Source organism: Enhydra lutris, unplaced genomic scaffold (assembly GCF_002288905.1).
Source record: "Enhydra lutris kenyoni isolate GAN:26980312 unplaced genomic scaffold, ASM228890v2 scaffoldscaffold60, whole genome shotgun sequence".
In the NCBI taxonomy this organism is placed as follows: domain Eukaryota; kingdom Metazoa; phylum Chordata; class Mammalia; order Carnivora; family Mustelidae; genus Enhydra; species Enhydra lutris.
This window is the reverse complement of record NW_019154144.1, coordinates 5,913,266-5,985,354: the sequence shown is the minus strand read 5'-3', so window position 1 is coordinate 5,985,354 and position 72,089 is coordinate 5,913,266. Positions and strand designations below refer to the sequence as shown.

Below are 72,089 nucleotides of genomic sequence, written 5' to 3'. Positions count from 1 at the left end.
ACTATCTTGAGGAATCTGGAGCCTCTGAAAGTTTGAATAAATAATATGGGGGCCTTTTAGAATGTGGCATTAAAAAGGTTATAAAAATTATTTAGGATATTAACATACAAGACATATGCTAGGAGATTAACCATCATAGTGCAGAAAGGTCTGATTTTTGTGATACTCCTCCTAAAGGCCAGATGCTAATGAAATCCTTTTCTCTCTCTCCGCTTTACTCTTAGAATCTAAAGCACTCACTTCACCTTCTCCTGCCCCTGTTCCATCCAGGAGTGGAACTAGATGAAGATGAGAAGGGCAAACAAATCACACTGTAGACACAAAAGCAGAACTTTGCAGGCACAAGGCACAAGAGAAATCCAACAATATTCTTCTTTGTAGATAAACATTTATCTCCCTGAGAAGGGTTTAATTTTCTATTAGTGGAAATTATTCCACTTTTTCTACTTTTTACTTGTTATATAAAAAAGTAGATGAGTAAAAAGGATAACAGTAATACAAAATAAAAAATCTGCAGTGTTTTTCATGTAGCCCTTGATTTTTTTGTGGCTCACTGTTCCTAGATAGAAATCAAATGTTATCCATGAATCACTCTTGAAAAGGTCATGGCTCTTGGTTGCAAGCAATGGAGACCATATATCACTAACATAATGAAGCAGTAAGGCATTTATTAAAAGAATATTGTGTTGCTGACTCAATCAACAGGAAGGCTAGAGAGCTCAGGCTGAGAAAACGGGCAGGGCCAGAGTACAGTGAACAGCAGGGAATCAGGAACATTCTGTCAGGATGCCACCACCAGTTACTACCACCACCAATAGCTCAATGTTGCCACCGCCAGATACTTCAGTCCTTTCCTCTAGAATTTTGACACTAACCACTGCCATTGCTGAGCTCCATGAAATCACCAAACTAGCACCAGGAAGTATTTTTCACTAGCTCTGTTTGTAATTTTTTTTTTTTTAAGATTTCATTTATTTATTTGACAGACAGAGATCACAAGTAGGCAGAGAGGCAGACAGAGAGAGAGGAAGCAGGCTCCCTGCTGAGCAGAGAGCCCAATGCGGGGCTCGATCCCAGGACTCTGGGATCATGACTTGAGCCGAAGGCAGAGGCTTTAACCCACTGAGCCACCCAGGTGCCCCTGTTTGTAATTTTTTATCACTATCCCAGGAATGCTGGAATGCTCCAGGCTAGGTTATGGAGTTATAACCTAGCACCAAGAGGAATGTCTGGCTCTTTTAACTTCTATAATGGGAGGTAAGACTTCCCTTCCACCAAGGTTCCCATCTGGGAGTATTTTCCATAAATACAAGCGTGTTTGGATGCTGGGTAGCCAAGCAATGGCAGATGTCCAGCATATTCCACTACTCTTCTTCCCTGATTTCTACATATAGTCCTCACTCAAAAATACTCCTGTTTCATAATGCTCCTCAAACAATCAAGACATTTTCAGCCTCTCCCAACAAAGGAAGGCACCCTTCAGCCTTGTTAGTTACTGCCTCTAGATCAAAGTCTAAGATTACTGAGAAATCTTTTTTCCTCCATTTCTGTTGAATGCCTACTTAATATTCTGCAGCATATGACCTGAAATGTAAAATTAGTCAACAAAATTTATTTAGAAATGGTATGGGAAAGAGGTAGGAAAGAAAAAGAAAATTTGTGAAAATATACATGTCTACATATGACATGGCAAGGAAGGACACCGTGGCCATGGGATGGAGTTGATAGAATTTCTCTATTGCACATTTTGTTTTCCCTTCATCTTCAGCCAGCACTGTAACTGCTATGGGGTCTTTAGCTACATGGATGACACAAACCTTTCCCAACTGGGGTATCTTAGTCCTGTGGATTAACCTAGAAGGGGCTACTTTGAGGTTTCAATAACTTATTTTGTTTGATAGAGTGATAATAGGATACTGCCCAGGGAATAAATTACCTGTACTCATCTCCATCTCTTTGGAATAAATGAAACTATATTTCTTCTCAATAGTCAGAATCCATTACCCCAGTTACTACTATGGTTCTCCTTTTCCTCTGTTTTCCCAGAAGCTTGAGTGGTCTGAAATGGTCAATATTAGCTTCCAGTTTGGTTGAAAATTACTGTGATACCCTTGGGAAGAAGTATTTCTCTTGGAGTACTAAAATCACTAAACTAACAGAACCAGAGTCACAGGACAGAAAGCAAGTTTTATAAGTGGGTCATTAGCTATGCTAGGTAGAGGATCCACCCCACTTCCAGTTCATTAATCTTGGACATGCACATTCTGGCTATGGGAGAAAGAGCACCATGTTTCAGTTGTCAGTTTAGAATACATTCTGCATTCTGTAAGACAGTATCCAACTTCACTAGGCATTGGCACTAATATGAGTATTGCATAGTTCATTGCACCATTCCATAAAGCTAACTGCTAACTGTGATAAAGATATAAATTTAGTGAATTCCATAGACATCAACCATGCCTTGTTTCCCATACTGTAGCTTAACTTCCACTTGGCCCTTCCTACCATATAGTTCTTACTTCATGAATCAGAAAACTAATGAAGAATATAGGTCAGGATACCTATTCTGACTGATGTAATATGTATACTTATCTTTACATATATTTATATACACACATATATAATCCAAACTTACAGGAACTAGGTAAATAACCCAATGAATCCACAGTGAGGCAGATCTGAGTCAAAACTCTATTATCTGGATTTTTTAAACCCCCATTTTTCCTGGTAGGCATCAGTAGAATTTGGGGTCACCAGAAATTAGCCTGAGTTAGAACCCCTGTGACATCTTTCCTGGAATGACTGGGTATTTCCCTTTCTCCAGGAGCTATTTACCATGGTAAATGGCTATAGGGCCTTTAAGGAACTACTAGTGCCTAAAGTGTATAGAGTACACATTCATGACTTTCTAGTATGTCCTTTCTGAGGGGTCCCAGACCCACCTTTGTTCAAGGGGCTCCAGGTCTGTGATGTGGCTCAGGGTTGGGTATTGGGTCAGGAGCTACTACTCTATCATAAAAGCTCATTGGGCCTCTTTCACCACACCTATGGATGTTTTTGTTTTTTATTTAAATACATCAAGAAGGACAGTAGAGAGCTGTAATTAGGTAACCCAGGATCAATTAACCACCTCCAAAATCTACGTGGGTCACACTCTTCTAGTCAGCCATTATCCCAGCTGCCTTTCAAAGTAACCTCACCAGTGTCTCTCTGTCAATAAACACCATTACTTGGCCTAGGCATCTAGGTGCTTCCCATCCCCACTGAGTTGATGAGTCCATTTTCCTGCAGCACTTTCCAGTGCTATTGAAGCCTACAGAAAAGAACCCCTGAACTACTTCTCAAAGGTGCTCACCTCATCCTTGTATTATTCAAGCCCTTGTTGAAGACAGTTTCTTCTGAGATCTCTTGGAGGGCATTGCTATGGGAGTCACCCTTGATTAATGCAATAAGGACTCCTGTCTTTGTACACACAGGCTACAATGCACTGAGTATTTCCTGACACATAAGTTTCTTTACTCCAGAGCTCTATGAAACCCAGTTTTCATTCAACTAGCCAGGTCAACATCGAAAACTACTTACAGCTGCTTAGTCCAGCACATAGGATCCAGAATCTCTGGGGTCTGTGTCTGCATTGATAAACTGAGTCTGATCTGTAATTATGTTTTTCCTTGCTTGATACAGCTTCCCCAGAAGTCATTTACCTGCAGATTTTGCTGACATGAATTAGCAAAGATATTTAATTATTTTCTTACATCACCTTGTCCTTCTACGTTGCTTTTGTAGTTTTCCAAGCACCCACTCTTCCATCACCCACATTCAAAACACACATTCTGGTTTCAAGTCTAGAGACATCACTAGGGTGAGTGTGTACAAGAGAATAAGTACTTCTTCCAGGTCAACTTCCTCAAGTGAAGATACTGTGAAATAAAGTGGCCTAACTCTCTGAAATCCAACAATGCTTCCAGAAATATTTTTGCATATTTTTACTGACTTTTCAGGTGTTCTGAATGGAGAGGACTACTCTGGACAGCAAAAGCACCATATTCTTGGAAAACTCTCCTACATTTGATGATGGTAATCATTCTCCGGTTTGGAAACCCTCCTCCTTCTCTGCTTCTATGTCATTACATTTTCCGATTTTTCTCTTTCTCCTTCAGTTTCTGACCACTCCTCACTACTGTAGGACTATCTTTTATCTTCTCTATCTCCTCTCTTCTTTTCTCACAGTTCTAACTATAATCAATTATTCATTTTTTTCATCCATAGCTGCATGCCTGGGTTTTATCTCTATTCTGAACTCCACTCCCACATTTCTAGTTGCATGACAGATACCCCAAAGTTGCCTATGCAACATAATACTCCTAGGACTGAACTCCCCTTCTTCTTGCAAAACAAGTTCACCATCATCTGAGTTAGGGTCTAGGAATCATTGAGTTGCTCTCCTTCATTCACATATCCCATCTATGCCAGTTCCTTTCAAATATTTCCACAGTCTCTAGAATCCATACCATTTCCTTGGTTATGTAATTCTCTGCTGAAAAATTTTCTAAGGGTTCCCACTGCCTTGAAGAAAAAAACTATGTATATAAAAAAGGTCAGGCTATCAGGTATCTACTCAGTCTTTTTTCAGCCCCATCACTCTCTAAGTAGATCTCCAGTTCACCCCTTGACCTCTCACCATACTTCCCAAGGTAATCTCAAGTGTCTACTAGTTCTCATACTCACCCTTGGTGAATTCACTTCATTATCTCTGGTCATGTTATCCCCTCCATCTTGCCACTTTTAACCCTCCCCTCTCAGATGGATTAGGTGAAGAACCCAAGAACTGGAAGATAGATATAAAAAAAAAAACAGAGGGAGAGGATGGGACAGTGATGTGATGTCTTTGAGAAGGTATCCTGTGCTGAGCCATCTCCTTTCCTGAAGAAGTTACAGGGATGAGGAGGGGTGAAAGTTACAAAAACCTCTGGAAACACGTTTGAGAGATAAAGAGCAAAGGGAATCTGTGCCCTATGCCCAGGAGAACCCTGAAAATTGGCAAGATCCCAGTGTTCCTAATCTCAGCATACATGCAAGAAAAAAGTAGACATAGCGGTGAGTTGGGAAATCCAGAACAAGAAACTTACATGGTCTCATAGAGGGCCTGGGTACATATTCAGTGTCAAATAAGAGTTGAATGATTTCATTACACAAAACAGCATTTCAGAGCAACAACTAACGTGGAAGAGATGACTCAGCACTGATAGCCCCTCAGTGGCTGAGAGCATTCCTAAGTTTGGAAAGGAAGACACCAGAATTACCTACATGAAATAACCCAAGGCCAACAGGAATGAGCACATCTCAGCTGATGTCAAAGGGTTCAGGGGCAAAGATCCACACCGCATATGGCCTTCTCAATGCCTGAATATCATAAAGCCACTCTGCCTGCTCTCTCTGTCCCTCTCTTTTTCCATGGACAGAGCCTTGGATTGTGGGGGGGAGGGGTGCTAAATGGATAAAGATGTAATGTCCGCTACCTAGCAGAGTGAGGACTCTGAATATAAATTAGACTCACTTACAAAATGGTAAAAATGATCATTTCTGAGCCACCTGATTTTGTCTGAGATCCATACCTGTATATGTGTATTATGTATATACGTATGTGTATATTCATTTTTTCTTTCATCCATAAATCATCAATGTGTGTCTTAGTCATTTGGGCTGCTATAGTGAAATATCATACACTAGATGGCTTATACACAATAGAAACTTATTTCCCACAGTTCTAAAGACTAGGAAGTCCAAGATCAAGGTGCCAAACAGAGGTGGTATCTGGTGAACTTACTTCCTGGTTCACAGATCACAGTTTTTTCACGGTTGTCTTCACATGCAAAAAGAGCAAGGGAACTCTCTAAGGTGTCTTCTAGGGAATAAATACATTCCTGAGGGCTCCATCCTCATGACCTAATCACCACCCCACCTCCAAAGACTATCACACTGGGACTTAGGTTTCAACATATGAATTGGGTGGGGTGGGCACAAATATTCAGTCCACAACAATGTGGTTATAAATACTATGACAAAAAACAATCTGTCAGTAAAAGGAGTTTGTGACTATAGAACATCATTCTAAATACTTCTAGATACAAAATCAAAATCAATTAACTGACAAAACAAACCAAAGTTCTCTGTGGGAAACACTATCCTGAAGGACTTCTAGGAAGTCATTTTCTAAACTTTCTTGGAAACTCAAGTAGGAGTTTATTATAAATAATAGAATCTGACAGCATTGGGAGGCAATTTATAAATTCCATTCTATGATGAAATCATGCAGCTGGAAACTCGAGGAATGGACCAAAAAAATGACCCTAGAGGTGACTTCAAAACAGCAACCCTCATTATATTTCTGGATCCATATTTTCCTACTTCCTATATCATTTCAGGACATTTAAACTGCTAGTTGCAAGAAGAGATCAGATCAAAATACTCAGAATTTAAGACACAACTATAGAAAATGCATATCAAAATACATACACTGATATATATATATATAGAGAGAGAGAGAGAGAGAGAAAGAGTAGTAAAAATACATGAATATACAATACATAAGTACTTATTTAACCTTTTATAGTTTGTCTCATTTTTTAAGTATTTTGCTATGTGTTCATGTGTATATAGATGTATGAATCAGTGGGAGATATACTGATTTATATAAAATCATTGACAAAATAGCTGAGGTAGAAAACCAGCAGAAAATACAGGAACGCATCTAACTAAAAGGTTGGAAACTATAAATGGAAAAAATTACATAAAGACATTGAAGCTGCGTCAAGAGAAGTCTTTAAGCTCTTCTTTCAAGAATAACTGTTAAATAGATTTCATTGAAATTATACTTTACAACATGTTAATTCTCTGTCCCAAAGGGATTCCATTTTGTATAGAACGTAAATAAACTGCCTGAGAAAATTTTGCTGAGACTGGATTTAACTACCAGACCTAATTCTTCAGTAATGGAAATTCAGCCAAACAACTGGGAGAAAATGCTGACTGAATAGAGACCCGAGTGACCCCGCTAACTGGAAGGGAACAACATTTCTGATTAATTGAAAGGACAAACACTTCATCTTACAATATCTAAAGGTGAGACGTGTAGAACTAAATAAATCTACAACACTGTTTGACAGCACTTTTCCAATAACCCTGTGGTTTTCATATGATAATATATGAAATAGCAAGAAGCATATTTTTGCAGGCACCTTTCTACACCCAAAGCTAAAATTTAATGTTTTTTTTAGAGTCTCCTGACTAGGCATTTCTACTACTCATAAAAACAATTTCTTGCATTTTCGGGGTTAGTTTTACAGCAAAGGTCACCAATTATAATTGGCTATAGTACTTTTGTATGGCACAATTGGAGTTGGCAGAGACTGTTAAGTGAAAAATCATTTTTGGATCTTCTAAGTCAAGTTGTGTGTGTCTTTACAAGATGAACGGCCTCTACAGTAATGAACTGCAATGATTCTACATGTTATTTCAAACATGAAAATGTCAAAATTCTTCCCCTTTCCAAACCATCCTGCAATCGGCAACAATTAGTATGCTTGTTAAAAAAGAAATGACTTTATCGGTATTAATAATTCAAACATTAGAATCAAGTTTATTATCATTATTCTAACAAATCTTGAAATCAACATGCAGCCTTTAACTGGTATGTTTTTCCTGTATGTTAATACATTTTTAACTATTATATGATCTGTTCAGATATGCTTCTTAAGTAATAAGAGAGGAAAAAAAGTTTTTTCCTTTAAGAAGTCACTGCAGGACTTGTATGAAAATGAGGTATCACTAACCAGGAGGAAGTTATTTAAAGGGACATAAAATGGTTGTTGCCAAAGTAACCTCCCCCTAATTGGAGGAAAATCATGACTACAGACAGAAGATCATGCTACAGACATAAACATAACACATCTGATTTTTCTCTTTTCTATCCTTGTTTTAGCCTAGAGGGAAAGAACACGGAGTTTATCCTCAGAGCTGCCTGGAACACATATGGAGTCTAGTGTCACTCTAAGAAGCTGACGGATAAGAAGAAACACATGCGGAGACAGCAAGATGAGGGACAAGGAGTCTGGGAGTCACAAGATGAATGTTTGTAGCAACAGGGAATGTGTAGTTTGGAGTGGGGACAATTAGGGAGAAATACAATAACTAACTCAAATATCTGGAGTTATTTTTTTAAATTCAAGTTATTTAAACTAAAAACAAAAGCAGTTCACCCATATCTTCACCCGCCCCTCCCAGCGCCACTTCTGGAAAATACCAATCTGTTCTTTGAATCTTGGTTTGGTTTAAAAAAATGGCTTTTTAGATTGCACATATAAGAGAAAACATATGGTATCTGTCTTTCTCTGTCTTATTTCACTTAGCATAATGCCCTCGAGGTCCATCCATGTTGTCACAATGGCTAGAGTTCCATTTTTTATGGCAAGATAATATTCCATTGTACCTAGATACCATAATTTCTTGCTCTACAATATAGAATGTTTTTAAATATGACTGTGCAGTGACAGAGAACAAGATCTACCCACATATGAGCAAGCATCTGAAGGCAGTAACCTGCCCCAGCAATAAGCCATGGACTTCTCTCCTCCTCCTGCATATTATTATTCCCTTGGTTTCCTTATGGGGGACTTTGCTACTTTAGGTTTCTCCCCCGGGTCTTTTCCCTTTTTAAAAAATAGATGTAACACACCCAGATAAAAGTCAGTCTTATTCATCCATCATCATATAAAGGATGCTATTTGCCTGGCCTATCTATAGGAAATTTTATTATTTATTTCAAACTGAAAAAAATATATATACACATATATATATACAAAATACATATATCATATACATAATGTATATAAACATAAATTTAATTCATGTTCCTTAGACGGAAAAATTAGAATATATAGAAAATAGAAATTACCTACAGTCCTGTTACCCTATCACTGCTAAAATTATGCTCTTTTTCCTCATGATTTTTCTGAGTACTTTTATAAAATTCTGATGTTTGTACTATTGCTATTTTTTTTAAGATTTTATTTTTATTTATTTGACAGAGATCACAAGTAGGCAGAGAGGCAAGCAGAGAGAGAGAGAGAGAGAGAGAGAGGAGGAAGCAGGCTCCCTGCTGAGCAGAGAGCCCGATGTGAGGCTCAATCCCAGGACCCTGGGATCATGACCTGAGCCGAAGGCAGAGGCTTTAACCCACTGAGCCACCCAGGTGCCCCTGTACAGTTGCTTTTATAAACAGCTCTTCACTCATTAAAACAAAAATTTTATATTATTAAAAATACTTTGAAATATTCAATTATTTTATACCTCTCCATTATAATGTTATTTAGCTATTTTATCATTTGGGGGCATTAGAGTGATTATCAACTGTTTCTACTGTAAATATGTTGGGTTAATCTGTTAATAAGCCATCTGTTTGGTTTTTTTTTTTCCCTCAAAATTATCATTTTGTTCCATGACCTCTCTTTTGGGCATTTAGGCCTTGCCTCAGGGAAAGGACAGAAGGGCAAGTGAAAAGAGTTCACACTCAGCTTCTGAGTTTGAAAGTAGATTTCTGAAACTTGCAACAAAGATGAAGCAAAAGGTTATTTTTGAGCCTCAAAAGCCTGACTTTCAAGTATCAAATAAAATCATGATGCTACTGGTGGCATTTGTACCATACACAATAAACTTGAAAGCATGTGAGATTGGCTAAAGCAGTTTAGGAGGGATAAAAATGTACAAGAGAAAAGTCCAAGATATGAGAGAAGAACCATGGAGTTAGATGGTGTGAATCTTTGAAAAGAGATCCTGCCCTCTGACCATCATCACCAGGGCCAAAACTCTTGGGAGAGGGTGAGAGGCAAAGAATGTCAGATAGGTTTGGGGCTCTGAGTGAAGAGGAGACCAGTGCCCCACTTTCTGACTGGAGACTAGGCAAGAGGCAAACCTTATATAGAGATCTATCTCAGCAAGATGACAGTGGGTAGAGATGATGCCTTGGGAATGTCTATAGGGAGGTGCTTGAGAAAGATCCTGAGTTTCCACTGGCCCCATTATGGAATAGAATAGCTTTATTTTTGCCAGTGCCCCCTTGAGAGACATGGGGTTGTTAAAGGAAAGTTCACACATTCATCATATCCCCCAGGTTGGGACATCTCAATAGCTGAAGGGTGTACCAATGGAGTATAACAACTAAAGACCAATGGGAACCCAGATGCGTCAGTAGATGCTACAGTGGAAGTCACAGAGCCCAAGGATCAGTTAGAATAGAGCATTTCACCAGCTCTCAGCTTGGGCAGAGAGCAGCCCAGGTGCACTTTCTTCCTTATGTCTTGATGTACTGTAACTTCCTCACAACGGAAATGCAGAATCAGAAGGGGAGACCCTGAATTTACTGAGAAAGCCACAATTTGACTAAGTCTATCCTGAATTGCCTAAGATTAAATATCCAAGTAGAAAAAGGGGCTCAACATTAACGTTAATTTCAGTTGAATAAAAATTATTACATTTTTGCATACCCAAATTCCCCACCTCTGTGTAATCAATGACACACTTAACCATTCATTGTTTTGCAGCAGTAAGAACTTGAATGCCTCTTCATCTGGGTTTAGTCATTCACCTTTATATTCATTTATTCCTTCAATGAACTTTTTTAGCATCCATTTTCCAGGCATTATACTAGACATTAAGGTTAGAGCAGGGCACAAAACAGATGTAGCTCCTCTCTGTTTTCCCTGAATTCCAGTTAGGAAGATTGGCAATAGAGAAGTTATTATAACAAAATAATGTGGCCATTTTGACAAGGGAGGGGTCCTAACCTAACTTTCTAGGCAAAGCATCAGCGACACAGAACCCCAAAGAATTAGTAGACAAGACAGAGAAGAGTATCTTAGTACTCTTTGGAAGAAAACAGCTTATCAAAATGTCAGGAGTCAGAGAAGAATGCTATGGCCATAAATTACCAAGCATGCACTTTGCATTTGAGGATGAATGTTGTGTGTTTTATAAATGGAGTTTCAGGGCCATGGTGCTATAGTTTAAAGAAAAAAGGTGAGACTAACAGCTAGAATTAGAAAAATAAATTATGTGAAAAATACAGAATAAATACAGAAAAATACAGAATAAATTCTGTATTTGATAGCCTACCACTTTTGTTTCCACTTAAACAATAGATACCTCATTTCTCTATGACTAGAAAAGAGACAGATAATTGTCTACCTCAATATTAATTTTCTGTCTTTTCTCTGATTTTTTTTTAAGATTTTATTTATTTGACACACAGAGAAAGAGGGATCACAAGTAGGCTGAGAGGCAGGCAGAGAGAAAGGGAGAAGCAGGCTCCAAGCTGAGCAGAGAGCCCGATGCGGGGCTCGATCCCAGGACCCTGAGACCATGACCTGAGCCAAAAGGAGAGGCTTAACCCACTGAGACACCCAGGCACCCCTTTTCTCTGATTTTAAAAAAGGATTTCGCTCAGTGCAGTCACATGCTCAGCTCTTCTCCAATTTCAGATGTGACTAAGGGAAATAAATTCTGGTCATCCAGATATAAGTAAAAGTATAGGAGGTACCTGCAGGAAATCTTCTTAAGTTTCTTTCTCTCTGCTGCCATCCTAGAATGCAAGCATGATGTCTAGATCTCCAGCTGCCATCCTGAAACATGAGGACAAAATTTGTACTCTAGGGTTTGTAGAGTGAAGAGTGAGAAGGGCCTTGGTTACCAATGGTTTTGTAAAATTACTAGACTAGCTTCCCAAATTGATTTTACATGAGAAATAAACTTCTCTCATGTTTAAGCCATGTTATTTATCAGGGATATCAAATATATAGCAAAGCCTAATCCTACTTTATGTATTGTGGTAAGGAGCTGATTTAGGATAACTGAGAAATATTCTAAATCTATGCCAAAGGCCTAAAACAATAATCAGAAAACTGTAAAGCTCAAAAGAAATGTAGAAGTCATTTGGTCTAACTGCTTCATTTTGTTAACTTGAACACATCACTCTTTGGGTTGAGCCTGTTAGTCCTCTGCATTGGTAAGATAATGTCTAAGTTTAAGTTTCCTGAATAGTATGCTCTGGTCCTTTCTACTTGCCATCCTTATCTCCTAACATAGAAATAATGCTTAGGAAAGGAAAGGAAAGGAAAGGAAAGGAAAGGAAAGGAAAGGAAAGGAAAGGAGAAAGGGGAAGAAATTGTGCTTGGGAATTATCAGCTATTTTTAGTATCCTAATAATACATGCATGTCCTAACCCCATGTTTTTATTATGTATTATTCTCTCTACCAAAAATAAGCTTCCTCTGATTTGCCATTTTGCTCAAGAATTTCCTTCTCTTGAAAGCTGCCTACCTCCAAATTACCACGTAGGCTGATCACTTCCTCCTTTGTGTTATATATTTTTGTATTTTTATATTTATATTTTGTATTATATATTTTTATATTTATGTATTTTGTATATATTTTGTGTATATATATTTGTGTATATATTTTTCTAATATTATACATAAGCATGTTAATAGTTACCATCTAATGAGATATTGTTTATTCTGTATTATTAGGGCCCAGCACAATAACATATAGTAAGTTGAATAACTTCCTAGTAAGTAAACTAAAAAACTATTTGTTGAATTGACTGGCATTTCAAATTAGAAAATTAAGAACTTTGAAAAACTAATCAAACTAGGTTGTAAGACCTCAGAGACCCAAGATTTATATCAGGGGCCAAAAGAAAAGAGAAAAGATAACCCAAAACATCGCTTTTATATCTAATAGAGGTCGAGTTGGAGGGTTTGACTTATATGTTGACACTAACATTGAACTCCAGAATCAGTCAGACTTACTGGTCTAGTAAGGTAGCACTGGAACAGGGAGGCCTCCCATGTGTCCTAACAGAGGGAAATGCATGTTTACTTCTGAAAGGAGGAAAATGGGAGTGAACTGAACATGCCCTACTAACTGAACTCAGAGGCTAAAGAATCTTGGCAGAGTCAAAGTGATTAACAGGGTAGAGGGAAGCCCAGAGTTAGAACAAAGTGAGCTCCTTTCATAAGAAAAAAGCATCAAGAGTGGGGAAGAGGTGAACCTGGCCCACATCTCCCAGTTTTTCATTCACTTAATTCACTGGACTTAAGCATGAAGGCTTTGGTCAGCAAGAGTTTTGGCTCTCTTCCTCAGGAGAACTTTGCCTCTGACCTTCATGAGACCACACTCTACACCAATCTCTGCTCTTTGGGGTTTTCTCCTGGGCCCAGTGGCAAAGCTGAAGCTCCTAAATATTTAAATATTTAAATGTTGTCCCCAGAAGAATCTGCAGTGGGTCAGAACAACACATTCAATATATCAACTTTGAAGGGCACCTGGATGGCTCAGTCGGTTAAGCATCTGCCTTCAGCTCAGATCATAATTCCAAGGTCCTAGGATATGGCCCTGGGCCAGGATCCCTGCTTAGCGGGAGTCTACTTCTCCGTTTTCCTCCGCCCTTCCCCTGCGTGTACTCTCTCTCTCTCTCAAATAAATAAAAATCTTTTAAAAAATTATATACATATATAACAACTTTCAGTCCACTCCACGCTGAAAATGTATTTCTTATTCTATTTTCTGTTCAAAATTATGTCCAGGCACGTTGTCCAATGTAGCATGCAGAGGTTCTGCAGGGACTGAATACTACCTGGAAGATACTTCAATAATAAAATGCCTTTAAAGAGATGCTTAATATTTGAACATGATTTCCCTTCTATTATTAAAGTCCCAAGATTAAATTCCTTTACAAGCTGAAGACATTAAAACCCAAAAGAACTAAAGTCTAAAATCGAATTCTCTTGTCCTATGTGTTAAAGTTCCAAGTGCAAAGTTCGGCTACAAAACAAAACTCATCCTTGAATTCCTTATTCTACACAGGCTCAGCAAGAGATTTTCTGCCTGAGGAGAGTGGGGTCCCTTCAGCAACTACAGCAGTCTCTCCCTAGAATGGGTTTGGAGCTTCAAAAGCCTAAGAAATTATAGTAATTCAAGGCCTGGTTTCTCAGAAGCCTCACTTCTAAATATCCAAAGAGTTAACAGGCCACACAGAATTATCACAGGCCTTTTCCAGATCTGCCTAGTACAGAAAGCCATTCTCCTGCCATTAAATCAGTTAGCGCAGGGAAAATTACATTCCCAGAGCCAGGGCTGCCAAGACCCCAAGAGAAATCTGATGGTATCTGAAAGGAAAGGAAAATATTCTTGGCCTCATTCTCAGCAGGAAGTCTATCATTCCAGACCAACTGTCTGGATTCCATGACCTGTTTATTTAAGCCAAACCACGAAAATTCTTCCGACAAGAAGTTATTTGAGACTACACATTTAGCATTTTCATTTACATTTCTTCACATTTACATTTTGTGAAGAAAATAGATCCATCTCTGATTCCTGCCTCCTCACACAGAGAGTCATGTGAGGCATTTCCCTCTCCTCAAAAACAACTGCGGGGGTGGGGGGGGGGGCAGCTCCTCTGCGAGGCTCACTTCAGGTGCTTTCTTCCACACCCAGCATATCCAGTACTTCTTAATCTCTTTCCCAATGAGTCTTGGGCCCCTAACAGTACCCTGAGGACAGGCTCTGTCTGGTGACACAACCATACCCATCTCCTGGGAGCAGGTATTTTGGGATTGCTCGCCTGAGAACTGCCCCCTAGCCAAGAGTTCTTCATTCCCAATTTGTTTTAGTTGAAGAATCATCCTCAACAGATTCCTGCACTAGGAGATTTTGATGCTTCTGAAGCTTATGTGCTGAGGAAAAGCAGTTTTAAATGTCCCAGGATCTGAGTAGCTTTTTTTTTTCCCCCCCCAGCTATGTCTTTTTCTGAAACACTGGGACATAGCACTGGTATTTAATTTCCTTTTGCTGGTTCTTGACAGCTTGCAGGAATCCTATTTGAGCTCCTTAACAACTTAATCTCATTCTCAGAGTGGCCCTTTCCTTCTCTAATCCACGTAAGAGCTAATGCTGCTTGCTGCTTGCCTGTCTTCTGTTTATACTTTATCTTTACCTTCTGGCCAGATGGTTATTTTTATAACTACCCTGCATTAATAATAATAATAATAATAGTAATGACAAAATCAGTAAGTTCTGGGTTTATTGTTCAAATTTTGTCTGCTTTATTCTCAACAAGATGGATAATCCCCACCTCCCTGGAACTATTCTTCCATCACACAATTAGCCAAAGCCTGGACTTGCTCTCTTATCACACCTTAGCACATCTAGATTTCTTCATGTCTTTCCTCTACTTTCGTTTAGGATCCTCACTTCATAAATTTATTGGCTAAAGTCATTAAGTTCCCTCCCAAAAGTACTTTTCAGATGAGACAGAATCATAGTATATGGAGAAATAGGCATTGCAATTGCACTGAGTAATGTATAAAATTATTGAATCGTTATATTGTACACCTGAAACTAATATAACACTGTTAATTATACTTGAATTAAAAACTAATTAAAAATTAATTTAAAAAAATTTAAAAACACTTCGTATTTCATATGGATTTCCTCTCTTAATTCTGCCCAGACTTTCTGTAACCACTTGGGGTAGCTGTCCCAATCTCTAAGAAGTGGTTCTTCAATTGCTCTGACTGAGGGCCTGTGGCTTTCAGAAATCATCTCTCAGTGACATGGCCTTTCTTGGAGGAATCACTCAAGCTTGCTTTGGATCCTAGTCACCATTTCTGATCTGGTAACAACAAAAATATCTTTCCTTCCTAAGGGCAGTTAGAATCTGGGTACCTTTTCCCCCGCTTGCATATTTGTTGTTCAGGATAACTTTTTCCCCTTTACTCTTTCTTGAATGAATAAATTAAAAAAATCTCTTCCTCCAGTTTAATCAGCCTATATTCCTTTATTTTCTTAATCTTTATGAGCTTCTAGATTTGATAGTAAAACTGAAGTACCCTTTTCAAACCATTCTGGTTTCTCCTTGTTTTCCCAAGCAAATGGGACTATTAGAGGCAAACAATTCCAAACATAGAGCATTTTTTGTTTCCTTCTAAGACTCTGCATTTATAATAATGTCATTTAGTTGATTTTCTGTCTTAAGGGGATGGCATTTTCTTTCTAATAAGGGCTTACATCTCTTACCTGTTCATTAAATCTTTTATTTTTTTAAAGATTTTATTTATTTATTTGACAGAGACAGACAGCAATAGAGGCAACACAAGCAGGAGTGGGAGAGGGAGAAGCAGGCTTCCTGCTGAGCAGGGACCCTGATACGGCTAGATCCCAGGACCGTGGGATCATGACCTGAGCCAAAGGCAGATGCTTAACAACTGAGCCACTGAGTCACCCTGTTCATTAAATCTAACATGAGTTTATGGTGAAGCCACAGTTAGAGTCTCAGATATCAAGTCAGCATTAGAACTTCTATCAACAAAGAGCCAATTTGAGATTCTATGATGGGATAGTGAGTCACAAAAATAGGCAGAAATGCCACATGAAGTCAAGGTCAATCCCTCCACAGTGACCTCCTTGATCCTGAAAGAGAAGAGAACCTGGAATCCCAGTTTGGTTACCTAACTAGGCTTGGCACTAAATGTATAAAGCTAAGGCCTCTCTAGTGTTCTATGATACATGCAGAATTCAGCTGTTCTTCAGTTTTAAAAGTAACAAATGTTCTTGTGTCAACCAATGTCCAAAATGCATGTAAAACTCTTCTCTACGAGGGAATCTTTGCCTCAGCTGAAGAAAAGCTAGCCTGAACAGTAAGCTACAGCAGTCTCTACCTGCAGCCCCCAACACAGCTAATGGGCTGTGTTTTATTTTCTCACATAAGCTGCATAAGAAGTTGCAGTCACCTGCCAAGCTCAAAATACCTCATGACAGTTAGAGCTTCTTTCCCAGGCTACAGAAGTTCAAAGCCACGTGCAAAAGTGTAAAAACATGTTTGGCCTAAAATAAGATTCTATAAGCCAGGCACAAATATCTTTTTCTGAAATTTTCTCCCTTGAGGTGTCCTCTTTTATTTCTCAAGGTCCCTGGTGAATAAACCAAATCTCTGAGAGCCACTCCCCAATAAAGAGCACCCTTATCCTATACCCAGTTTAAAACAAGCTGAGATATACAACCAAACAGAAAATAGGAGGCCAAAATACCACTTGTTACTGATAGAGAATAGCCTTCAGGCCATGGTTTGTTTGCTGGGGCAGTGCTGGACTTGGATAGGCCTCTCCATATGAAGGAAGCCTGACAAGTTAAGATTTAGAACACACAAGCTCATTCCCAACAGGGATAAAACTGGAGCTAAGTCAAGTAGGTTCATGTACTCTTCTTAGTGCTAACACTCAAAACACTTCTTCTCTCTAGGAGCTGGATAAATAAAGGATGAAGAGAAGCCTGGAGTTACATCAAGGGAGCCCACTTCCCAGGAAGGAAACATCAGGAATGGGGAAGAATTATTCCCAGCTAACAACTTACAAACACAGTTAAAATCCTTGTTTATTTGTTTTTATACTGACGGTAACTTTGCTCAAGATGTTTGTGCAATTTTGGTAGTATAATATTCTCATATTTAGTTTTCAGTTCCATCTTGTACTGCAATTTAATAAATCCTGTTCATGGATTTTTAGTGTTTCACAATATCAACATTATTTCATTTTCATAAAATTTGATACCAGAAAAGTCCATTCTAGAATTTAGTCCTCAACTCTATAGTATTCATAGTTAGGTCTGTTATTTAAATGTCTGGAAATTGATTTCCCATAAAACTGTAAGCCAGATTACTCCCTGCCAAATAATTTCCCAAATTCCAACTTTAATAGGACTAAGTATACCAGAACATAGATATGTATAAATGATATAAGAATAACTTTACATAAAAATATTCACTGTTTAGGTATGTTGTATTACTAACTAAAGAATCCAATCTTTTCAAGGCAGGAGGGAGGAGGTCTAGGAAAATTAGGAGTAAAATTTCTCTTAAATTACATAAACAAAGTAGATCCTTATAACAATTCAAAATAATTTTTACCTAACACCTATGTGAAAACAACAGACACCTCAATAATGTGCTCAACTTATCAACAAAGCATTATATTATCTATGGTTCAAATCTTAAGAGTGTATCTAGGTCATGGTGTTAATTTCTTATTCCATGAAGGGTTCTGGCTTGTTTTCACACATCAAAAAATGAGGTAATGGAGTATTATGCCCCCATCAGAAAGGATGAATACCTGGGATGCCTGGGTGGCTCAGTTGGTTAAGCGGCTGCCTTCGGCTCAGGTCATGATCCCAGCATCCTGGGATCGAGTCCCACATCGGGCTCCTTGCTCAGCAGGGAACCTGCTTCTCCCTCTGCCTCTGCCTGCCACTCTATCTGCCTGTGCTCAATCTTGCTCTCTCTCTCTCTCTGACAAATAAATAAATAAAATCTTTAAAAAAAAAAAAAGAGGTAGGTTTTATCTTTAAAAAGAAAAAATAAAAATAAATAAAATAAAAGAGAGGATGAATACCCAACTTTTGTAGCAACATGGACGGGACTGGAAGAAATTATGCTGAGTGAAATAAGTCAAGCAGAGAGAGTTGATTATCATATGGTTTCACTTATTTGTGGAGCATAACAAATAGCATGGAGGACAAGGGGAGTTAGGAAAGGAAAGGAAAGGAAAGGAAAGGAAAGGAAAGGAAAGGAAAGGAAAGGAGAAAGGGGAAGAAATTGTGCTTGGGAATTATCAGCTATTTTTAGTATCCTAATAATACATGCATGTCCTAACCCCATGTTTTTATTATGTATTATTCTCTCTACCAAAAATAAGCTTCCTCTGATTTGCCATTTTGCTCAAGAATTTCCTTCTCTTGAAAGCTGCCTACCTCCAAATTACCACGTAGGCTGATCACTTCCTCCTTTGTGTTATATATTTTTGTATTTTTATATTTATATTTTGTATTATATATTTTTATATTTATGTATTTTGTATATATTTTGTGTATATATATTTGTGTATATATTTTTCTAATATTATACATAAGCATGTTAATAGTTACCATCTAATGAGATATTGTTTATTCTGTATTATTAGGGCCCAGCACAATAACATATAGTAAGTTGAATAACTTCCTAGTAAGTAAACTAAAAAACTATTTGTTGAATTGACTGGCATTTCAAATTAGAAAATTAAGAACTTTGAAAAACTAATCAAACTAGGTTGTAAGACCTCAGAGACCCAAGATTTATATCAGGGGCCAAAAGAAAAGAGAAAAGATAACCCAAAACATCGCTTTTATATCTAATAGAGGTCGAGTTGGAGGGTTTGACTTATATGTTGACACTAACATTGAACTCCAGAATCAGTCAGACTTACTGGTCTAGTAAGGTAGCACTGGAACAGGGAGGCCTCCCATGTGTCCTAACAGAGGGAAATGCATGTTTACTTCTGAAAGGAGGAAAATGGGAGTGAACTGAACATGCCCTACTAACTGAACTCAGAGGCTAAAGAATCTTGGCAGAGTCAAAGTGATTAACAGGGTAGAGGGAAGCCCAGAGTTAGAACAAAGTGAGCTCCTTTCATAAGAAAAAAGCATCAAGAGTGGGGAAGAGGTGAACCTGGCCCACATCTCCCAGTTTTTCATTCACTTAATTCACTGGACTTAAGCATGAAGGCTTTGGTCAGCAAGAGTTTTGGCTCTCTTCCTCAGGAGAACTTTGCCTCTGACCTTCATGAGACCACACTCTACACCAATCTCTGCTCTTTGGGGTTTTCTCCTGGGCCCAGTGGCAAAGCTGAAGCTCCTAAATATTTAAATATTTAAATGTTGTCCCCAGAAGAATCTGCAGTGGGTCAGAACAACACATTCAATATATCAACTTTGAAGGGCACCTGGATGGCTCAGTCGGTTAAGCATCTGCCTTCAGCTCAGATCATAATTCCAAGGTCCTAGGATATGGCCCTGGGCCAGGATCCCTGCTTAGCGGGAGTCTACTTCTCCGTTTTCCTCCGCCCTTCCCCTGCGTGTACTCTCTCTCTCTCTCAAATAAATAAAAATCTTTTAAAAAATTATATACATATATAACAACTTTCAGTCCACTCCACGCTGAAAATGTATTTCTTATTCTATTTTCTGTTCAAAATTATGTCCAGGCACGTTGTCCAATGTAGCATGCAGAGGTTCTGCAGGGACTGAATACTACCTGGAAGATACTTCAATAATAAAATGCCTTTAAAGAGATGCTTAATATTTGAACATGATTTCCCTTCTATTATTAAAGTCCCAAGATTAAATTCCTTTACAAGCTGAAGACATTAAAACCCAAAAGAACTAAAGTCTAAAATCGAATTCTCTTGTCCTATGTGTTAAAGTTCCAAGTGCAAAGTTCGGCTACAAAACAAAACTCATCCTTGAATTCCTTATTCTACACAGGCTCAGCAAGAGATTTTCTGCCTGAGGAGAGTGGGGTCCCTTCAGCAACTACAGCAGTCTCTCCCTAGAATGGGTTTGGAGCTTCAAAAGCCTAAGAAATTATAGTAATTCAAGGCCTGGTTTCTCAGAAGCCTCACTTCTAAATATCCAAAGAGTTAACAGGCCACACAGAATTATCACAGGCCTTTTCCAGATCTGCCTAGTACAGAAAGCCATTCTCCTGCCATTAAATCAGTTAGCGCAGGGAAAATTACATTCCCAGAGCCAGGGCTGCCAAGACCCCAAGAGAAATCTGATGGTATCTGAAAGGAAAGGAAAATATTCTTGGCCTCATTCTCAGCAGGAAGTCTATCATTCCAGACCAACTGTCTGGATTCCATGACCTGTTTATTTAAGCCAAACCACGAAAATTCTTCCGACAAGAAGTTATTTGAGACTACACATTTAGCATTTTCATTTACATTTCTTCACATTTACATTTTGTGAAGAAAATAGATCCATCTCTGATTCCTGCCTCCTCACACAGAGAGTCATGTGAGGCATTTCCCTCTCCTCAAAAACAACTGCGGGGGTGGGGGGGGGGGCAGCTCCTCTGCGAGGCTCACTTCAGGTGCTTTCTTCCACACCCAGCATATCCAGTACTTCTTAATCTCTTTCCCAATGAGTCTTGGGCCCCTAACAGTACCCTGAGGACAGGCTCTGTCTGGTGACACAACCATACCCATCTCCTGGGAGCAGGTATTTTGGGATTGCTCGCCTGAGAACTGCCCCCTAGCCAAGAGTTCTTCATTCCCAATTTGTTTTAGTTGAAGAATCATCCTCAACAGATTCCTGCACTAGGAGATTTTGATGCTTCTGAAGCTTATGTGCTGAGGAAAAGCAGTTTTAAATGTCCCAGGATCTGAGTAGCTTTTTTTTTTCCCCCCCCAGCTATGTCTTTTTCTGAAACACTGGGACATAGCACTGGTATTTAATTTCCTTTTGCTGGTTCTTGACAGCTTGCAGGAATCCTATTTGAGCTCCTTAACAACTTAATCTCATTCTCAGAGTGGCCCTTTCCTTCTCTAATCCACGTAAGAGCTAATGCTGCTTGCTGCTTGCCTGTCTTCTGTTTATACTTTATCTTTACCTTCTGGCCAGATGGTTATTTTTATAACTACCCTGCATTAATAATAATAATAATAATAGTAATGACAAAATCAGTAAGTTCTGGGTTTATTGTTCAAATTTTGTCTGCTTTATTCTCAACAAGATGGATAATCCCCACCTCCCTGGAACTATTCTTCCATCACACAATTAGCCAAAGCCTGGACTTGCTCTCTTATCACACCTTAGCACATCTAGATTTCTTCATGTCTTTCCTCTACTTTCGTTTAGGATCCTCACTTCATAAATTTATTGGCTAAAGTCATTAAGTTCCCTCCCAAAAGTACTTTTCAGATGAGACAGAATCATAGTATATGGAGAAATAGGCATTGCAATTGCACTGAGTAATGTATAAAATTATTGAATCGTTATATTGTACACCTGAAACTAATATAACACTGTTAATTATACTTGAATTAAAAACTAATTAAAAATTAATTTAAAAAAATTTAAAAACACTTCGTATTTCATATGGATTTCCTCTCTTAATTCTGCCCAGACTTTCTGTAACCACTTGGGGTAGCTGTCCCAATCTCTAAGAAGTGGTTCTTCAATTGCTCTGACTGAGGGCCTGTGGCTTTCAGAAATCATCTCTCAGTGACATGGCCTTTCTTGGAGGAATCACTCAAGCTTGCTTTGGATCCTAGTCACCATTTCTGATCTGGTAACAACAAAAATATCTTTCCTTCCTAAGGGCAGTTAGAATCTGGGTACCTTTTCCCCCGCTTGCATATTTGTTGTTCAGGATAACTTTTTCCCCTTTACTCTTTCTTGAATGAATAAATTAAAAAAATCTCTTCCTCCAGTTTAATCAGCCTATATTCCTTTATTTTCTTAATCTTTATGAGCTTCTAGATTTGATAGTAAAACTGAAGTACCCTTTTCAAACCATTCTGGTTTCTCCTTGTTTTCCCAAGCAAATGGGACTATTAGAGGCAAACAATTCCAAACATAGAGCATTTTTTGTTTCCTTCTAAGACTCTGCATTTATAATAATGTCATTTAGTTGATTTTCTGTCTTAAGGGGATGGCATTTTCTTTCTAATAAGGGCTTACATCTCTTACCTGTTCATTAAATCTTTTATTTTTTTAAAGATTTTATTTATTTATTTGACAGAGACAGACAGCAATAGAGGCAACACAAGCAGGAGTGGGAGAGGGAGAAGCAGGCTTCCTGCTGAGCAGGGACCCTGATACGGCTAGATCCCAGGACCGTGGGATCATGACCTGAGCCAAAGGCAGATGCTTAACAACTGAGCCACTGAGTCACCCTGTTCATTAAATCTAACATGAGTTTATGGTGAAGCCACAGTTAGAGTCTCAGATATCAAGTCAGCATTAGAACTTCTATCAACAAAGAGCCAATTTGAGATTCTATGATGGGATAGTGAGTCACAAAAATAGGCAGAAATGCCACATGAAGTCAAGGTCAATCCCTCCACAGTGACCTCCTTGATCCTGAAAGAGAAGAGAACCTGGAATCCCAGTTTGGTTACCTAACTAGGCTTGGCACTAAATGTATAAAGCTAAGGCCTCTCTAGTGTTCTATGATACATGCAGAATTCAGCTGTTCTTCAGTTTTAAAAGTAACAAATGTTCTTGTGTCAACCAATGTCCAAAATGCATGTAAAACTCTTCTCTACGAGGGAATCTTTGCCTCAGCTGAAGAAAAGCTAGCCTGAACAGTAAGCTACAGCAGTCTCTACCTGCAGCCCCCAACACAGCTAATGGGCTGTGTTTTATTTTCTCACATAAGCTGCATAAGAAGTTGCAGTCACCTGCCAAGCTCAAAATACCTCATGACAGTTAGAGCTTCTTTCCCAGGCTACAGAAGTTCAAAGCCACGTGCAAAAGTGTAAAAACATGTTTGGCCTAAAATAAGATTCTATAAGCCAGGCACAAATATCTTTTTCTGAAATTTTCTCCCTTGAGGTGTCCTCTTTTATTTCTCAAGGTCCCTGGTGAATAAACCAAATCTCTGAGAGCCACTCCCCAATAAAGAGCACCCTTATCCTATACCCAGTTTAAAACAAGCTGAGATATACAACCAAACAGAAAATAGGAGGCCAAAATACCACTTGTTACTGATAGAGAATAGCCTTCAGGCCATGGTTTGTTTGCTGGGGCAGTGCTGGACTTGGATAGGCCTCTCCATATGAAGGAAGCCTGACAAGTTAAGATTTAGAACACACAAGCTCATTCCCAACAGGGATAAAACTGGAGCTAAGTCAAGTAGGTTCATGTACTCTTCTTAGTGCTAACACTCAAAACACTTCTTCTCTCTAGGAGCTGGATAAATAAAGGATGAAGAGAAGCCTGGAGTTACATCAAGGGAGCCCACTTCCCAGGAAGGAAACATCAGGAATGGGGAAGAATTATTCCCAGCTAACAACTTACAAACACAGTTAAAATCCTTGTTTATTTGTTTTTATACTGACGGTAACTTTGCTCAAGATGTTTGTGCAATTTTGGTAGTATAATATTCTCATATTTAGTTTTCAGTTCCATCTTGTACTGCAATTTAATAAATCCTGTTCATGGATTTTTAGTGTTTCACAATATCAACATTATTTCATTTTCATAAAATTTGATACCAGAAAAGTCCATTCTAGAATTTAGTCCTCAACTCTATAGTATTCATAGTTAGGTCTGTTATTTAAATGTCTGGAAATTGATTTCCCATAAAACTGTAAGCCAGATTACTCCCTGCCAAATAATTTCCCAAATTCCAACTTTAATAGGACTAAGTATACCAGAACATAGATATGTATAAATGATATAAGAATAACTTTACATAAAAATATTCACTGTTTAGGTATGTTGTATTACTAACTAAAGAATCCAATCTTTTCAAGGCAGGAGGGAGGAGGTCTAGGAAAATTAGGAGTAAAATTTCTCTTAAATTACATAAACAAAGTAGATCCTTATAACAATTCAAAATAATTTTTACCTAACACCTATGTGAAAACAACAGACACCTCAATAATGTGCTCAACTTATCAACAAAGCATTATATTATCTATGGTTCAAATCTTAAGAGTGTATCTAGGTCATGGTGTTAATTTCTTATTCCATGAAGGGTTCTGGCTTGTTTTCACACATCAAAAAATGAGGTAATGGAGTATTATGCCCCCATCAGAAAGGATGAATACCTGGGATGCCTGGGTGGCTCAGTTGGTTAAGCGGCTGCCTTCGGCTCAGGTCATGATCCCAGCATCCTGGGATCGAGTCCCACATCGGGCTCCTTGCTCAGCAGGGAACCTGCTTCTCCCTCTGCCTCTGCCTGCCACTCTATCTGCCTGTGCTCAATCTTGCTCTCTCTCTCTCTCTGACAAATAAATAAATAAAATCTTTAAAAAAAAAAAAAGAGGTAGGTTTTATCTTTAAAAAGAAAAAATAAAAATAAATAAAATAAAAGAGAGGATGAATACCCAACTTTTGTAGCAACATGGACGGGACTGGAAGAAATTATGCTGAGTGAAATAAGTCAAGCAGAGAGAGTTGATTATCATATGGTTTCACTTATTTGTGGAGCATAACAAATAGCATGGAGGACAAGGGGAGTTAGAGAGGAGAAGGGAGCTGAGGGAAATTGGAAGGGGAGGTGAACCATGAGAGACTATGGACTCTGAAAAACAATCTGAGGGGTCTGAAGGGGCGGGGGGTGGGAGGTCGGGGGAACCAGGTGGTGGGTATTGGAGAGGGCACGGATTGCATGGAGCACTGGGTGTGGTGCAAAAACAAGGAATACTGTTATGCTGAAAATAAATTAAAAAAAAAATTAAAGACATTTTTAGGCAGAAAAAAAATGAGGTAATGGATAGATATGTTACATTCTTTTTTTTTTTTTTTAAAGATTTTATTTATTTATTTGACAGACAGAAATCACAAGTAGGCAGAGAGGCAGGCAGAGAGAGAGGAAGGGAAGCAGGCTCCCCGCTGAGCAGAGAGCCTGATGCAGGGCTCGATCCCAGGACCCTGAGACCATGACCTGAGCTGAAGGCAGAAGCTTAACCCACTGAGCCACCCAGGCGCCCCTAAGTTGTACATTCTTGCAACGGAATTTATTTTGTGTGTGGAGGTGGGAAGATTTCAAAATTAACATCAACTATTGCGGAAGTATTTATCTTATCCCATACCTAGCCATAGTTCCTACGACAGTTTGTCTCATAAGGATGTAATAAGTACAATCCCTCAAAGTAGACACATGTTTTATTATACAGAGAAATACTCTTCATATCTGCAAAGAAATATGCTTGCTCAATTTTCTTGAATTATATAGCCCTCTTTCACTTCTCATTTTGCCACTTTTAGTAAGAGAGTTGATTGTAAGAATAGCTCATTTTCCTCACCTCCACGAGTAAAAATAAACAAATAAAAAACCTGCAAAAGTGCACAGCTAAACCTCCACTTCAGGGACAAAAAAGTGTGGTAAAAAGAACCAAGATACCCTTCAACGGACGAATGGATAAAGAAGATATGGTCCATATATACAATGGAGTATTATGTCTCCATCAGAAAGGATGAATACCCAACTTTTGTATCAACATGGATGGAACTGGAGGAGATGATGCTGAATGAAATAAGTTAAGCAGAGAGTCAATTACTATATGGTTTCACTTACTTGTAGAGCATAAGGAATAACATGGAGGACATCGGGAGGTGGAGGAGAACTGAGCTGGGGGAAATCGGAGGGGGAGACAAACCATGGGAGACTGTGGATTCTGAGAGACAAACTGAGGGTTTTGGGGAGGGTGGAGGGTGGGGTGAGCATGGTGATGGGTATTGTGAAGGGCACGTATTGCATGGAGCACTGGGTGTGGTGCACAAACAACGAATTTTGGAACACTGAAAAAAAAATTCAAGGTTCCTTCAATAAATAAATAAATAAACAAACAAATAAATAAATAAAACAAACAATAGCCTTTAAAAAAATTTAAAAAAAAAGAAATCCTTTAGGTAGATAGATAGCTATGTACACTCTCAAATATTATTGTAGTGGTTAAAAATGTCTGATCAAGTATTATTTCACCTCTCCTTTTTGCTGTTACTCTACTTTTCTAAATAAAAATTAAAATTAAATAAATAAGCGAGCCAAAAAAAAAAGCCTGCGCCGAAATGGAGAATGCATACTCTAAAGACTACCCTACCATTCCTCAGCTCTGATGAATTAGAGGAAGGAAGGCTAATCTTCTGATTTTCAAAAAAATTTGAGAAAAAAATTTGAGAAATTTATAGGATATCTCTAGATTTTAAAATATTGATAATAAAGTATTTTAAAGCAATGTGTAAGCCAACACTATGTAAGCCAAGTAAAATTCTTTATAAGCCATGTGTTTAGAGTCAAACGTTTATATGAACAGTAATTAATACTCCTAACCCAGTAGCTAAACTGACTGTTAAAACATAAACCTCATCATGTCATCCCTCTGAAACCCTCCACTGGCTTCCTTTCTCAAAAGAAAGGAAAAAAAAGGGAGGGGAGGGGAGAGGGGAAGAGAGAAAAGGAGGGAAGGGGAGGGGAGAAAGAGGAAAAGAAGAGAAGGGAGGAAGGAAAAGGTGGAAGGAAGGAAGAAAAAAAAGAGAAAATTTCATTATTGTTTATAAGACTCTACATCATTGATGTGCCAGAGAGGACATATCAGATCACAAGATCTATTAAGGAATTTTTGAAAGCTAGTTGATCTCATGTTGGTAGCTTGAAATTGGCCATGGCAGGGATATTTATACCAGAGAAATTGATAAACGGTGCAAATCAGGGCTTTTTATTCATTTTTTCCCCAAGGAGCTAGCTGTTAAAACATTTAGCAGCACACCAGTGTCCTATGTGACCTATCCTACTCCATGCCAAGCCAATGTACCATTGACATCTCCTACCACTTTCCCATTTACCTAATCCACTCCATAGGCACATTACTTCCTGCCTCAGGTCTTGCATATACTGTTATCTGCTTAGAATTCTCCTATCCCTGATTAGTTCCCTTATTAAAGAGGTCTTTCCATGATCATCCTACGTAAAACAACAAATTCCCCATATTCATAGCACATCCAACACACACTATTTTACCTATCATTTATCATTCATCTCTTCGTAGTATAATGTAAATTTAACAAGGGGACATGGTATCTATTTTGTTGTGCTATATCCCCAGTACCTTTAAAAAAAAAAAAATGCCACGGCACATATAAGGTGCTCAGTAAATATTTTTCTGAACTAATGAATAGAAAGAAGTTGCCACTTAGTGGTCTGAATCTAAACATTTATATGTATCTCTTTCTTGCATAGAAATTAGTTGCTAGATCACTTATGCTGCTGAATATAAAAAGTTATATATATATATATATATATACGTATATATATATATACGTATATATATATATATATATATATATATTTTAACACATAACTATGTTTTGCTTTCTAGAAATCTGTTGTGCCATCAGAGTGAGCCTAAGCATGAGTGCACACAGTCTGTCTGTTACCCTCAATTTAGTGGCAGGTACAATTACAGACACCAAATGGTGCAAGTACAGAAGGATGAAAATAACATATATCAGAGAAAATGACCAGAACTTGACAACTGGCTGTTTTAAAATAAAGGGAGAGGTCAATTTACTCCATAGTTTTACACCAGGTAAAGTCCTGACACAAGCAAGAAGCTAAAAGGAGCAGTTGGTTTAACAGAAAAGTTGGTGAATTATTTTTATCATAAGCTAAAGTTAGTGAAGATTATATCAGAAAACACATCAAATGTCTGGACGTGGAAATCATTAGCATATACATCATTTATAAACCCCAAACTGAGTTGTCTTAGGGAACATAAGACAAAGATACTAAACTGGTGACTGAAAAAGAAAATTAGATAGAACCACAGGAAATTCCAACACTTGTAGAACTTGGAAAACAATCAGAAAAGATGACTCTGAGGGGCACCTGGGTGGCTCAGTGGGTTAAGCCACTGCCTTCGGCTCAGGTCATGATCTCAGGGTCCTGGGATCGAGTCCCGCATTGGGCTCTCTGCTCAGCGGAGGGCCTGCTTCCTCCTCTCTCTCTCTCTCTGCCTGTCTCTCTGCCTACTTGTGTTCTTTTTCTGTCAAATAAATAAATTTAAAAAAAAAAATTAAAAAAAAAAAAAAGAAAAGATGACTCTGAGAAAAGGAACACTGGAAACGATCTAGTTGGGAGCTGGGAAGATCAAAAGCTCAGTATAGGTCATGCTCAAATTGAGATGTCTTTGAAGTATTTGTGAGTAAGGATCAGATAGGTGTTTAGAAGTCTGAAAGTCAAAAAAAGTCTGAGCCTATATAAATGAAATCATTGACTAAGAAGAGGTGTTTGAATGCCTAAACTTGGATAAGGTCACTCAAGGAAGTTTTATGAGCAGAAGAGTAAAAGATAAAGCCATATTCTACATGTGATAGTTCAATAAGAATAGCCTGTTAAGTGAGCAGCCAAAGAATTATGTAAAAAATACAAGACAGCATTTATCGCAGGGAAACCATGAAAAAAAGAGGAATTCAACGAGTAACAATTATTGCTGACATCAAATAAAAAAAGGACATTGGATATGGAGCAGAAATTCACTGGAGAGAAAACACACATACCTGTTTTTAGACTAGATGGGTTTTTGAAATTATGAGAAGGGGAAAAACGGGTTGAATTGGGTTGAGAAATGAGAAAATTGTGGCAATGGGAACAGAAAACGTTTGTTTAGAAGTTTGTAAAGAGTAGTGAAAAAGGCTGAAAGATGGAGCATATAGGTACTGTTTTAATTTTTTTTTTTTTTTTTTTTTTTTTTTAATAAGGAGAGACGTGACTATATTCACAAAAAAATGGGGAGGACCCGGATCTGTGGTTGGCTTTTGGTTTGGCTGATTGCTCTTATCAGACCAAACTTCCAGTAGATAACAATGATAAACTTTGAACAAAATATAAAAAGTAGTTGCTGGGCAGAGAAGAAAAACAGCAGAAATTGGAAGGGAGTCAACAACTGAGATGTGGGTAGAGCACTGACAGAATTTCCTATTTTTTAGGGCTTTTACTAAGAGCAGGCCCTGGTCTGCATTAAGATGGGTACCTAAAACCTCATGGAAACCCTAGTTTTACTGGACTGAAGAACGAGAAGACTAGGGTAACGACAACTACTAGAAAGTTAATAGAGACAATCTCAGAAAAGAGAGAACAAGACAGCCTGAGCTCCAATTTTGGGCATACATTATGGCTAATGCCTAAATCATTCAGAACCTCTGGTACAATTCACAGTTACTCACTATACCAAGAAGTAGGAAAACAGGACTTATGATCAAGAGAAAAGACAACCCACACAGTCCAGCCTCTTAAGGATCCATCCAGACTGTGAAACTCACAGAAAAGGAACTCAATGCAGTGAATATAACCAGGCTCTTGGATATAAAGGAAAATAAGCTCATAATGAATAAAAAGGAAAATACCAGTAGTAAAAGAGATATTGTTAATAAGAACAAAACAGAAATTCTGGAACTAAAATATACAGTATCTAAAACGCACTAGATGGTTGTAATTGGAGAATGAAGATGACAAAGGAGCTGGAGAACTTGAAGACATTCTATAGAAATTACAATCTGAAAAATAAAAAGACAAAAATGTTTTAAAAAATGAAGACACAAGGACCTATGAGACAACAGCAACAAGTCAAATATATGTGTAATTGGATTCCTAGTAGGAGAGGTATAAGAGAATGAGTTGGAAAAAACTTTCATAAAATAATGCCTGAAAATAACCCCAAATTTGGTGCAAAATATAAATTTTACAGATTTAAGATCAATGAACATCGAATAAGAGGAATACAAAGAAAAAAAAAACATCAGGCATCTCACAGTTAGATGCTGAAATCCAAAGTTAAAATACCTAAGGGCGCCTGGGTGGCTCAGTTGGTTAGGTGACTGCCTTCGGCTCAGGTCACAATCCTAGAGTCCCGGGATCGAGTCCCACATGGGGCTCCCTGCTCTGTGGGGAGTCTGCTTCTCCCTCTGACTCTCCCTCCTCTCATGCTCTCTCTCAATCTCTCTCTCTCAAATAAATAAATAAATAAATAAATAAAATCTTTTAAAAAATAAAATAAAATACCTGACTAAGGACATTATGCTAAGTAATATAAGCCAGTCACAAAAAGAGAAATACTGTCTGACACTACTTACATGAAGTACCTAAAGTAGTTAAATTCATTACAAGGGGCTAAGAAGGGGGAATGAGGAGTTTTTTGTAGGTATAGAGTTCCTGTTTTCCTAGATGAAAAAAGTTCTGGAGATGGCTGGTGGTGATGGCTGCAACAATGTGGACTGTACTTAACACCACTAAACTGTACGGTTAAAAATGGTTAAGATGCAAAATTTTATGTGTATTTACCACAGTTAAAAATAATAAAACAATTTTAAAAGGAAAAATCTTAAAAGCAGGAAAAGAAAACTGAAATTACACATATGAGGACAAGGACATGTATGACCAAGGACTTGTCAAAAATAATGAAGGTCAAAAGGTACTTCCTTTAAACTTCCAGTTATAAAATGAGGAAGTGCTAGGGATTTAATATCAGCATGGTGAATATAGTTAACAATGATTATATACTTGGAAATTGCTAAGAGAATAGATCTTAAATATTCTCACTGCAAAAAAAAAATGCAGATGATGGATGTGTTTACTAATCTTACTGCGGTAAACATTAAGCAATATATATGTGTATCAAGTCATCATATTATGCACTTAGAGTGTTATATGTCAGTTATATCTCAATAAACCTGGGGAGATAATCAAAGAAAATGTAAGGATGGAAGCATAGTCAGAGTAAAATTTGAAGATGCTACGTTGTTGGCTTTGAAGATGAAGGAAAAAGGAATGAGCCAAATAATTCAAACAACTTCTAAAACCTGGAAAGGCAAGGAACTGATTCTCCCCTCAAACCTCCAGAAGGAACACAGCCCTGCAGACACATTGATTTTACCCCAGTGAAACCTATTTTAGACTTCTGATCTCTGAAACTAAATGATAAGCTACTAAAATCATCACCACCATCAAACAGCAGAGCAACAATTTTAAAGTAAAAAAAGAAAAATCTCAACCTAGAATCTCACATCTAGTGAAAATGTCCTTCAAAAAAATCAAGACAAAAATAAACATTAAGAGAATCTGCCATTAGACCTACACTATAAAAAATGCTACAGAAAATTATTCTGGCTCAATGAAAAGTAAAACAGACTGAATCCTGTATATTAAGGGAAAAAAAGTTTCAGAAAAGGTAAATAATAAATGTTAAAGTCTATTTTTCCTCTTATCACCATATTGTTTTTTCGGGGTAGGGGGTACAGGGAGGGGCTGGTGGAAAGGGAGAGAGAGAATCTTGAGCAGTCTCTTAGATGTTTAACTGAGCCAGCCAGGAACCCTACTCTTAACTTCTTTTAAAGTACTTGGAACTTGGGGTGCCTGGGTGGCTCAGTGGGTTAAAGCCTTTGCCTTAGGCTCAGGTCATGATCTCAGGGTCCTGGGATCCAGCCCTGCATCGGGATCTCTGCTCAGCAGGGAGCCTGCTTCCTCCTCTCTTTCTGTCTGCCTCTCTGCCTACTTGTGATCTGCCTCTACCAAATAAACAAATAAAATCTTAAAAAAAAAAAATAAAGTACTTGGAATTGTTTTTGTTTAAATCAAAGATAATATTTACTATTAGTTTTACAAAGTTGTAGATACAACATGACAATTATAACATAAATCATAGATCACTTTGGAGAGAACTGACATCTTGATATATGGAGTCTTCAAATCCAAGACAAATGTCTCCGCTTATATCATGTTCTTTAATTTTCTAACATTGTCAATATACAGGTCTTAAGGATGGTTTATTAAATTTATTTCATATTATTTTGGGGGTTTTCTGATGTATATAAATTGAATCAATTATTTAAACTTTATTTTCCAATAGTTTACTGTTACTAAATTTTAAAAAACTGATTTCTGTACATTTTATCTTAGGATCTTACTAAATTCACTCACTTGTTAAAGGAATTGTTATGTAGAATTTTTCTAGGAAAACAATGATTTTGTCTAATACAAAGAATATTCTTCCATCCTTTTGTTTGCTTATTATGTCTGTTATATGTTCTTCTTCCCTTAATTAAACTAGCTTGTTAATGATACACATGCTAACAGGCTTGGGAGGAAATACTCTTAAGTCTGTAGCTTGCTTTGAAATGCAGCAAAACCTAAGAGGACTAAAAGATGGAGGGAGGAACAGATATATGATAAAGCAAATAGTTAAATTATACTGTACAATATTTTATGAATGATCACTGTCAATTTTTTCTGTTTTCTGTATGTTGGAAACTTTAATAATAAAATATTAGGAAAATCAAAATCAAAGCAAGGATCTACTTTTAAGAGGACTGAAAATACAAGAGGGAGAAAGGACAGATGTCAGGTTTTTAGAAGCAGGCTAAAATTGATGAAGATTCGGCTTAAAAGGAGACGAGCAGCTTCTCTTTATATCCGAAAATAAAAATACATGTGGAGTATACAGGATGCATACAGATGAACATATAACAATATGGAATGCATACACATTTGGTGTTGTTAGCTGGCTGATAAGGAGATAAGTTTTGAAAGAGATACTGTGGAGACCTAATTAGAGAACTGGGCATTACTGAAGGCCTATTTCTTGGTTGGTGGCTTTGAATTTATTAGAGTGGAGCCTGTGCTCAGCTGCCTGGATCATCTGCTCACTTGTAAACTGGGCTAACAACGCCGAGTTCTGAGACTGTTAGGAAAGCTAAATGAGAGGATGCCCATGAAGAGCCTAGTACAGCACCTCACACGAAGGTACTTCGTGTTATCCCGGGAAGGCTGTGTGGAGTCCTCTATGTGCCTACTAGTAGTCTTTATTTCGCACAGCTGCTCTTCAGGAAGTTGCTCAAGTTTCCTATGCTGCTGAATTAGAGAGACTGCAACTTCAGTAGGCAATCAGCGAATCAAGAGCTGTAACAGGCACAGGAGGTACCAAGCCACCGAGGTGCCGTATAGTGTTTATAACCAGGCTTAGGCTGCAATTTAAAACATGAGCGAAGGTTTATGGGGACCACTATTTCTGCAAAGCTACTGAGAAGAAAGTAATTTATTCTAGGTCTTGCACACCCCAATCAAATTGATATAGAGCATCTTGTGTTAATGTTCCAAATTTCCATAGGAATTATAAACAGGAAAGAAACCGGGGCAAATAGCGAGTGAAATCTAGTTCATCGATTTGAAAAACTATGAAATGATTATGTTTTTCTTGAGAACTAGGTACACGGAAAATTGCTGCCAAGAGTTGACTTTTTACTTTTTAAGAACTGTGTTTCACAATTTGGAGTGCTATAATTTGGAAATAACACTTAAATTCCTATTACTCAGCTCTGATAGATCTAGATATAAAACAGAACTTTGTAAAACCCACAGCAAGACTTTTTGTTGTGATGTATATTGCACAACTTCAAACCTTAGGAACAAAATTTTAATTTATATTATAAAAACATAAAATGAAAGGAGAGTGTTATCAGCCATCACTGCAGCTTAAGACCTCCCTACTTTTGTCACCCACCCACAACAAAACTTCGGCAGCCATGGGCAGAAGTGCCTTTGAGAAAGCTGTGGGGTTCAACCACATATGGAAAGGGAATCTAGAGGAGTCACACACCTGTGCATGGAGTAACAGACAGTCCTTCCTCCCAGTTGTTGACCCTGCAGTGGTCTATAAACTGGCTCCAGGCCCTCTCCAATCAAACAGTCCCCCTGGAGAACACTGGAAAACAGTAACTTAAGACAATCACTTAGAGAGGAGAGAACCTTTGTGGAAGTCCAGGTTTCCAAGAAATTCTAGCCCTCCACTGGAGGAAAAAAACACGAGTTTTAATGCATTATAGTGGTAACAGTCACAGCTTGACTTTATCCAGGTCACCCACTCCCCACAACATCACAACTTTGGACCAAAAGGACACCTTCCTTCACCACATTTGTCCCATGGGGGAAAGAAAGAGCGTGTGAGTGAATACCTGGCTTCACCAGCTGTACCTGATGCCGTCAAAGAAACCCCTTTCTCTATTGTCCCATGAGAGTACAGAATCATGAGCTACATGACTGGGGGCAGGGTGAGACAAAGAGAGTTGCAAATACAACTATTGGAGGATAATAAGGGACTCAGATCCTACCTGCATCACAGATTCCATCAAAAATCTGCCTGTGAGCTGCTGGGAACACCTCACTTGTGGGTCACCCCAACTGGTCCACAGAAACTCCCAGCACTCTGCGTACTTCACATACAAACCTCCCTATCCTGTGGCCACCTATTTGTGCTCCCAGCTAGAGTGAACTTTGGAAGAGGGTAGTGAACATGCACTTAGGTTGGCCAAATCTGCAGACCAGGGAGAGACCATAAATTCGAGCTTTAGCACCACCATTTGGAAACAAAAGGGAAATTGTCAGCACTTGGCCTGCTTCATTGTAAGGTGAAGAAAAGGCTTAAAGCTTAAGAACTCTGCCATCCAAGGGGGTGAGAAGTAACATGTGGACCCAAAAGAGATCTGTGATAGCTTCAGAATCTGTATCACGGCTGATGGAAGGTCTCTCTCCCAAAAGCAGTTAGAGAAGCCCAGAGGAGAAGACTGCTACTTCAGAAATGAAGAAAGTAATGCAAAACTTCAAAGAACTTGAAAAATCAAGGGAACATGATTCCACCAAAGGATCATAATCACCTCTGGTAACAAAACCTAAAGACAAATAGATCTGTGATTTACCCAATAAAGAAACACAATCTACCAATCTACCTATCTACTAGAGCTACCAATCTACCAATCATTATTGAAATGAAAAATCTGAACAGACCAATTACTAGTAAGAAGATTTAACTGGTAATTAAAAACCATTAACAATTAAAAGTTTAGGACCAGAAGGCTTCACTGGTGAATTCCATCAAACATTCAAAGAATGAATACCAGTGTTTCTCAAACTCTTCCAAAAAATTAAAGATGAGGAAACTCTTCCAAATTCATCTTATGAGGTAAGCATTACTCTGATTACAAAGATACCACAAGAATGAAAAACTGTAGGCCAATATCCCTAATGGCATAGATATAAAAATCCTCAATAAATTATTAGCAAAACAAATTTAAAGTGCATTAAAAGGCTCATACATCATAATTGAATAGGATTTATTCCAGGGATATAAGGATGGTAGAAAATCTGCATATCAGTCAATATGATACATCACATTACTAAAATAAAGGATAAAAATCATATGATCATCTCAATATTCAGAAAAAACATTTGGCAAAATTCAACATCCATTTATGATTAAAAACTCTCAACAAAGTGGGTAAAGAGGGGAAGTACTTCAACATAAGGGCCATATATGACAAACCCAGAGCTAATGTCATACTCAACAGGAAAAAGCTAAAAACCTTTCCTCTAAGACCAGGAACAAGACAAGGATACCTACTCTTGCCACTTCTACTCAAGATAATATTGGAAGTCCTAGTCAGAGCAATTATACAAGAAAAAGGCAAAGAGCATCCAAACCAGAAAGAACAAAATAAAACTGTACTGTCTATAGATAACCTGATATTATATATATAAAACGCCAAAGATTCCAGCAAAAAAAGTGTTAAAACTAATTCAGGAAAGTTTCAGGATACAAAATCAATACACAAAAATCTGCTGCATTTCTATACACTAATAACAAACTACCAGAAAGAGAAATAAAGAAAATAATCTCTTTATAATTATATCAAAAAGAATAAAATAACCAGGAATAACCAAGAAGCCAAAGACCTGTATATTGAAAACTACATTAATGAAAGAAATTGAAGACGATACAAATACAAAAGATAATCCATGCTTATGAATTTGAAGAATACTGTTAAAATGCCCATACTACCCAAAGAAATCTAAAGATTCAATGCAACAGGTATCAAAATTCAGTGGCATTTTCACAGAAATAAACAGTCCTAAAATTTGTATGAAACCACAAAATAACCCCAAATAGCTAAAGAAAACTTGAGAATGAAGAACAAAGCTAGAAGCACTGTGCTCCCTGGTTTCAAACTCTATTACAAAGTTATAGTAAATAAAACAATATGGTATTGGCATAAAAACAGACATATAGATCAATGGAACAGAATAGAGAGCCCAGAAATAATCCCATGTGTACACGGTCAATTAATTTATGACAAAAGAGCCAAAACTATATACAATGGAGAAAGGACAGTCTCTTCAGTAAACGGTGTTGTGAAAACTGGACAGACACATACAAAATAATGAAATTCAAACACACACAAAAATTAACTCAAAATGGATTAAAGATTTGAACTTAAGACCAGAAACCATAAATTAACTTCTAGAAGAAAATACAGGTAGTAACCTCCTTGACAAAGATCTTGAGTCTGACACCAAAAGCAAAAGGAACAAAAGCAAGTAAGTGGATCAACATCAAACTAAAAAGCTTCTGCAGAACCATGGAAATCATCAATACAATGAAAAGGCAACCTACTGAATGGGAGAAAATATTTGCAGACCATATATCTGATAATATCCAATATCCAAAAATATACGCAAAAGAAAGCACTCATACAACTCGAGAGCAAAAAAGAAAATGTTCTAAATAAAAAATAAGCAGATCTGAATAGACATTTTTCTAAAGAGGACATACAGATAGCTAACACGCACATAAAAAGATGCAACATTACTTATAGGAAAATGGCAATCAAACCACAACGAGCTATCACCTCACATCTGTTAGAATGGCTATTATCAAAAAAAAAAAAAACAAGAAATAACAGTTTTGGTGAGGATATGAGAAAGGAAGCCCTTGCATACTATTGGCAGGAATGTAAATTGGTACAGCCACCATGGAAAACAGTATGGAGATTCCTCAAAAAATTAAAAGAACTACCATATGATCCAGCAATCTCACTTGAGTATATATCGAAAGGAAATGAAATGGGATATCGAAGAGACATATGCACCTCCATGTTCACTGTGGCATTATTCAGAACAGCCGAGACATGAAAGTAACCTAAGTGTCCCTCAACAGATGAATGGATAAAGATGTGATATATATATTATTAAGCCATGAGAAAGAAGTAAATACTGCCATTGTGACAAGACAGCTGGGCCTTGAGGGCATTATGCTAGTGAAAAAGACAAAGAGAGATATTGTATGACATCACTAGTATGGAATTTTAAAAAGCCAAACTCAAATTGAAGAAGACACAAAAAGATGGAAAAGCATTCCATGTTCATGGATTGGAAGAATAAACATTGTTAAAATGTCTATACTGCCTAGAGCAATCTATACTTTCAATGCATTCCAGTCAAAATTCCACCAGCATTTTTTTTTAAGATTTTATTTATTTGACAGGGAGAGATCACAAGTAGGCAGAGAGACAGGCAGAGAGAGAGGAGGAAGCAGGCTCCCTGCCGAGCAGAGAGCCCAATGTGGGGCTCAATCCCAGGACCCTGGGACCCACTGAGCTACCCAGGCACCACTCCACTGGCATTTTTCAAAGTGCTGGAACAAAAAAATCCTAAAATTTGTATGGAACCAGAAGAGACCCCAAATTGCTAAGAAAATGTTGATAAAGAAAAACAGAACTGGGGGAATCACATTGCCTGATTTCAAGCTTTACTACAAAGCTGTGATCACCAAGACAGCATGGTACTGGCATAAAAACAGACACATAGACCAGTGGAACAGAGTAGAGAGCCCAGATATTGACCCTCAACTCTATGGTCAGATACTCTTCGACAAAGCAGGAAAAAATATACAGTGGAAAAAAGACAGTCTCTTCAATAAATAGTGCTGGGAGAATTGCACAGCTATGTGTAGAAGAATGAGACTCGACCATTCTCTTACACCATACACAAAGATAAACTCAAAATGGATAAAAGACCTCAACGTGAGGCAGGAATCTATCAAAATCCTAGAGGAGAACATAGGCAGTAACCTCTTTGACACTAGCCACAGCAACTTCTTTCAAGACATGTCTCCAAAGACAGAGGAAACAAAAGCAAAAATGAACTTTGGGGACTTCATCAAGATCAAAAGCTTCTAAACAGCAAAGGAAACAGTCAACAAAACAAAGAGGCAGCCCACAGAATGGGACAAGATATTTGCAAATGACAATACAGACAAAGGGCTGATATCCAGGATCTAGAAAGAACTCCTCAAACTCAACACACACAAAACAGATAATCATGTCAGAAAATGGGCAGAAGACATGAACAGACACTTCTCCAAAGAAGACACACAAATGGCTATCAGACATATGAGAAAATGTTCATCATCATTAGCCATCAGGGAGATTCAAATCAAAACCACATTGAGATACCTACCACCTTACACCAGTTAAAATGGCCAAAATTAACAAGACAAAGTAAACAACGTAAACAATGTGTGTTGGAGAAGATGTGGAGAAAGGAGAACCCTCTTACACTGTTGGTGGGAATGCAAGTTGGCACAGTCACTTTGGAAAGCAGTGTGGAGATTCCTTAAGAAATTAAAAATAGAGGTACCCTATGACCCTACAATTGCACTATTGGGCATTTACCCCAAAGATAGAGACGGAGTGAACAGAAGGGCCATCTGTACCCCAATCTTCATAGCAGCAATGGCCACAGTCACCAAACTATGGAAAGAGCCAAAATGCCCTTCAAAAGATGAATGGATAAGGAAGATGTGGTCCATATATACTATGGAGTATTATGCCTCCATCAGAAAGGATGAATACCCAACTTTTTTATCAACATGGACGGGACTAAAGGAGATTATGCTGAGTGAAATAAGTCAAGCAGAAAGAGTCAATTATCGTATGGTTTCACTTACTTGTGGAACATAAGGAATAACACAGAGGACATTGGATGAAGGAGAGGAGAAGTGAGTTGGGAGAAATCAGAGGGGGAGATGAACCATGAGAGACTGTGGACTCTGAGAAACAAACTGAGGGTTTTGGAGTTTGAAGGGTTTTGGAGGGTGAGGGGTTGGGAAGGCCTAGGGGTGGGTATTAAGGAGGGCACGTATTGCATGGAGTACTGAGTGTGGTGCATAAACAATGAATTTGGAACACTGAAAAAATAAAATTAAATGAAAAATAAAAATAAAAAGCCAAACTCAGAAACAGATGGTAAAATTATGGTTTTGGGCCTAAGAAGTGGGGAAATGAGAAGATATTGGTCAAAGAGTATGAACTTCAGATTTTAAAATGAGTAAGTTATGGGGATCTAATGTGCAGGATGGTGATTATAATGAGTAATACTTTATTATATATTTGAAAGTTGCTGAGATCTTAATGTTCTCACCATTAAAGGAAATGGTAATTTCATGATGTGACAGAGGTGTTAGCTAAAGCTTTGGTGATAATCATTTGGCAATTATGTGTATCATGTCAACACATTTTACAATATACAACTGACACAATGTTATATCTCAACACCCTGGGGGAAAAAGTACATATATCATAGAGTTTTAAAGAATTGTGTTAGATTCATACACAGAAATCAGGGCTTTCAGTTAAAAATCCTTAATTCAAGGCTTTCACTACCAATTACAAAAAAGTAACTGATACTAGACTTGCCCTCCCATTGTAAACAACTAGAAAACCAGACAAAATATATATAGCAACTCTATAATGGACATTGGACAGCACGCAGTGCAAGATTGATGTGTGAGAGAAAAGAAACCAGTGACAGAAACTCTAAAATCACCCATGAGTTTTGCCTAGAGGCATTTTCCTGCAGGTAGGAAGGGTAAATGCAGGCAGACAACTATAATGACAATGAGCTGGAGAAAAGAGCAGAATTCAGAGGCTGTGGTGGCTGAATATGCACAGCAGAGATCTGGAAAGAAGAGAGTTATACAGAAAAAGCATACAAAAATCTGCATAAGGATTTTCTTGCATCTTTGGCTGATTACTAAGCCACATATGCATTGGGCATGACTCCACAAAGCCAGATCACAAAAAAAAACAAAAAACAAAACAAAAAAAAACTACTGGGAAAAGATCTGTTGGAAACTAAAAGCTAAAAAATTACCAGAGCTCACGCAGAGCTGGATGACATTTGATCTCTGGTGATTCAGGTTATAGACACCTCAATGATCTCTAGGGCATTTAGTAGAACATCAAAAATCATGCCTCAGTTTTAAAGCTCAATTACAGATAGAAACTACTCCAAGAAATGGTGAAAAATAAGCAGCCAAAGGGATTAAGCTACTAATCAAATAACCGCTGCTAAAACAAAGTTCAAAACTGTTTAGGGGAGCCCGGGTGGCTCAGTCGATTGAGTGTCAGGCTCTTGGTTTTGGCTCAAGTCATGATCTCAGGGTCATAAGACCCATCTCTGCCACACTCTGCAAAGGACTGTCTCTCCCTCTCCTTCCACCCCATCCCCCATGCTCGCTTATACACTCTAGTAATTAAAAAAAAAAAAAAAAAAAAAAAAAAAAACCTCTTTAAAGACAACTGATTTCAGACATTTAAAAATCTAACATTACAATGTAATATTCAAAATATCCAGCATCCAATAAAAATTCATGGCAGGATACCTGGCCTATGAACTGAAAAAATTATCATAAACAGATCTAGAAATGACTGATATGATGAAAATGTCAAAGATTTCAAAAGGGTTATTATTAATATATTAATTAATTAATTAATATATTTAAGAAATTTTTAAAAAATCATGGACAGAATGAGAAATGTAAAATATAACAAAGAACCAAATGAAACTTAACTTCCAGATGGAAAAATTGATTATTTAAAATTACAATTTCACTGCATGGTCTTAAAAGCAAGTTTAACTCTGCTAAAGATCAGTGAACTTGAAGGCAACAGAACCTATCCAAACTGAAGAACAGTGAGAAATGGCAATAACAACAAATATGAAGCAATAAATATGAAGCAATATAAACAGGAAAATACTAAGAAAAATAGTGTCAAGACACATCTTAACAGTTTATTTGAAAGAGAGAGAGAGAGAGGGCGCCTAGGTGGCTCAGTGGGTTAAGCCTCTGCCTTCGGCTCAGGTCATGATCTCAGGGTCCTGGGATCGAGTCCCACTTCGGGCTCTCAGCTTGGCAGGGAGCCTGCTTCCTCCTCTCTCTCTCTGCCTGACTCTGCCTACTTGTGATCTCTGTCAAATAAATAAATAAAATCTTTAAAAAAAAAAAAAAAAAAAAAAAGGGGGAGAGAGAGAACAAGTAGAAGACCAGAGGGAGAGACAAGCGGATTCTGCACTGAGCACTGAGCCCCATGCAGGGCTCAATTCCTTGACCCTGAGATCATGACCTGAGCCAAAATCAAGAGTCAGATGCTTGACTGACTGGGCCACCCAGGGGCCCCAACACATCTTAATCAACTTCTCAGAAGAAATAACAGACGGTAGTAGAAGAGCCAAAATCAAGAGTCAGATGCTTGACTGACTGGGCCACTCAGGGGCCCCACACATGTTAATCAACTTCTCGGGAGAAATAACAGAAGGTAGTAGAAGAAATATTTAAAGTGCTGTGGGAAAAAAAAATAAAAGTAACATCAACCAAGATTTCTATAAATGAAGATAAAAGATACATTCCAGATAAACAAAACTGAGAATTCACTGCTAGCAGACCTTAGCTACAAATATGTCCACCAAGCAAACTCTCAGCAAAAGCAAGCTGGAGAAGCTATATTAATATTAGATACTGTAGATTTAGTGCAATAAGTATTATCAGAAATAAAGAGGCACGTTTTGTAATGACAAAGGTGTCAATGCATCAGCAAGACATAATAATCCTTAATATGTTTGCACCTAATAGCTTCAAAATGCATGAGGTAAAACCCAAAAGAATAGAATCAGACAAATCCATAATTATGGCTGGAGATTCCAATATTCCTTTCAGTAAATGACAGAAAATTAAAAAGAATAAAGAAAACCTGAAAATGTATCTGGAAAATCTTAATTATTTGGAAATTAACACATGTCCAAGTAATGATTCAATCAAAGAAAAAATATCACAGGTGAAATTAAAAAATAATTTAAACTAATGGAAATGAAAACACAAGATACCAAAGTTTATAGAGGAAACTAGATCAGTATGCAGGGTTAAATTTTTAATTTTAAATGATATTAGAAAAAAATGGTCTAATATCATTCATCTAAATTTCCATGTTAAGATTCTGGAAAAATAAGAGCAAACTGAATCAAAGTAGGAGGATGGGATTTATAAAGATAAAAAGGTAATCAATAAAATATAAACAGTACAAAAAATCAATGAAACCAATTTTATAGGACCAACTACGACTCTCATATTTTGTTGGTAGGAATGTAAAATGGTACAACCTCATTGGGAAGCCTGTTTGGCAACTTCTTAAAAGTTAAACTTACACCTAGCTTATGTCCAGTCATTCTACTCAAGACAATGAAAACAGTAAGTCCATAAAAAGACTTACACAACAATATTCAGAGGAAGTCTGTTGATAACAACCAAAACCTGGACACCGAAAGGTCCATCAGTAAGTAAAGAGGCTTAAAACATATACAAACATTACTCATTACTGGCCAATAAAAATTGAAATTAGTATAACATTAAGTTTCAACAATATAGAGGAATCTCATTTTTATTTCTGAGACAATGAAGCCTGACAAAAAGACTATACAGTATTTGACTCTACATACAGGCAGAACTAACCTATAATGACAGCAAGTAGATCACTGGTCACTTAGGCCAGGGTAGGGATGGACTGTCTGTAAAGGAATGTGTAAGAAACTTTTTAAGGTGATGAAATCTGTATCCTGATTAGGATAATAGCTACTCTGAATGTTTGTCAAAAATCATAGACTTTAAATGGGTATGTTTTATTATATAAATTATACTTCATTTCTCTAAACCTCAGCTTCTTTATTTTTATAGAACAAAGATAATACCTACCTCCTAGAAATGTAAGGTTATAATAATACATAAAGTTTCCAGTGCAATGTCTAGCATATGTGGGCATTGCATTCTCCATTAATTCTCCCCCCGAACACTTCCTGTTTATAAGGAGACCTCAAGTTTGCCAAACAATTATGGTAGCCACTGTTAGAAAGTTGTTCTTCACCTCCAACTGTCGCTCTTTAATCTACACCCACTGATCCTAAGTATATATTCTCTAGAGCAGTGGTTCTCAAACTTAAACTTACATCAGAATTCCCTAAAGAGGTGGTACAACACAAAGATTGCTGAGGCCCGTTCCCATAGTTGCTGATTCAGTAGATGTGGAATGAAAATTGAGAATTTGTGTTTCTTAGTTCCCAGGTGATGCTGGTTCTGGTCCAGAGATTCTACTCTGAGAAGCACTGCTCTAGAGATAAGCAAATTATAAGACCACTCATACTTCCAAGTCCATTATTCTAAACATTAAAAGAAAGTCACCGTATTTTTACTTTTCTTTTTTCCAAATTAAAACATTCTTAGCTCTCCCACATCTCACTTTCCCAGTTCTTTTGTTACAATGTCCGTATATCCTTCCTGGCATATAAGCCCCTCAATGACTGCGACTGCCAACTGGGGCCTAACTTGTACAACCAGCAACAGAAAGGCAATCATCACCTCTCTTGACCTAATTTCCCACAAGCCTAAAATAGTATTAGGCTTTTTTGCATGTGTGCAGCTGTATCTGTCAATTAAACATTTCTTGATTTTTTTTTTATCACTCACTACTAAAAGAACCTATTAAAAGTCTCCCTGTTACCCTTACAGAGGTAATTTAACTTATATAAATTCAAAATCTTTTATTTCACCTTATTGGTTTAGCTTATTTTAGAGTCACGCTTCTTTTGCCACAAATTAAATTAACTGTTCAGAGCCTGATATACAAATCTGTCAAGCAAACTCTTTGTTCCATGAACCAAATTTCTAATGAAAAAAATGTTGCAAAAGATAGATCAATGACACAAAAATACACTTGCTCAAAGAGTAATTTCTATACTTAATATACCTTTGCTGTGAACCACAAGACACATGTTCTTCAGGAACCTCAAGCATTTATTGAAAACATGCATACTTCTTAGTACCCAACCTAATACCAAATCTGAATCACTGAAATAAAAGTTGGATTTCTGTAGCTTCAACAGAAATGGCTCCAACAATATTCTTCATATTCATGCTATTATATTTCAAAAATCAACCCTTATAGTTCCTGCAGAAATATAGGTCTTGATTGAGGGGAAATATGATTACAGGTAATGACCTGCCAAGCAAAGAGTTACGTGCCTGTGGCCAAAAATGGTCCCTTGGAGGATAGAAAATAATCTCTGCTTTTGCATGTGGTAAACTTCCTCCAACAGATGAAGGAATAAATGGCAAATGAGAGGCCCAGCATTGCATACTTGGGATAGCAAATTTTCAAAGTACATTAAAATGATGTTTCTGGACTCTAAAGTTTCAAGTTGTGTCCTTTCAATATATTTCTTTAGTATGAAGGAACAATTATTTAACTTAAGAGTATAATGTTAATTCACAGGGAGATTATTACCAAAAAAAAAAAAAAAAAAAACCACAAATAAGACATGATTAAGTAAAGTAAGTTTATTTTACCTGCAGCTCTTCCAATATAAAATGAACGTAAATGCTGATACTGAGAAATATTAGGAAGAATTAAGGATAGACGTCAAGATGTCAAAACTCATGCCTTCCAATCCATCCTCCATAAACTTCTTATAAAGTGCCATAAATTTGGCTACAAATGCTTCCAAGTGATAAATGGCTTTGCTACCCAGCTGTAGACGATGTTCATAGTAAGCAGCCATCTGGGCCACTTCCCCTTTCAGTTGTCCATCACAATTATGTAAAAGTTCTGAGAGAAGGCCCTGAAAAAAGATAACTAGTAATTAAATAGTAACCATTTAAAAAAAAAAAAAAAAGTGAACAAGTTTTCCAAAATCTTTAATTCTTTTATATGGAATGGCAGTCTTCATCCAAAAACAAAAAATTGTATACCCTTTCTATAAAGTAGAAATGTGGCAGTTCTCAATCATATTCCAAATGCCAAATTGAGGGTGCAGAGATATAAATACAAAGATGCTTACTGCAGCATTACTAGTTATAATAATAATCTGTAGAAACCTCCGGTTCCACCAACAGGGTCATATTCAAAAACCTATGCTATAGTCCTACAATGACATTCCATTCATCCACTAGGATAAAACAAACCCATACTGTCATGAAATATCGTCCATGCTACACTGTCGAATAAAAAAACACAGTGCAACTATACACACACACAGCCATACATATGGTCTCATTTCTGTGACTAGAATACAGGTCTGTTGAAAGTGCTTACCCTTATGGAAATGGAAGGGTGGACCTTCATTTTCTCTTTTAAATTTAGTATAATTTGAATTGTTTCATGTAGGTATTGCCATGTAATTTTAATAAATACAAACAAAAACCCTGCATTCTCTAACATCCAAGTCAATCAACACAGCTGGCTAGGTAGCTAAAAGACCAAACCTAAGGCTGTGCTTCACAATATCCTACATAGACCAGACTCTGCTAACTCTTTTAATGTCATTTCCCATGTGCACTAACATCGTCATCTGAAATACAGCTCTTAAAAAACATGGGTTTTAACTGTGAGGGTCCACTTACAAAAGGATTTTTTTCAGTAAGTGCAATACTATAAATGTATTTTCCTTACAATTTCCTTAGTAATTTTTCTTTTCCCTAGCTTACTTTATTGTAATACAGTATATAATATATACATATAATGTGTTAATCAAATGTTTATGTTATCAGTAAGGCTTCTGGTGAACAGTAGACTATTAGTAGTTAAATTTGGGTGTAGTTAAAAATTCTATGCGGATTTCAATTATGCTGGGGATCAGGGCATTAATCCCTCCAGAAGGTTGAAGGGTCACCTGTACTTGTTCTCATTTATTTACATGGTTCTCTTCTTTAAATCCTCCAAAGCTCAGTTTAAACATGCCTTCCTCATAGAAGCTGTTGCTGACTTTCCACAGCCCAACTTCCATTACTATCATTTCACTTTGTTACTTCCTTTTAGCACTTACAAAATTCTGAAATTCTTTTGCTTCTTGTTTCCCATTTCACACCACTAAAATATAAATTGTCTAAAAGCAGGCCCTCCCTAGTCTTCTTCAACACTCCATTAATGGTGTCTGACATAAGGAGAGGCTCAATAAATATCTGTTGAATTAATGAGCTAGATAAAAAGAGATGACAACATGTCTCAGTACTGCAAAAGTCCTGTGATCACATACCCCAAATCCAAATCTTATGATTATAAATGGTTGAAGATCTGAAATCAGATTACCTTCATTATTATTTCAGGAGGAATACAATGAGTTAGAAGCTCATAAAGTCTTCCACGAACTTCAAGGAGCCTATATAAAACAAGATAATTAATATTTTATAATGAAAAATTAGACATAATTTTTTCAAGTACCTACTCACTGTTTCACTTTATGAGTTAAACAAACAATCCAATACAGAGATTTTCTTAAGTGGCTTATCATTCTTAGCATACACATTTAAGCTTTTCCTAATTTCAGTTCATTTTTCTAAAAATGTTCAGAATTCTTTAAAAGTCAGACATTTATATTCAGACATCTAGAAAATGGTCATGAAAAGATAAATCGCTAATTATACAAGTAAGAAAAGGGAATATAAGCGTGATATGTAATATATGTTACTATCTCAACTGCTAAGTTAAAAAGCAGTGTGGCAAGGGAAACAAAACTGTCCTGTCACAGGGCAGTGCAAGAGGTCACAGGTTAAGCACAGAATCAGGTTGCCTAAGTGAATATGAACATTCCAACCTCTGAGATCTTAATTCTAGGCCCTTCTTATAGTAGTTTCAGGAGAGAAAAGGGTAAAGAGGGAAATATACATATGACATTTTAAAACAGGAAGAAAAAAGTGACAAGTAAAATTGTAAATATACACAAAACAATTATCTTTATCTTCCTATATATACTTAGTACCCTAAAGGGAAAATACTGTTTTGAATCTTTACTAAAATAATATCACAGATGTTCCATATTTCAGATCAGAGAAGTGATTCATCTAAGACTTCTTAAAAGTGGAGGTTCGAATCCTTTTCCAGGGACTCTAAGAGTAGGAAGCTGTGCCACAATAAAAGTAAATAAAGTGAAAAAAGAAACTAGCATTTTCTGAGCCCCTGCTATGTGCAAGACACTGTACCAATTTAATTTAGTCCTCACACCAGCTCTGAGTGGGGGCATTATCTCCATTTTTTTTGCGATGAAAAAACTAAGGCTCAGATAGTTTAAGTAACCTCACAAAGATGACTATAGCAGAACCATAATTTAAGAACAGATCTGCCTTACTCCCAAATCCATACCCTTCCAATGTCTGTCAAAGCATTTACTAAACCCATTCCTCTGTAAGAGGCTACTACAGTGTGCTATTTAGACCTCACAACACCACTCTTTCACTGAACTTAAGTTCAGAGAGGTTAAGCATCCATTAAAACTCATGTAGTTGAGGTAGAATTTTAATTTCAAGTCGGACTCCAAAGCCCTTGATCCTTCTTGGCCATGGTAGTAGATCTCAAAAAAAAAAAAAAAAAAAAAAAAAGCAACTCTGATTATTAAAAAGAAACAGACACAAATAATAGATGGTATGAAATTATTTTAACAATTATGCACATAGTTTATTTCTGAAGAGTTAAATCAGGATATATTTCCCTCTACAAATGTGTTATAACTATGCTGTGCTCATCTCATGCATACTACATGCATCTCAGCTTAGTCTTTCATTTCTAGTATGACTTAACTTCTTAAAAATGGATATACTCTACATTTTCTTTGTATCATTGTTTCTTGGGGATTGCAAGTGATTAAGAGTGCAAATTCTTCTGTCAGAGTAACATGGTATTATACAACTCTCTCTGATTCTTAACAGAATATCTGTGAATAAGCAACCATCTCCCAAAACAGCAGTTTTCTTACCTACAAAATGATATAATACTTTTCTTCATAGGGTTGTTCTGTAACTTAAATGATACCACAATGTGTAAGAACCAACATACTAATTGCTTGCTAAATATTAGTGGCTATCTAAATTAGAAAATTATGACTCTTCTAAAACAAATCAGACAAGAATCAAGACTAAGGGGTCAAAAACAATAAAGTCATTTGGTAATGTGTAAGCCAACAATCAGAATGACACCAGCCCTCCCAATATTTCTGGTCAACCTGGATGCTTTTTGGAACTGAAATTTCTTTTTATGTAACACAATGGAATCAGTTCCCACAACCGTTAGTTTACATAAGAAATAACAGCACCTCTTCTTAAACAAATTTATTTGAGAGCCTCCCAAACTTGTATAGAAAATTGGAAGAAGAGGTAGCAGCATCTAGAAGAATTAAGCAAAGTGATAATCAACTAAAGTATTAAAAACACAGCTAGCAATTGTCAAATATTACATCTTGCATGGAGCTCTCTTAAAATTAGGAAAGTTCTACAACTACTCCACCAAGTTTTCTTCTTTAAAATCAAAAAACAAGAAAGTATCTTCAATATGAAAATATTTTACAAAAGTAAAAGGCTCCTAAAACAGGCTTTGTTTGAATTTTATCTCTTTAAAGCTGAGATTACATCATAGCTTATCAACATTTTACAAAATGGAATGCACACCTTTTCCTAAAGTTAAGGTTTCTTTTCTGTAGAGATTACTTACAATGTTTGGCACTTCTTAAAAACTATTAAATTCTTCAATTAAAATAATTGAATTATAGGCATTCTAGCAAACGCCGATGAAATACTAAGTACCCATTATGTGTGACTATCCACCTCCACTCATCTACATAAGGAGCCAAAGAGTTCATGTTATAATCCTTTTGCAGCATATTTATAAAAATTAGAATTCATCGGATATATCACCCAAGAGGAGAAACATGGTATATTTTTCTCACGATTATTTTCATATGAACGAAAAAGCTTAAACTTGCATGGCTGAACTCAGTCCAGTCTGTTTCCTAAAGCAATCAACTACCTTCTCTTAATTCCAAAGATGGTTTCTCAGTTCTGACAGGCAGTAAGTAAGAGTAGGAGACTGCACACCAAGGGGACTTAAAAATCTCCAGGCTTCCCAAAGGTAGTGGGCCTTAGGACCGTCACTCTTGATTTGGAGAAGAGCAGACTGCCCTTCTCAATCAAAGCTATCATAAACCAAACAATTAACGGCTGAAGTATTTTCAGTATGGCCCACTAAAGTAAATGTAAACAACTGTTCAGCAAGTGTGACACAAAAAAATACTTCCTAAATACTGGTGGTATATACATAGTATTATTCTTAACAGAGCTTATCACCATACATGAGCACAGTTTTCCAGTTCTCAAACCATTACCACACAATCTTGCTCTTCACAACCAATGCCCAAGTATTCCTAGCAGGGTAATAACACAAGTGAAAAAGTTCAAACTCTAAGATGAAGTTACCTGAAGAATCTTAGCTAAAAATCAGTAGAAGTCTGATTCATAAGCTGTTGTCTTTTTGGCATGTGATCCATCAATTACAAAGTTATATACTATTCTTTTCAATATCAGAAAACTAAGCGCATTATGTTACATACTAATATTAAGTCATCTGAGATTCTGAAAGGAAAACTAAAACTTCCAAGATTTCTTTCATGTATAAATTCCATATGTACCTGTCAATAGCTTAATAAAAGCCATTGATACTACATACCAGCTATTCTGAACCACTAAACATTTAAAATTAAAACATATTTTTTCTTCGAAAGTTTAGTATTCAGATACAAGATTTACTGTAATTCTAAATGGCGTATTGGTAGTATAAACCAGCTAATCCAAAACTCACATCATCTGGAGTATTTCCATGATGAAACTTTTGTTTTTTTTTTTAAGATTTTATTTATTTATTTGACAGAGAGAGAGATCACAAGTAGGCAGAGAGGCACGTAGAGAAAGAGAAGGAAGCAGGCCCCCCACCGAACAGAGAGCCCAACACAGGGCTCGATCCCAGGACCCCGAGATCATGACCCGAGCCAAAGGCAGAGGCTCAACCCACTGAGCCGCCCAGGCACCTGCCATGATGAAACTTTTATGGTCATCTTTGATACTATTTACCTTTGTGGAGTCTGCTGACTGACAATAACATTGGCAGTCTCCCTGAGATACACCTCCCAATCTGTTTCAGGGATTTCTTGATCTGCACTAAAAGGATATCTACATGTTAAAAAAAAAAAAAAAAAAAATTACACAATAAAGTAAATGGAGTGTGCTTCTGTCCCAAAGTGCTTCCTCTGGTAATTGCCCCTTTCACTTACTGTTGCACTCTGCAGGCTTCACACATAAGTAGGGCTTTACGGAGATTCCTACAGGACTTCTCTGCAAGTCTATGAGCCAGTTGTGAAGGAAGATTCAAACCTTCCTTCTTGCACACAGTAGATAATACATGACAAATCTACAAACAAAACATTATTAACAAAATTGGACAATCTGTCAAACAGCGCACGGACAGAATTCTGTTGATAACATCTTCATAGACCTGTTATTTTATTTTGTCACTCCCTATCCTAACTCACATGCTCCTTTAAGCAGAAAGCCAGGGGTCTGGTCTAGCTGTCAGGAAGGGGCAGCAACGGACTCTGCAACCAGAGAAAGACCTGGTTGAAATTCCAAACCTGCCAGCCACCTTGGGGAGCTGTAAGGAAAACACACAGAGCCTCAGGTCTTTTATAAGGACACCACTCACAGGGCTGCCAAGTAGAGCTGCACAGGCTGAATTCTGCATGACTCAGGGGTATTATTTGCATGCACTAAGATGACAACAGTGCCCATAGGAGTGGTGTAACCTGGCAGCCTTGCCTTTTTAACTTTAGTAAATTTTAAGTACATCAAACTAATTTTAACTATATAAAAATGTTTGTAAGTGAAACATTTAATACAGGTACTTTGCCACTTTGCAACTAACACAGTGTCAGTTGCCTTTTATCCCTACTTTGCATAAAATCACCCAAAATCTATTAGTAGCAGGAAAGCTGCTTATTGTGAGAAATTTGCATTTTTATTTATACGTATTAAGAACAATAAAGGAAAAAAAACATGTATTATGTTGTTTCAGACTACTTTTGGTCCCCTAACTAGGAACAAGGTATTCTCACATTAATCTTCTTGCAAAATCTATATCCTCCAACCTCAAGTCTTTTCCAAAGCCAATTAAATCAGCTTGAAGTAGAAGATACTTAGCAACTAGTCCTTGCCTAGTTTAGTAAAATTCATAATACCTACTGGTTTAAAGTAAAAAAAAAAAAAAAAAAATGACTTAAAGAGAAGAACTTCCTAAATACTGATGGCATATACACAGTATTCTTCTTAACAGAGCTTACCATCACACTTCCTATATAATGATATCTGGCATTTACTACTATATATATTGGTTTATATATCTACTAACAATTAGCATCCAGGTCACAGATGTTCTTGAATTACTAATACACTTCACTAAGTTTTTATAAAACAAACATGACAGGGATGTACATACAGTACTCACAGAATCCAAAATAATTCCCGAAAAGTCTCACTTGACTTACATCTTCGATGCTGGGAGCAGGCACACGAACCGCCAGGCACCTACTGCGAATCGGTGGTATCACTTTAGATGTAGAATTGCAACACAAGATCAATCTGCAAGTGGACATATACTTTTCCATGGTCCTACGCAAGGCATGTTGAGCGTCTTTGGTGAGTTTGTCAACCTCGGTCAATAATACCACTAGTCGAGGAGAAACAAAACAAACTTTAACTTGAGTATCTATCTCTTTCTCTTTCTCTTCATTATTTAGAGTGAAATCCTAAATAATAAGTTTGATATACTATTCTTTCCTTGGGCAAGGACATATAAAAGTCTCAGGTATGGTGGGAATAATTTATTCGATTTTTATTTTAAAAATTCCAATCAGGGTACCAGGGTGGCTCAGTGTTAAGCATCTGCCTTCGGCTCAAGTCATGATCCCAGGATCCTGGGATTGAGCCCCACATCAGGTTCCCATTCGGTGGGAAGCCTGCTTTCTCCCTCTCCCAATCCCCCTGCTTATGTTCCCTCTCTTGCTGTGTCTCTCTGTCAAATAAATAAAATCTTAAAAAAAAAAATGTTTTTTTAAATCCAATAAAACAAACCTAAGAAACACTAGGCTAAAGTTAAAGATGTTAAAAGATGTTAAAGATGAAGTTAAAGATGTTACTTTTTTGTAGAATTCACTGCAGCATTTATTATATTTATATGAACTAAAATTCACCAATACAGGGAGATACTGTGCTGCATTTCCACAAAATATTTTATCACAGGAGCACCATTTTGTGGAACAATTTAAATCTTATCATTCCTAGAAATATACTTTGGAAAACAGTGATGAAAGAGACATAGTCAATAAGGAATAAAGACATCTGGTCACATACACAGCAAGATTCCACCTGGCCATAATAAAGGACCAGCTTTAAGTTGTTGTAGGTAAGAACTGAGTCCAACTATTGTATTTTTCCTTTTCTTTTTTTTGAAGATTTTATTTATTTATTTGAGAGAGAGAGAGAGAAAGAGCATACGTACAAGCATATGTGCATATGTTCTCAGGGAGAGGGGCAGAGAGAGAGAAGCAGACTCCCCACTGAGCAGGGAGCCCAACACGGGGCTCTATCCCAGTACCCCAGGATCATGACCTGAGTGGAAGGTAGATGCTTAAGCAACTGAGCCATCCAGGTGCTCCTGAATTTTCATCATACTCTGTTATTTCTAGAAGATGGTAGTGGTAGCAGTATACATCTGACTCTCCCCCATAAAAACAGAGATTCCAAGACCAAAGACTCATGGGTAACATTTATATCAAAACAAAGTGAGAGGCTTTACCTAAAAACCCTGAATATGAGCAAGTGAGAACAAGGAACTATGTGTGGGAGGGTGTGGTAGGGATGTACTAGGTTTTTACAGCCTCGGGTACAGAACCCCAAATCACCCACAAGAGCACACTGTGAAATAAACAGCACCTACGGGGTTCAATTTATGGGTCAGAGCAAAGGAATCTGGATGCAACAAGGTTTGACAGAGCAGTAAACTGAAAATAATAAAATGAAGCTCCCTTCCAAAACAATCCTTCAAAATGAGGAGAAATTCTGGAGATAGAAATCCAAATGGAACAGAACAGGGAAAAGAGAAATAAGGAGATTGATCCCAAAATCTACCAAAGATAGCTCTACAAACCAAATGATATAAAAATAAGTCCTTGGTAGGCAGAAAATAGCAGCATATTTAAAAAATTAACACATCATGACCAAGTGAGATTTACTCTAGAAATACAAAGCAGTTTCACTAGAAGACCCAATATAATCTACAATACCAATACAGCTAAGAAGAAAAATCTTAAAACCTCATTCACAGATGCAGAAGCAAGCATTTGAAAAAATTTAACACACATTTATGTTAGAAACCCTCAAAATATGAACCAATGCTTACTTTCTTATGATCAAATAGATACAACTTGGGCCAAAACCCAGCAACTAAATGACTAAATGGGGAAACTCTAAGGCTCTCCTTCCAGAGTCATGACAAGGACATCCACTACCTTTAGTACTAGTGAACACTGTACTGGAGGTGCCGGCAAATATAATTAGGTTAGAGAAAAAGTGTTTAAAGCCATACAAACTAGAAACAAGGGGAAAATTCATCTCTATTACTCACAGATTGATATAAATACACACACACACACACGCACACACATCTGAAAATTCAAAAGAAACAATGGAAAGGCTATTACAAACAATAAAAGAATGTAATAACATAGTAATGTATAAAATTAAAACACAAACATCAATAGCTATCACATACGTACATAAAACCTAGAAAGAATATATGAAGACTCCATTTATAGTGGCAAAAAAACAAACAGACAAGGGCACCTAGGTGACTCAGTCAGTTAAGCGGCTAATTCTTGATTTCGGCTCAGATCATGATCTGAGGGTCTTGGGACTGAGCCCTGAGAACAGGCTCCACACTGAGGCTCCAAGCTCAGAGAGGAGTCTGCTTGGAGATTCTCTCCCTCTGCCCCTCCCCACACTCACTCTTTTTCTCTCTCTCTCTCAAATAAACAAAGAAATCAAAATGTAAAATTATTTTGTAAATGTAAAATTGTAAAATTTTTGTAATCATGTAAAATTATTCTGAAATACAGTGAACTAAGGAGGAAAGGTAAGAAATAGGCTGAAATATTCACAGACAATTCACAAAACAGTAAAAGAAGCAATAAATAAAAGAAAAAATATCACACTAACTAAAGAAAAAATAAACACAAACTATTTTCTCCACTCAAAATGACAAAGATTAAAACTAATTAAACACAGTGGTGATAAACGTCAGGGAATAATGGGCACTCCCAAATACTTCTGGTGGTAGGATAAGTCTACCTTTCGGACGAAGAATTTGACAAAATATATCAAAATCATTAAATGCTGGCATTTTTATCATCACAAAATCTTCTATGAGAATGTACACATATATATGCATATAAATAATATGGGAAGGTAATGACAAAAATGTCAATGATAATCTCTGGACAGTAAAATTATAATTATAAAATTATATTCTTCTAAATATTTGATAATGAACATATAACTTTGATCCTAGGAACAGTTATTTTTAAATGTTATTTCTTGGGGCGCCTGGGTAGCTCAGTGGGTTAAAGCCTCTGCCTTCGGCTCAGGTCATGATCCCAGGGTCCTGGGATCGAGCCCCGCATCGGGTTCCTAGCTCAGTGGGGAGCCGGTTTCCTCCTCTCTCTCTCTCTGCCTGCCTCTCTGCCTACTTGTAATCTCTGTCAAATAAAATAAATAAAATCTTAAAAAATAAATAAATAAATAAATAAACAAATGTTATTTCTTATTTTAAGTATTTTTTCATTATTCATCTAGTTCTAAAATAACAAACAGGTGGTACAAACAATCCTCTCTCCACCAAAATTCAATTCCACTAGGCTACACACTTTCATGAGCAGAGATCATACCTCTCTTATTCACTTTTATATCCAAAAATAACAAAGCATAATGTTTGCCATAGAATAGGAGGTTAATAATGTATTTGCTAAATAGATGGAATTTATGTTTCCCACTACATTTTCTCTTACACTCACTGTGTACAACTTCTTGTCTGCCTTAAAAGAAATCTGTTTATCACATACCTTTAAAATCTCTTTGAGAGTTCGTTTCAAGTTGCTGTGATTGTGCCACTGTTTTCAACATCTCCTGAATTACTACCCGGTCACTATTTCCAGCATCACTATAGAAAACAAAAATAATTGTAAACATAGATGTAACTATTTAGAAAATATTATGCTCTTATTCTTAATCTGTTATTGTAAGAAAAACATTGAAGAGAGTTTATTTAAATTTTAATCAAAACTACTCATACATGGGCGCCTGAGTGGCTCAGTGGGTTAAGCCTCTGCCTTCGGCTCAGGTCATGATCTCAGGGTCCTGGGATCCAGCCCCAAGTCAGGCTCTCTGCTCAGCAGGGAGCCTGCTTCTCTTCTTCTCTCTCCCTGCCTCTTTGCCTACTTGTGATCTCTCTCTCTCTCTCTCTGTCAAATAAATAAATAAAATCTTAAAAAAAAAAAAACCCAAAAACACTCATACCTAATTACATTCACAAAACTTTCAAAGGGAAATATTTTAAGGGTCATTAAAATACAATATATTCTGGGGCGCCTGGGTGGCTCAATGGGTTAAAGCCTTTGCCTTCGGCTCAGGTCGTGATCTCAGGGTCCTGGGATGGAGCCCCGCATCGGGCTCTCTGCTCAGCAGGGAGCCTGCTTCCCTTCTTCTCTCTCTGCCTGTCTATGAATAAATAAAATCTTTATTTTATTGTCAAATGAATAAATAAAAACTTTAAAAAAATAAAATAAAATACAACATATTCTAATATTCAATTACAATTTGGTAAGTGACACCGAAAACACTAAACATGTTCTTTTATCAAGTTTACTGTAACTTAAAAAGAGCAATAACTAATCCTTAAGTTTCTTAATTACTTGCAATGACTCAAAATGTAAAAATAACTCTGAAAAGGAATGTTAATCTCCATTCCTTTTCTTCATCCCCCCAATAATAAAATACCAGCCTAGACAAGTCTGTTCCCAACACTAGCATGGAGCTGATTTAGGGTCTTAGCAAGAGGATGGGATAAGCAAATGGAATTTAAGATAGTCAGAACTCTGTAAGCTACTGACTAATTATAAGCATTATCTGTCATTTATACTCACATTATTGCTTTGGCACTTAAAGTCACGCAACTCACAAACCAACATAAGTCACCTAGTTAATTTAGGCTGTCGATTTCAAACCCCTGAAAAACAATCCGCTCCATCTCTAATTGACTGTTCTCCCTACTGAGGAACTCACAATGAGAAACAGAGCAAAACAATCAGCTTTAGTTTATTTTCCCAAACAGCCATCAAATCTTTCTCAATTCACTATTAGATCACTACACCTGGAATGTCTCTTTTATGATTACTCCCTAGTCAAGAATCCAAAACATTTCTCTTCTGTCTATGGAATTAACATTTTCTTCTAATTTTCAGGTTAGACCCTTTCCAACCAAATCTTAGTTCTCTTAATTTTCTTGGACATACATGAGGAAAAAATAACACCTATCTGTTAGGGTTGTTTTAATGACTAAATACAATAATTCATGTAAAGCTGCTCACACAGTGCCTGCTACTGAATACACATTAACTTTTAACTATACTCTTCCTGATCCATTCAGTTTTGAAATGGATGTTCATCCTCATATCTGTTCCATTGCCCAAAAACACTGCCTTTGCCTGAAGATGTCCTTGATTCTGTACTCCTTAAAAAACATTATCAGGCACTGGACAACCCTGAAGCTTTACCCAACTTTGTTCCCAATACATTCACTTCTACAGTATTAAGCAGTACTTTATGAGCTTTCAATGTGCCTTCCAACAGGATCCTAATCTTAATTACTCATGATAAATAGTATAGACATTGGTTGTTAGACTATTATAACACACTCTAATCAAGAATATGAAACAAAGGAGTGGCAAAAAAAAAATTATAACCCAAATTCACATTCTGAAATATTCACTCACATTACAAACTTTTTAGACATACTTTACTTTGCTCATCCGTTCTGAATTAGTCAATATAACAAAAATTTAGTGACTATGAAATGTACTCTTATAAAACAGAGTATATTTAATTATTAAAATTTAATAGAATTTAAGTCTGTAGAGCAAGAAAATTTAATTATTAAAATTATTTGACTCAGGAATCAAAGACAAAGGGAGAAGCAGAAAGCTTCTAGGCTCCCTATTTCACATTGAGCAGCATTACATTTGTGTATATACTGTGCTTCCATATATGATTCTATTTCAATAATGGGTTCTACTCTTAAAAAAAAAAAAAAGGCTTAATTTCTATATAGTAGCCTTACCTGGGATTAACTTCAAGGTGATAATTGCTTGCAATAGTGCTAATTTCAATTTTCTTTTTAGATGGAGTCTGCGGACAAAGAAAATAGATGTTTTTAATGTTTATTTACTGGCCATTTCTCCTCTTTTCCGTATTTCATTGTTTTTTAAAAATAAACAATTTATGTTTTATTAAAAAAAAACTTTAAGGGGCGCCTGGGTGGCTCAGTGGCTTAAGCCTCTGCCTTCGGCCCAGGTCATGATCCCAGGGTTCTGGGATCGAGCCCCGCATCAGGCTCCCTGCTGAGCAGAGAGCCTGCTGCCCCCCTCTCTCTCTGCCTGCCTCCCTGCCTACTTGTGATCTCTCTCTCTCTCTCTCAAATAAATAAATTAAAAAAAAAAAAAACAACTTTAGATAACCACCACTAATATTTTAACTTCATTCTTTTCTCAATGTGCAAATAAACACGTTTCTATATAAACTGGATCACAACACACATCCTGTTCTTACTATGATTATTTTTTTCCCTCTACCTCCAGATATCTACAAACCATTCCATTATGAGCAGATCATCACTGTCAACAGTCTGCATATGTCTGTTCAGACTTTACCATAACATATATATGTATATTTATATATACTTTTTATATTTTATACATTTTTATATATTTCTATAGTGTCAATGTTTCTTGTAAAAAAGAGTTATTAAAAAAAGAAGCAATCATATCTATTTGTTTTACTTTTCTTAGTTTAACACCTAGGCAATTACCCTCTGACACTGATATAGGGTAGTTGCTTATCAGCCTGTAACTTCGATGTCCCAGAGACAGTCGTACCGATGAGTGTTTGCTTCTTGCTTTTTGACATCTCAAACAATCCCACAATTAATATCCTTCTACATATGTCTAATGTACTGACTTGATTTCTATGTAACAGATTCCCAATAAGGAATTTGCTGGATTGAAGGGGATATGTTTTCTAATGTTTTATGTGTATGTGTGTATGTATAACCAGACTGTTTTCAAAAAAACAAAAAACTAACAAATGCCAGTTTTCCATTGGCAACAAATACTCTTCCCCCACATTCCCCGCCTGCAGGTTTTACATAATGTCCTCAGTTTCTGCCACTTTCCTAACAGACTCACTTGTTTCTCTTCAACTATCACGAATGTCAAACATCTTTACATATGTTTATTGGTTGCTTATATTTCTCTCTTGAGACTTTCATTCAGTTTTCTACTAGGTTATTTGTCTTTCCGTTGTTAATTTATAAAATCTTTTATCTAACTTGTTCCTTTCAAATATTTTTTGACAATTTTTCATTTTTCATTTTTCTACTGATTTTATGTTATCTTGTCATATAAACTTGTAAATTTCACATATATATATAAGCACCTATGTGTGTGTGTGTGTGTGTGTGTGTATATATATACATATATATATATATATATATATATATAAAGGCACATATTTTTTTCTATCACTTCCATGTTTTTATTAATAGGTATTAAAAAAAAAAGGTATTCCTGACCATAGGCTATTCATTTAAGTAATTAAGTATTTCATTTTAACATTTAAGACTTTAATTCATATGAAATTCATTTTCACATTTTCACAAATTATGAATCATAGGGATTCAACTTTATTTTCTTCAGGGCAGATAACTAGTTATGCTGGCACATCTTGCTGACTCATGCTTTTAACACTGATTTGAAGCAGCTACCATATTTTGGGCCTCTCTAATAAGTTCTACTGATTGAATTCTCTATTCCCAAGCCAATACAATATTGTTTTGATTACAGTAGCCTTACAATAGGATTTAAGATCTCATCATACAAGTCCCACTTCACAAATCTTTTTTGTACTTTAGCTAGCCTCAGAAATGTATTCTTCCATATGTACTTTAAGATCATTTCCTACAACTAAAAAAATGTTGGATTTTAACTATAATTTACTATAATTTCATTGAAATTTATACTGTAACTTGGATAGAAAAGATTTTAAAGTATTAAGCCTCTGAGCACTTGCTGCAACTTTCCATTTGATCAGCTCTTGTTTTTTGTCTTTTTATAAAATATTAGTTTTCTTCCCACAAATCTACACTCTTGTTAAATTTGTCCCTGCACACTTTTTAAGAATTCCCTCCAGTGTGTACCACCAGCACCTCAAACTCAATGTGTCTAAATACAAGTTCATAAACAGTAGCCTAAAATCCATTTGTCTTCCCAAAGATTCTATTAATAGTACTACTTATCATCCAGTCACTCAGCATACTTTTTTTTTCAGTGCCTAATATGTACAAGATGCTACACCAGGGCCTATGAAGGATATAAAAATGAACCGGACATGTTCCCTACATAACTTCAAAACAAATAATATCTTGTCAAAATAAAAAAGAAAAACTGTAATCAAGGCCAAACAAAGTAAGTACTCTAAAAAGTATAAACTATGGATGGTAGAAGGAAAAATTAATTCTAAAGGGATTGGGGGCACAACGAGCGGAGGTATTTCAGCTAAATCTTAAACACTGTCTATAAGGAGTATGAAAAGGCACTGCATGGTATGAGGCTGGAAAGCTCAGCCAAGGGCAAAGGGCAACATCACAGAAATTCTCTGAACATCCCAGAGCTTCATGCCTCCTTTTCTAAACAGCTGCCCAATCTCTACCAAGTTGCCTGATTCCGTATTTAAATTTTTTTTCAAAATCACTCCCTTTCCAAACCCACTACTGCTCTCAGAACAATGAATTCTAGAGACTTGAGTTCCAGTTCCAGCTGAGGTACTGATTCACTAGATAATCTAAAAGGAATCCCACCACCTACATTTTACCCAAAAATCTCCTGTTGCTCATATTTTCTCTTTGATATAACTGACTCTGGTCTGGTTTTAATAATTAGGTCTATACATCAGTAGTTCTCAATCCTGTGTACCTGGGTTATCTGTAAAATTCTTAAACACACATGGGCAACAATGGCTGGGGCCACAGGAATATGTATGATGAGGACTGAAAAATCCCTGTTATTTAGAGGTCTCAAAGTAAAATGCTTACTGTGATGGTCTGATGTTCAATTCTTAATTTTTCCACTCCACCACCATAAAGTTCACGTAGAATACACATAATTCTTGTCTTTTTTCCAGCCCCTGATGGTCCATACACTAAGAGATGAGGAAAATCACCACACTGCACCTGGAAAAAAGGGAGGCATTTTCCCTGGTCAAACAACTACTCTAGATAGAATTAAACTACTTTTCAGGTATCAAATATTTTGTGTCTCCACCTCTGAGGTGGAGATACTTAAAAACATATATGTATGAGTATATATAAACTGAGACTTTTTAAAATTAACTGAAATGTTGATTATTCCCCTGCCATTAATTTTATATAATTAAATACTAAGCATAGTACATGCAAGATAACACACCATGTGCTAGAAAGCAAAAACTTCCAAACCAAGTCTGTTAAAATCTCCTAGAGAATTTTTTAAAATAAAAGACTAAATACCACACTCTATCCGAGAGATTATAATTCAGTAACTCTGAGACAGATGCCTGTCTTAGTTTGGGCTTCTACAGTCCCTCTTATAAGAACTAAGTGTATCTGGTTTATTTGAGAGGTAAAGGAAAACTTTGTAGGGGAAAAGGGAAGCAAAGCAAGGTCAGGAAGGCAGCCAATGAGTGTATCATCTGCTTAAATACCACTCTGGGCATCGGGTTGACTTCTGCTAGGGATACTCTTAAAGCCAGTGTGAAAAAAACACCACAGTGTTAACCCATCCAAGAGGTGGGGAAGCTGGAGCATGATATTCTATTTCTCATCAGTCTCTTGATGAAGCTTGCTTGGGAAAGTGGTTGGGATTAAGGGAGGACAATTATTTCCCAGGCATTTCAAGTCTGCTTAGGGATGTCAGCAAAAAAAAAAAAAAAAAAAAAAGCCTTCGGGACACACAGATCCAGGAAGCTGGAAGTCGGTCTGTGTGCACTCACAAGTTAAGAGCAATGGGATGGAGTAGGGCATTGACAGTACTGCAACAGACTACAAGACTGTGTGCACTTAAACAGCTTCCCAGGTGACTTTGATAATCAGTCAGGCCTGAGAATGAGTGCTATGAAGGGTATAAAAATGATGAAAATACAAACCACAACTTCAAGGGCATAATATCTTGTGGAGCAAAAGCTTCTATGTAAGCATTATAGAAAAAACAAAATAAGTACCTTAACAGAAGTGACTATTGCAATAAATTTTAATACTTTGTAAACTGATCTGTCTCTTCCACTGAAAAGTTTCAAGGAAAGGAACTATTCATCCCAAACAGTGCATGGAAAATAGCAGGTGCTTCACAAGTACTGCTGCCTCTGCTTCTTAAACTCAATCTAGCCAAAATAAAGACTTCACAGTTTCAGTAAGTTGCAGATTCAGCAGTATAATGGGTGAACATTTTTTAAAGGCAAATCTATCACACACAAGACCATTATATTAAATTTTTGTCCAAAATATTTACTCCAAATTCTGTACAACAAAAAGATGGTCATAGAATAGAAAATATATCCTATAACTAAGAAAATCAAAATGAAAGCTACTTTGAGAAAACACAATTTGTCTAAACATGAAGTATATAGCTGTAATAGATTTTAAATGAGTATAGATGGAATACCATTAAAAAAAAAAAGCTCACATTATCATTTTTCTAATGACTTTCATATAAGGATGGATTTTTTTTTAATTATTATTATTTCTCATTTTTGAAAAATAGTTAACTCTAAAAGAAGGTGGGTATTGAAGAAACAGATCTGAGCAAAACACTTCCGTTAGCATACAGTACTATTAGATTCTTAAAAGGACGGGATAAATAGCTTCCACAGATAGCAGATTTTTCTCAAGACCCTTCTTCCTTCTACATTTCCTGAAAGATTCAGTAGAATACACATAATTCTTGTCTTTTTTCCAGCCCCTGATGGTCCATACACTAAAAGATGAGGGAAATCACCACAATGCACCTGGAAAAAAGGGAGGCATTTTCCCTCTTTCGGAAAACATTGCTATTAGACACTTTTACCAACTACAACAAGAAAATACACATCAGGTTGGAGAAAAGAAAAAAAAAATGTTCCATAAGGAATTAAACACAAGGCCGACCTAATACAACCTATTTTAGAATTAGAAATTACCTCCGAAATTAGTAAATACCTTCCTTTTTGTAAATAAGGGCAATGACACCAAGAAATTTTAAGTAAACCTGTTAAAAAGTAAAGTCAGATGATGTCACTTCTCTACCCAAAACCTTCCAATGGCTCCCTATCTCACCCTACGAGGATTTACAGGATCTGCACCTCCCCGGTCCAGCTACACACCCCGCAAGATTTCCTACTACGCTCCCCGCTCCCCCAACCCCGGCCTATTATTATCCAGCTACAGTGGCGTTCTTGAGGTTCCTAGAACCGGCCGGGCACACTCCTGCCTCAAGGAGTTTGCACTCGCTGTTCTTTACCTGCTCCACTCTTCCCTCATATTTCTCTATTGAAGGTTTTCTCACTTAGGGTCTGTCAGACCTTAGTTCTCAGAGGACAGTTCTCAGGAGGGCCTTCCATGTTTACAAGCACTGCCCCCGCCCTCCACACTCTTTCCCCCTTCCCTGTTTCATTTTTCACAGCACCTTCCGAAGAGGGTGGACGATGCACCTCTCCCTAGGGGAGCGAAACTCCCGAGCTGGGGCCTACCTTCTCCCCGCTCTCCCCGCCCTCCTCCCGCAGACCCACCAGGTTGCGCAGCTGGGCCGCCTGCTCCTTGTGATAGTCCAGCCGTCCCAAGGAGCAGGGCCGGTATTTGTCCACCCAGAGGCTCATGACAGCTGGAACTCCCGGGGTTTGACGCTTGAAAGTCCCGCGCGCGGGCGATCTCAAGGTCCGGAAGCGGAGACGTGTTCTCCCGCGAATTCCAAATCTCGTGACGTCACTACCGGCCCTGTCGCGTACGCGACTTAAGGTCTACTACGGAAGCTGGATGGGGACAATATTAGCCGCAGTGTTGGCACCACCTAATCATTGATGTTCATTGTTTATGTAGTCATTTTTGTTGCTCTCACTTCCAATGATAGCGCAGAGAGTACTACACAAAATTGGAAATTTGGCTCTGATATTCCCGATTTCAAATGCAAGTACCTCAAAGAAGCCACGTTCCTCGATTAATTTCTTTTGTTAATTCGTTCATTCACTCATTCGTTCTGCAGAAACCTGCAAAATATCTACTGTGTTGAGCGCAGCGCTGTCCTTGGCGCTAGAATATATACGACTTGGGGCATTTCTCACTGGACAGGCTCTCATAAAGCTTTTTAAATAAACTACTAAAAATAAAATCTAATCTTCACTATCTTTCCTTACTTCCATTCTTCAAGAGTCTTACTGTGTTGAAAGCAAGAGAACCAAAAGGTCATGAAAAACTACAAAAACGTGGCCCATAGGAGAGACAATTTGAGGTTAGTATGCTATTCTAAGTCCGAAATGTTTAAACACCCTTCTGATTAAAATAAGAATAATATGAAGTCCTTGGGGAAATATTCTGCCTTTATAAAATTTGAATTGTGCCCCTCAAACTGCACCTCTTAGATGCACTTTTCTAGTTGTACATAAAATTAACTCGTTATTTAAGTTATGGTCTTATTTTACATACTATTCAGAAAACTGTCATTGGATCTCAAGTAATTACAGACAGTCATTGATTTCAAAATATGTTTTATAACTATCAGAGTACCCCCTTTAATTCTTTTATTAAACCTGAATTTATTGTGCTCTTTGAGTCATCATATTTACTGAGTTATTCCTATGGGCAAGATATTACTGAACAGAATCAGCAGCACCAAGAACTCTAAGATATAGTTCTTATTCTCAAGAAACTTTCTGAAACAAGCTTGGGGTACTTCTATCTCAGGACCTTTGCACTTCCATTACCTCTTCCTGGACCACTTCTGTCCATGTGTCAATAGAGCTGGGTCCCTCGCTTCTTTCAGTGTGTTTGCTCAGAGTCTTCTCTTCAATGAGGCTTCCCTAGCCCTCTTTAATACTACAAAACCTTCCACATTCCCTATGCTATTCCCCTGTTGAATTGGGATAGAGGGGGAGAAAAATGTTTGAAATGAGAAGGTAAAGGAAATCAAAAGCAAAGGTATTGAATTGTCATCTATGTGGGTAATGGAACCTGAAAAAAATAATGGTGGAAATAATTCTTCAGAGGAAGAAAGTGAACCAGTAAAACCAATAAAAAGAAACTGAACTACTAAAATGATCAATGAATTGACAATGACCCTGAGTATGACAGACAACTTCTACTACTATGAAAGGTAGTAGAGTGTGGAGTCTGAAGACATGTAGACATGTGTTTCAAAGTTGCCAGAGGTTCTAAAGAAGGAGAAATGGTGTGGAGGGGACAAACAAAACATAAGAAAGACCCTAGCTCCCCTAGGGTTGTTGGATTCCACAAATAAAAATATAAGAAGCCTAGTTAAATTTGAATTTCAGATAACTTTTTAGGATTACCTACAGTAATATTTAGGATGTTACTAAATACTACTAAATTTAGTAATAAATATACTAAATTCATATATTACTAAGTATTACTGTAAGCATTGCATGGGCATACTTATACAAAAAATATTCAATGTTTATCTGAAATTACAGTCTAATTGGGTGTCCTGTATTTTATCTGGCAATCCTACTCCAGATTCTTGAATATATGGGAAGTGAGAGATGGCTCCAGAGGAAAATAGGATCCTCAGGAGAGAGTCAGAAAATGAAAGAAGTGTTCAGAGAAGTGGTTATGCATATTAAGCAGTGGCCAGCTAATAGCTCCAATCACTAGATGACTCAGCTTCCTCAGCCCTAAAATGGGGTTGATGAAACCTGCTTTACATAGTTCATTTGAGGATTAAGTAAGGTAATGTAAGTAGCAACCACATAAAAGTTACTCAATAATTAGTGTTTATGTTTTAATGAGAAAAATACCTAAGGTGAAACAGGATGAGGGGGCATGAATACCGAGATGATTAAGAACACACCAAGGTTAAATTTGTACTGAGCTCATCTAAACAAAAACGATAAAACTGTCATCTTGTACCCTGTAACCCAGGGATAAGCAGAACCAACCTAAATTTCTGAAGACCCTCAAGATCAAAGATTCAGCTGCTCCTAACCCTTGGCAGTTTATCCCAACGTACCACTCTATGGCAAACCTATAATTGGTTCCTGCCAGAATCAAGGCCTTTCTATAGGCTGGATCTAATTTGGCTTCTTTAAAGAGAAGTATCAAAGCAGATACATCATGATCTCAAGAGGCCTAGAGACTAGTCAAAGAGTGTGTGTAATGTTACTTCCTCTAAAAAAAAAAATCACTGACTTCACAAACTTTTATGAGTTTTCTCTTACATATGTCTGAGAAGATTTGGACCTTCCTCTACAGACAGCACATTTTAAGATGAGGGAGTGTTCTATTTTAAGATGGTTTCTATTTTAAGATGAGGGAGTGTTCTGGTCCTTTTTTCTTACAATTTATTCTTTGAAATTGTCAGTGATAGTGTCCAGTTATAATTCAGTTTCTCCATTTGGGGAAGGGCCAATGTGTAGATCCCTCTCTGCACTTTAGAAATAGCATTCAATAGTAAGCTGGAAAGAGTTTTGAACAGAGGTTTCTCACAGGAACTTCACATAGTGTCACATTTTTTGTGACAATAATATAAAATTTATCTTTCTATAAAATAAGTAAGTATAGAGATAACTTGAGAACAATAGTTTAAAACTTCCAATTTGTTGTATTGTTGATGGACATTTGGGGTGTTTCCAAGTTTTGTCTAGTAAGAATAATTCTGTTGAATATTCTTGTATATATACATTTTTAAGATTTTATTTATTTATTTATTTATTTGACAGAAAGAAGCACAAGCAGGGAGAGCAGCAGACAGAGAGAGGAGGAGAAGGCTCTCCACAGAGCAGGGAGCCCAATACAGTGCTGGATTCCAGGACCCTGGGTTCATGACCTGAGCCAGAGGCAGATGCTTAACCAACTGAGCCACTCAGGAGCCCCATTTTCTTGTATATATTTTTGAGACAGGTACTAATTTCCACTGGAAAGACACATCTAGGAAAGACATTCCTAGGTGATAAGGCAAGCATATATTTAGCTTTAGTAAATACTGACAGGAGTTTTCCAAAATACTTACACCAATTTATGTACCCATCAGCAAAAACTGAAAGTTAGATGTTTCCCATCTTCTTCAATAAGTTTCTTTTTTTATTGTGGTAAATATTCATGGCATAACATGTATCATTTGAGCCCTTTTTAAGTGTACAGTTCATTATCATTAAGCACATTCACATCATTGTGCAACCATTGCCACCATCCATCTCCAGAACTTTCCATCCTGCCAAACTAGAACTCTGCACCTATTAAATAGTAGCTCCTTTTATTCAGGATTTTATTTATTTATTTGACAGAGAGAGAGATCACAAGTAGGCAGAGAGGCAGGCAGAGAGAGAGAGGGGGAAGCAGGCTCCCTGCTGAGCAAAGAGCCTGATGCGGGGCTCGATCCCAGGACCCTGAGATCATGGCCCCAAGCCAAAGGCAGGGGCCCAACCTACTGAGCCATCCAGGCACCCCTAAATAGTAGCTCCTGATGCTGATAACCCCCAGGCCCTGGAAACCACCATTCTTTCTCATCTCCATAAGTTTGACAATTCTAGGTACTTTACAGAAGTGGAATCATATAATATTTGTCCTTTTGTATCTGGCTTATTTCACTCACCATATTGTCTTTAGGGTTCATCTGTATTGTAGCATGTAACAGACTGTAATTCTTTTTAAGGCTGAATAATATTCCGTTGTAAGTTTATACCATATTTTATTCCTCCATTTATCCATCAAAAGATATTTGGATCGTCTCCATCTTTTGGATTTTGTGAATAATGCTGCCAGGTACATTTGTATACAAATATCTGCTTAGGCTCCTGCTTTCAGTTCTACACTCAAAATGTAATTGCATTCCATGGTAATTCTATGTTTGATTTTTTTGAGTAACAACAGAAAACAACTGTTTTCTATGGCAGCTTCACAATTTCATATTCCCACCAATGATGCACAAGGGTTACATTTTCTCCACATCCTCACCAAACACAGGCCTTTTAATTTTAGCCATTCTGGTGGGTTTGTAGAGAAATCTCATCATGTTTTTAACCATCCTAATAATGAATGATGTTGGGAATCTTACCATGTGTGTACTGGTGATCAGATTATTCCCTTGTAAAGTTCCTATTCCAATCTTTTTGCCATTTTTAATCTCTTATTGATTTGTTTTTCAAACATATATATTGTAAATATCTCTTTCCTATGTGTGGTTTGACTTTGAACTCTCTTGATGGTTTATTTTGATAAACAGAAATTCTTAATTTTAGTGTAGTCCAGGACATATGGTTTTAAAAAAATCTTTGCCAACTCTAAACTCATGAAAATGTTTTCCTGCGGGTTTTTTTAAGCTTTATTGTTGTTTCATTCTCACATGTAGATTTAAAATCCACTGAAATGTATGTGTGTTGTGTGTGTGTGGTGTATGACCTAGGTTTCAAGATACATTTTTTTTTTCCCATGTGGAAATTCAATTACATCAAAACTAGTTTTTTCAAAGATTTATTTATTTATTTTAGAGAGAAAGAGTCGGGGAGGGGCAGAGGAAGAGGGAGAATTTCAAGCAGACTCTGCATTTAGCATGGAACCTGACTTGGGGCTCCATCTCATAAGCCAAAATTAAGAGTTGGACGCCTCACCAGCTGAGCCACCCAGGCGCCACACACCAGCACTATTTATTGAAAAGAATTTTCTCCACTCTAGGATCACCTTGTCGTAAGCCAGGTGACCATGTGTGTGTGTGTTTGTTTCTGAACTCTGTATTCTGTTACTTTGGTCTATTTGTCTATCCAGGCAGAGATACCACACTGTTTTGTTTATTATAGTTTTATAATAGGTCTTTATTTCTGGTGATTGGTCTATGTTCTTATCCAAGGTTGCCTTTGCCAGTCTTTGTCCTCTGCATTTTCATATACATTTTAGAATCAGCTTGTCCACTTCACACACACACACAAAATCTTGGTTAAGATTGTTAGTTACAAGCATTTAAGGCTATATTTGAACATTGCAGATTCATCTTCTTGGTCTTGGAAATCATAAAATATATTTTTTCCACCTGAGCACATTATAAACCTGTCACCCATTTTACTCAAGCCTTTATATATGCAGCAATAATCACAAAAGCAAAAAAGCACTTTCTTCTGCATGATTTAACTATGATATATATATATAACACCTCTTCAGTTGTCCTTGTTACTTTCTTGAAAGGTAATATATTAGAACTGAAAATAGTCACTCATTGATGTTAAAAGGGAGAATTTATTTTACATGAAATGGCATCAGAAACCAATTACAAATTTAAAAACACAAAATATGATTAAATGTCTGATATAAAAAGAAAGGACCTTTAGTCCTTTGAGGCTCTGTGGCTCTTGTAACTGATAATACTTTAATGTGATGTTTCAAAATTGATCAGTCTGTGACCTCTGAGAAAGAGACCTTGAAAACAGGAGATCCCATTGTGGAGCAGAACAAGGGGGACATTCCAGGGTCCCCATGTGGGAAAACTCCGGGCAACAGTGACAGACAAGCTTGGAAAGTGAGTGCATTAGGCTAGAACAGGAGAGGAGGACAACTATCTTCAGAATATGAAATTAATATCTGATGTGCTCACACATATTGAAATGAGGTTTACACACGTGCAAGAGAATTTGGGGGTAAGTTAGCAATAGGTACATTAAAAACTAAGCCAAAGAGAAAGCAAGACAATTACTAATAGTGAGAAATATAAAAATTATATAAAAAGATATATAGTGTCTAAGAAAGAAAATGTGATAACATTATAGCTTGCGGTTGAACTATAAACAACACATATAGAATCAAAATAACATAAGCACCATATGTTTACCTCACCAGAAACTATGCTCTAAATGCACTGGGAAGTGCCAGAGAGGGGACTGGTGTTAAAAGAGATCAGACCTCATTTTCCATAGTAGGAAATCAAAGGCTATCTTTTCAAAATCAAGAAAAATGCAGGGTAAGTATGTTATCAAGAAATATGGAGTTAAGGGATGCCTGGGTAGCTCAGTGGGTTAAAGCCTCTGCCTTCGGGTCAGGTCATGATCTCAGGGTCCTGGGATGGAGCCCAGCATCAGGCTCTCTGCTCGGCGGGGAGCCTGCCCCCCCCCCCCGCCTGCCTCCCTGCCTACTTGTGATCTCTCTCTCTCTCTGTCCAATAAATAAATAAAATCTTAAAAAAAAAGAAATATGGAGTTAATACTAATACACACACACACACACACACACACACACACACACACACACACGCTAAAAGAGTTGAAAGTGTTTTCCTTAGGAAGCAGAAATCAATTGGTGAGGCAGAGACCAGGGATAGGGGATGCCACTTTTCATACCAAACTTTGTAGAACCTTCTGACTTTTCTTACTATGTCCTTTGATAAAAGTAAAAATTAGTAAACAATTCAGTGATTAATACAAAGTGAGCCTAAAGAATATACTGGTCTCTACTGCCACACATATTAAATTGTTTATTTCAAAACTAGCTTTAAATGGGATTTCTAGGGGCACTTGGGTAGCTCAGTCAGTTAAGAGTCTGACTCTTGATTTTGGCTCAGGTCATGATCTGAGGGTTGTAAGATCAAGCCTGGCCTCAGGCTCCATGCTCAGTGTGGAGTCGGCTTGAGATCCTCTCTCTCCCTCTCCTTCTGCTTCTACCCCCTGCAGCCCCCAGCTCATGCCCTAAATAAATAAATACATAAATAAATAAGTAAAATCTTTTTTTTTAATTTTATTTTTTATAAACATATAATATATTTTTATCCCCAGGAGTACAGGTCTGTGAATCGCCAGGTTTACACACTTCACAGCACTCACCATAGCACATACCCTCCCCAATGTCCATAATCCCACCCCCCCTCCCCCCATTAACCCTCAATAAGTAAAATCTTTTTTAAAAAAAGTTTAAAAAGCAGGATTTTCTAGGGAGATCCACCTAAGCACGTCAGTCAGGAAAGGTTTCTATGCAAGAGTAACACTTAGGATGAAGCTACAGTTGGAATCAGCCAGAAAGGGAAGAAAGTGTATCTCAGGATAAAGGATCAAAATTTGCATAGGCCCTGAATAGGCAAGTTTCAGGGTCCTACTGCAAAACTTGTTGGCCCAAGAAGAATAAACATGAAGGAGAAAGGCAGGAGGTATGGCGGAACAGGCCAATGAAGAGACTGCGCTTAGTGACCCTTGTAGCTTTTTTTTTGGTCTATATCCTGAGTTTCCTTTAGTTACCTCCCTGGTCTGCAACAGGATGAAGCTGGTTCTTCCCAAGGACAACATTCTACAATTCTAAAACCCTGAGCTGTTTTCCCAGGGATTTTGCTGTGATGGACAGTTCTCTGCTAGCCACCCCCGCCCCCCCACCCCCACCACCACCGCCCCAACCTGGAGTCTTGTTTCACTTTGGGCAGATCGCTTTCTCCAGGCCTGAATGCACTCATCCACAAAGTGAAAGGCTGCATGGGGTAACCTCTACATGCTCTGCAAGCCCCAACACTGTAGGTCCTTGCACTTTTGTGTCAATCTCCTCTTTTTTGAAATGATATTTAGCAATTCCTCAACTTCCCATTTCTTGAGATGTTTCTACAGAGTGGAATAACGATATCAGTGGGTAATGGTTTTTCACAAATGGGATGCAGAGATGATGCTGTAGCACGATCTTGATGTCCATCTATGACTAGATCACTTCATGGCAACTTTGTTTTCAAAAACAGAGCTTGGTTTTTTTCTCTTAGAAAGTAATCATCATTGTAGACACTTTTATTAACTAGATAATTTTAGCAACATTCTAAACTTTTCCTGTAATCACAGCAACTCATTACCCCATTTGTTTGATGATTTCCATATATCATCCGTAGCAGGAACCTCTTATATAGGGGTCCC

At 37.2% G+C, this 72,089-nt stretch overlaps 1 protein-coding gene across 1 annotated transcript; it reads right to left on the bottom strand.

Moving 5' to 3' along the window:
* Window positions 1-45,125: 45,125 nt before the first annotated feature.
* LOC111158542 (replication factor C subunit 3) lies at window positions 45,126-63,980 on the bottom strand. Its single transcript, XM_022520637.1, has 9 exons — window positions 63,792-63,980; window positions 61,087-61,224; window positions 58,060-58,127; window positions 55,787-55,884; window positions 52,157-52,338; window positions 50,891-51,027; window positions 50,691-50,789; window positions 46,888-46,957; window positions 45,126-45,421 (listed from the first exon to the last, which is right to left on the bottom strand). The coding sequence occupies exons 1-9, from the start codon at window positions 63,876-63,878 to the stop codon at window positions 45,200-45,202; spliced, it is 1,101 nt and encodes a 366-aa protein (XP_022376345.1). The 5' UTR covers window positions 63,879-63,980; the 3' UTR covers window positions 45,126-45,199.
* Between the last annotated feature and the right edge of the window lie 8,109 nt (window positions 63,981-72,089).

Coding starts and splice junctions, on each gene's coding strand:
- LOC111158542 (XM_022520637.1), bottom strand. CDS start 63,878: ATGAGCCTCTGGGTGGACAAATACCGGCCCTGCTCCTTGGGACGGCTG. Junction 51,028..52,156: donor CTGCTCCCAGCATCGAAGAT/GTAAGTCAAGTG, acceptor TTTTGTTTGTAG/ATTTGTCATGTATTATCTAC. Junction 45,422..46,887: donor CTCCTGAAATAATAATGAAG/GTAATCTGATTT, acceptor ATCTTTTTTCAG/GGCCTTCTCTCAGAACTTTT.